At 35.0% G+C, this 72,089-nt stretch overlaps 4 protein-coding genes across 4 annotated transcripts; 1 reads left to right on the top strand and 3 right to left on the bottom strand.

The window, feature by feature from the left end:
- Positions 1 to 5,607: 5,607 nt before the first annotated feature.
- On the top strand, positions 5,608 to 6,087 carry LOC142616083 (uncharacterized). The gene has a single exon (XM_075788970.1). The coding sequence runs from the start codon at positions 5,608 to 5,610 to the stop codon at positions 6,085 to 6,087; it is 480 nt and encodes a 159-aa protein (XP_075645085.1).
- Positions 6,088 to 19,142: 13,055 nt separating this feature from the next.
- Positions 19,143 to 53,512, bottom strand: LOC142615752 (putative LRR receptor-like serine/threonine-protein kinase At1g56140). Its single transcript, XM_075788575.1, has 24 exons — positions 53,212 to 53,512; positions 51,628 to 51,814; positions 50,255 to 50,326; positions 49,969 to 50,040; positions 49,788 to 49,859; positions 49,403 to 49,474; positions 45,976 to 46,047; positions 45,784 to 45,855; positions 44,807 to 44,878; positions 44,325 to 44,396; positions 44,173 to 44,244; positions 42,973 to 43,044; positions 42,813 to 42,878; positions 40,063 to 40,131; positions 39,825 to 39,869; positions 36,000 to 36,073; positions 30,146 to 30,543; positions 23,957 to 24,185; positions 23,713 to 23,859; positions 23,077 to 23,195; positions 21,976 to 22,186; positions 21,632 to 21,863; positions 21,389 to 21,539; positions 19,143 to 19,735 (listed from the first exon to the last, which is right to left on the bottom strand). The coding sequence occupies exons 1-24, from the start codon at positions 53,333 to 53,335 to the stop codon at positions 19,352 to 19,354; spliced, it is 3,156 nt and encodes a 1,051-aa protein (XP_075644690.1). The 5' UTR covers positions 53,336 to 53,512; the 3' UTR covers positions 19,143 to 19,351.
- A 6,162-nt stretch (positions 53,513 to 59,674) lies between these two features.
- On the bottom strand, positions 59,675 to 62,065 carry LOC142616082 (uncharacterized). Its single transcript, XM_075788969.1, has 3 exons — positions 61,433 to 62,065; positions 60,472 to 61,282; positions 59,675 to 59,952 (listed from the first exon to the last, which is right to left on the bottom strand). The coding sequence occupies exons 1-3, from the start codon at positions 62,063 to 62,065 to the stop codon at positions 59,675 to 59,677; spliced, it is 1,722 nt and encodes a 573-aa protein (XP_075645084.1).
- Positions 62,066 to 62,730: 665 nt separating this feature from the next.
- LOC142616081 (uncharacterized) lies at positions 62,731 to 63,786 on the bottom strand. The gene has a single exon (XM_075788968.1). It carries the CDS (start codon positions 63,784 to 63,786, stop codon positions 62,731 to 62,733), a length of 1,056 nt encoding a protein of 351 aa, XP_075645083.1.
- Positions 63,787 to 72,089: the final 8,303 nt, after the last annotated feature.

Below are 72,089 nucleotides of genomic sequence, written 5' to 3'. Positions count from 1 at the left end.
AACAACATTTTTCATATTTCTACATCAAACCCGAGCTACTCAATGATTTTCGTCAACTTCGACCAAGTTTGACTCGAGGTTGACTCTCGAGGGCACTAGAAACCTTAATTTTGGTATGAATATTAAAATGGGTTGGGACTAGTACCATTGTGAAGATTATCAAATTCCATTTCCAACAAATATTCATGGGTCGAAATCGGAGTTAAAATGGTTGAAATATCCAGAAAACTGTGCAAAGCACGTCAGCATGCTTCCCGAGTCCATAACTTTTGATCTTCCCATTAGATTTTCAATTTCTTTAGTTTTCTAAAAACTAGAGATTCAAAGCTTTTTGGGGACACCAAGATTAGCTCAATCCAAGTCTGGTAAGAGAAAACTGCTCAAATGAGAGCATGTAGATCTAAGTAGAAACATGGCAAGGTGCTGATTCTCTCTCTCCTCTCTCTAATTTCTCTCCCAAACACATCCAAATACTCTTTTCACCACATTTTCAAGGTAGTGTTCTTGCACCCAATCTTCCTCTCCTTGGTTCCATACCTTGGATTTGAGGTTTAGGGGTGTGGATGTAGCTTTTTAGCTACAATCCACACCCTTTTCTTTTTATATATTTTTCTAGCTTTTTCTTGTTCAATAATATGCTTTATTGTTTTTCCTAGCATGTTCTTGCTTCCTAGCAGGATTTATCACTTTGATGTTGTTGGTATAGCCTTCTTGGGCTAGGATATGTCTAAATTTAATATTTGTGCTTAGATCCATATGCTCTTAGACTCCTTTCTATGTTTATGCTTAGATCTACATGCTTATGTGTTCTTTGCCATGATTTTGCTTAGATCTGCATGTTGATGTTTAGATTTACATGCCTATGCTTAGATCTATATGTTTATGTGCTCTTTGCCATGTTTGTGTGCTTAGATTTGTATGTTGGTTGCTACGCCATGTGCTTCTATAGCCCTTTTGTCCCTTGATGTCTCTTTTTCTTGTGTTTTTGCCCTTATTGGTGGGGTGTAGATCAAGATCCTGTGGTCTAGGCCTACATCCGCACACCTATGTTTTCTTGCTTATTTCTATGCTTTATGCCTATGTTTACCCGTGTAGATCTAGGCCTTACCGTACTTTATGCCCTTCGTGGGATTGTGCTTGTCAGTCTTTAGGGCCACTTGCATCCATCCCTCCTAGGGTTTGTTTGGATTTAACCACTTGTGAGATACACCTCCATGGTGTTAGTGTTGATGTGCTTTCCTTGCTTGCTTTGTGCCACCCGTTTGGCTTTCTTCGCTTTTATGCATCTTTGCATGCTTGCCTACATGTTCAAGCATGAGTCTATGTGTAGTCCATACTCTAATTCAATGGAACCAAGAACACTCGATCCAAACCTACATTTGTCCTCCTGGGACACCCTTTATTTTGTTTGATAACATGCTTGTTTGCGCACTTTATTTGCTATGCTATGCATGCTTTGTTTGCGCCCATTTGGCTTTCTTCGGTAGTGTGTTCTTGGCATGCTCTCCCTTTTTCCCTTGTTTCTTTCTTTGCTTGTCTGCTGTCTTGTTCTATTTGTCGTTGAATGTACACGTATGGAGCATGGATACTTGGAGTAAGGGTGCGACCTCCTAGATAAGGGGGCCTAGCCCCTCTAGAGCGGTTTTCTTTCTCTCTTTCTAAGACTCTTCTCCAGAGCATGTATTAGGCTCCCCCTCTCCTTGTACCCATTTACTTTTCCTGCTCTTTGCTTAGGCCTGTAGACGTTGTATTTTGTACCCCTTACGATTTGGGCCCTTGGTCTCTAATGATGCCCAAATTTGAAGGCCCAAGGTTGGTTTAGGGCCCAATCAGATGTTAAATTGACTTGAGAGGTATTAAAATGGAAAATACAACTTTTAATGAGAAAAAATCTATTTTGAAAAATAAAGGCCAAAGAGAACCCATAGTTTACGTACGTAGGCACAAGTTTGAGTACGCAACTAGGGTTTCAGAGACATAAAAAAGACAAGTTTTCTGCATTAAAAACTGAGGTTTGGAATGAATCCCATATCGTATGGGAGCTGTTCCAAACCCCTATTTTTCAACTATAATCCTTACATGGTACCTTTCCAAAAGCCAAAGAAAATCCTAAGGGAAAACCTAAGATTCACTAGAAATAGTGAATCAAAGAGGTAGTTTTTCACAAAACATGCTCAAGTCAAGCTTGAAAAAGATCATGTTTCTATTAATTTGTGAATAGATTGATTGAAGGGAATGATCAAAATCAAGCTTGAAAAGATTCTTATTTGAGGTATTGAGCTTACCTCTTTCTTTTTCTTTTCCTTTTCTTTTCTACCTTCTTGTTATATTTTAATCTGTTTCTTTGCTTAGTTTATATTTATATATGTTTGTTTAGGTTAGTTTTATGCTTTCTTTATATTTTAAGCATGTTAGGTTGTTAGGTTTAAGCTTTCAAGTCTTGTTCTGTATTTCTGCTTGTTTGTTTTCTGGGTTAGGGTTCAGGCGTGTTTGTGTATGCATACTTTTGTATGTGTACACAGGCTTGAAGTATGCGTACGCATACAATTGGTCTGCTGTTGGAAAATCTGGTTTTCTATCTCATGCAAACCACATAGTGGAAGCAACAAACACGGATCTACTTTATTCATGATTGATAACATGCATTATGTAAATTTCAGAATTTAAGAACAAGAGAGCGTACCTTGGTGTGGTGAAATTCAAAACAAAAGATTAGAAGTATTTAGGAACATTTTTAATCTTCACTCCAATTCCACTTTATACCCAAGAAGTGTGATCTCTTAATCATTTTCCAAGGGAGAATAATCAAGTGGCTTCACTCACACATACACACCATTTCACAATGATGTATCATATATAAAATTTTGTATGTTTCTTCCTTTATATCTAACTGATTATCTAATTGGGCTGGCCTATTGGACATTTCCAATTGGACTTTAGTGTGTGGCTTGGAGTGGGACCAAAAGGGAACAAATAAGACTCTAGCTCCAATGGGCCTTGGGCTTTTCTGTTGGCTCTTGACAAGTCCAAAATTACCATTAATTATATTTAATACCACTATATAAATATAATTACACTCTAGGCCTTTTTAATAAATTATATCCCAAGACTTTATTATACATGCAACCCTTTCATAAAATATTTGTAGTAATACAAAGTCATGAATACAGATTGCCACCTAGAAAATTACTATATTTTAATCCTTGAGTACCCAGTTTAATCCTTTAAGTTATTAATCATATATTTATGAAATCCAATTTCATAAATATATACTTTAGTAACTCCTTACTAAAGTGGTTGGGCCTAACTAAATAACAGAACCCATTAAACTTATCTCAAGAGAATAATTTATATCTCTGTTAAGAGATTATGAATTCCATCTTGAGAATATATGTTCCATCAACACTAAATGTGGCTGCCTAACATACTGACGTTTTGATCGTGACTATAGATCTCACTTCTGATATATCAAAGCAACCTACACCTTATGGCCAAGTCCATTATTTTCTCAGGATTAAGATTTCATGCAAATAGAAGTTGTGAGATTTATTAATTCATTTGATAGTCATTAGGAGAATAATAAATCTTACAGCGGTCTAGTTCAATATGTCTTAACTTTTAAAACATATCAGTTAGAAGTCTTTACTTCCATAATCAAGACAAATCATCTTAGTTAATATGTTATAGTCTTTGCAGATGAAATGCCCAATTTCATTACCGACTACAAACCAAAATTTTGAGTTTACAAAGAACTTGTGATTTACATCTTCTGTGATTAAATCACATAAATCACATACAATGCATCTCACGGACTATATGATAATGTTCAAATATTCATGTTACCATTATTTTAGATAATAATAAAACGACTTTATTAATCATAATGTTAAATCATACATAATGTCATACATAGCATCATACAATAGGATTTAAGGGCACTAACACCAGCATACGAAGGCCTATCTATTCGCTCGCAAACTCATGCCCAGAAACCCTACGTTTGATTTTTCTGTTTCTTTTGCTTTGTTTGTTTTACCTAATATGCCTCTATTTTAAGCTTCTTATATGCTTTTTAGTTTCTTTTTCTTTGTTCACATGTTTGTTTGTCATTGTATGCTAGATTAGGGATTATCTTTTTGTTCCTTAGTGTTAATGCCATTCATTCACATCTTCATTCATTGATGCCATAAATGCTGTGGAGCAATAAGCTAAGTAAAGGTAAGTCATGTATTCACATGTACATGCATATTTTTTGATAACATGTTTTGATGATGAGTATGAATATGTTTGGTTGGATAATGTGTTCTTAATGATCTTCATGTTTCCAATGTGATCCTTTGATGTTTATGATAGGCCAAGAATGTATTGACCCCTTAGATAAATTAACCAATTAATTAGCCAAGTGAATTAATTAAGTTGGCTGAGGCGTACTCCCCCCGTTGCGACCACACTATGCAAGAATATATGCAAAAAATACTAAGATAGTGCAAGATGATTCTATATTAGGATTTTTCCAATTTTTATTTGAAGGAATTGGATTCTACCCTTTTTTATTCTCACAAGTTTGTTGCTTATTTAATGGTTCAAAAAGCAAGCCTCTATTGATCTTAACCCTTGGATTCTTTTGGTTGCATGTTTGCATGATTAGCTGACTAGTTCAAATATCCTACGAGAGAAAAATACATGTAATGAGTATATTTCAGAGAAATATTTCAAAATCACATATTTAGGGTGTAACTAAATATAAAATTGATGCAATATTACCTATCAAAACTAAGATAATAATGAAAACTTAAGCAATTATCATAAGCTTTCTGATAAGAGAAGGAAAGGAGCTCATGCGAGGGGACAGGGGAGTTTATGCTTCCTTTAAGTGGTTTAAACTCCTAAACCAAGAAGATGCAAATGTTACAACTTAATATTTTTGTAGAGACCTTTGTGTTTTCAATTTTCCATTTTTTGCCATTTTCTTCATGTAATCTAGTTTGGTGCATGTTAGATAAGTGGAACACAAATTCTCTGTGGCAATTTTTGTGTTCCAGTAATCATAACTTGCCATGCTGTTGATTCTTCTTCTTCTTCTTCTTTTCATTTTTAACTTTGACTATTTTATAAGAAAAGTCAATTGAATACATAACAAATAGTGATTAATGGAGTATAAAAGGAAACAATAACAGTGGGGTAGAAAATTTCAATTGCTCGTATTGTTGAAAAATAATTGATGTCCAAAAAAAAGGCTTCAATGGTAAAATCTTAAAAAGTCCATCAAATTACTTATCCCCCCTATTTTAAATTCCACTACAAATAGCTAACCTGTGTTGATAACCACATTGATGTTGAGTAACTATTTTACCCAAACTATGTCTAGCTTGTCACTTTAATTTGTTCCTTAAAAAAACTGAAAATATACTCAAAATGTTTGCTGTAATTAAGGCAAACCTCACAAATCAACCCCTCTTCGCGGTAGAAAATGTCAACATAGCATTTCTCTTCTATAAATAATCGTCTAAAAATTGTATAAATCAATTCTTAATCATATCATAAGTCATCATTCACTGAACCCCAACAACAGAGAAAGCCTTGTAGTTATTAAATCTAACAAAAACGATGGTTTACAAGGACTACAGCTTTTTCTCTTATGTCTTTTTAGCGACAACCGTCATCCTTCTCGCCGGCCACATTCATGGCGCTGGCCTATGCGACAATTCTCCTAATAAGCAAGTTTGTTATTCAATTGTCTATAAACGGACTGACCCTCGTGAAGCCACGGTTGCAGCCGTTCACAAATTGGTTGACCAGACCAGAGTTGCAAAGGTGGTGGCTCAGAGGCAAACCAACTCCACCGAAATTACTAAATGCATAACGAATTTTAACGGTGCCATTATCAACACCAAAGATGTCTTGTTAGAACTTGACGAGGGTGACTACTCTGACGCGAATTCCTTATTCAATTCCGCCTCAAACAAGTACCTGGGATGCGATGAGAAGTTCAGTTATGCTAACAAGACCAATCCCATTGCCAAATCTACTAAGCACCTTAAGGCCATGGCTGAAGTTGGTGCGTATCTAACAACTTTAATTAAATAAAAAAGATATTGTGAGTTGTATGTGAGTAAATAAAGTGGTCTGAAGAAACAGTTATAAAAAAGTTTTTGGCTTTTTTTTTTTTTTCTTTTTAATAAAAATTTATGGGGGAGACCATGTTTGTTGTATTTGTGTCGTGTAGAGTTGTAGAGCTCTTTCTTGTGCCATTGTGATATGAGAAAATCTGTTATTCTTAAACTTTTTTTAAATAAATATCTTGACATTTATCCGTATAGAATAATATAGTACTAGATTGGATCAGCTTTTCAAAAGATTTTTCGCTACTCTTTTCGAGTTTGGCGTACCTCCAATACTCTTTTAAAAAACATTTCCTTTTATTTTAATGAGAAACTGTCACATCACTCACTATTAAATAAAATGTTAAGATTAAAACCTACTACCACTTGTCAATGAATAATTAAAACAAAATAACATATCCAGTTAGAAAAGTATTGGAGGTAAGCCAAGCCCACTCTTTTCATCATGATTCCTTTCCATTACTATATAATAAAACAAGCACATACCTCTTGCTAATAATTTTTTCTAGGATAGTCCATAAGAAAACCTAATTATTTACAAAATCTAATAAAAAATAAATTTGAATATATGGACATAAAAAAAAAAAGATGCAAATAACAACTAATATGATGACAAAGTCAATGAGAGAGAGAGAGCAACGAATGATGTTGCAATTAAAATAAAGCAAACCCAAGTGTAGATTTTTCACAAGTAATAATATCTCGGTGAGTCCGAGGTCAATCCACAAGTAATGATAGACACTAAGGTATAAACTAAGAACATTTATTATTAAGTAGTAAATAAAAAACAGTTGTTTGTTTGTTTTTTTACCCACAGATGGAGCAAAATAATATTGAAACTACAATTGATAATAGCAAAATAAATCTACAAGAAATTAATGGAGGGAAAACACTAGGGATCAAAGGATCCACCTAATATTTTATCTCATGAACTTGGATTATTTTTAACTCAATTAGGGTAGAGAGCCAACTCACCTAGCATAATCATTTAACTTTTCTGTGGGTCATTGCTTTTGTTTGATAATAAAGCTTACGTATTATGATATGCATAGGTAATGCGTTGGTTGGTGAAGTAGTAAAAAAAAATGGAATACCCATTGTTAAAAACTTTTGGTGTTCAAATAAAGTAATTAATACTGTTCAATATTGGTGTTCAATTCATTGACTATTCTTAAAAAATCAATCAATGATTGTATTTTTTTAATGAAAAATCATTGAATGTGTATTTTATATATATATATACAAGATCGAATTTCTACTCTAACCCAATCTAAGTGTATATGTGTGTGAAGCTCCTTTCTACTCTACATGTTGTTTTGGGTTTTTTAAAATCTTAATTGCTTATGTGAGTCCCACTCGGTTTTTTCATATCCACCAAGCCACTTTGTAGATTCTTTTGTATCACGGTGATGTCTAGCACTTCTAATGGCATAGTGACCAACAACAATATTCAACTTTGTAGTGGATTCCATTGATTCTACCTCCTATTACAAAGATTTATAAAGAGCATGAACATAGTTTTAGGGATTTCATCACCGTGGTGGAACAATGGTGGTGTCGAAGATGATTTTGCTTTGGGGATTTAGGGTTGTAAGGATTTTGATTTGGGGAGGGGCTGATATGCATGAGAGAGATGAAAATTTTTTTTTGATTTGTGGTCTTTTACGTTTGTCTCACTTAAGCAATACACATGTGCAAGTCACATGCTTCATATTTCAATTCAACTTAACGGTAAAATTAATGTTGAGGTGCAAAGTGTAACAAAGGTCATAGTTTATGGTGCAAACTATGCATCAAAATAGTTTAGGGTGCAAAGTATAATTCGGGACATAGTTTAGGATGATAAAGTGTAATTTTCCCAATTTTTTTGGATAAAAGTTAATAATTTGCATCTATTATAAAAAAGAAATTTTTTTTTTTTAAACTAAATTTTATGGAATAAATAGATGAACATGAAGGGAAAAAAAATCCTAAATTTTAGAAGTTTTTTTTTTTAAAATTGAAAATGAATTTTGTTATTTGACATTTATGATCCTATTTCTAAAAGAAGTTACCCTTCATCAATGAGGGAATTTATATATATATATATTGATTGATTTTATTACAATTGCACATATTATCAAGTGGCTTGAACTTAAAAAATACTTCAATTTTATGTTGAGAATCATGGAGATATTATGCTCAACTTAGAAGACAATGAAAGTAGAAAATTTTGATTGGCAAGATGTCACACCAATTACTCAAGACAAATGCAACAAAGTTTGGGTGGTGAATTCACTTTAGTGGGAAGTCCACCAAATTAAAATGAAGACATTGTGCATTCTAACTCAACATCAGCATGCTCATCACCAATACCACCACACTGATGGTAAATCTAGACATATGTTCCACTAGAGCATCAGCATCAACTATTGCGTATGTATGTCATTTTAACACATCAAAAAACTTACTTTATTATTTTAGCACATCATTTTATAATACACCTTACACCACATGCTCTATTCTTCAATTCCATATATTAAAATAATATATATAATACATTAAAATAATATTTACTTAAAACTCATCCCAATACAAAACAATAAAAATTGTACAATTTTTGAATAGTAGGCCAGAAGAGGAGAGAGAGTATAATAAAAAATAATCAAAATTTTACAATTTGTGAACAATACCATTCCGAATTTGGAACAATACTATTCACCCATGCTAAAAGTTTTAAAATTTCAAACACCTAATGAAGAAACTCTTTTGGTATTTGGTGAGCCAAATGCCAAATATTTGGTATTTGGCGCACCTTATGCTAGTGCTCTTACAGTTTTATCTTCTTCTCTAGAAAATGTTGAAAATTCCAAGATTTTAAATCCTTTGGGATATGGTTCTCTATCAATCCATTCAAGGTATGGTTTTCAATAAGTTGGTCTACACCTTCAAAATGCAGGACCATGATTTTGTTCTAAAATATCTAGGATTTGATCAACTTTATTTTGAACTTGTTCATTTTGACCTAGAAGGTTGTTGATAGCTATTTTGAGAAATATGGACCCAAAGGCCTAAGGAAAAAAATCCCAAACCAAACCAAGAAAAAAAGACTAAGAAGTAGAGACAGTAAGGCAATGGGGCCACGCTCCAAAAGCCCAAAAAGTAAGTGAGCATGGCCCAAGCAAGGGCCTAAAGAGAGAGAATGCCCATAATGGGCAAGGAATAGAGCACATTAGCCCACCATAGGATATAGGAAACATGGGAGAGTCAACCACGGAGGGATGGCCCTCTTCAAGGAATAAGAATGGGCCTTGAAAAGGCCCAAAGAGGAAAGAATAAGGCAAAAGGGCCAATAGGCCAATTTGGCAGGAACTAATGGAAAGCAAGAAAGGGAGGGCCTCAAAAGACTCACAAGTCTAACCCAAAAAAACAAAATGAAGCAAGCCTAATAAGCCCACATAACTTTCCACAAAGGATGAATATGGGTTGGTGTTAAGGACATATTTTATGTAGTTGGCAAATTCTTTAAAAAAAAGTATTTTACTTGTATTTAGGTAGATTTAGGATGTATTTAATACTTCAAAGAACATGTTGTTCAAATATAGTATTAAAGCCATGAAGATTGGACCAAGAAACAAGTGAAGAAAATGTGTTTACTAAAGTTGGACACCTGCTGGACACCTCCTAGACACCTGCGGATAGCTATTCGACAGATAGCTATCTATCAAGGTTTAATGAGGCTCGACACTTACTATCTATCGAGGTTACGGAAATTCAAACTTTCAGATCTGATTTTTGGGCCAAGCTTTTGTATTTGTGTAGGGTTTCTTTTCTCACAATCCTAGGCAGATATAAGGCTTATTTTAGAGGCCGTCACATAGGAGAATACAAGGAGAACATATAAAAAGGTGACCAAAGCCTTATTCTCTTTGAAAGAAGCTATTACGTTTTTGCGCCTTAGGGTTTTGTAACCAAGTGCTTCTTGATTTTCATTGTTAATGAAGTGAAGAACTTTGCGGCCAACATTCTTCTTTCTCAAGTTGGTGAGTGAGTCACGTATTGGGATTCGTGCAAAGGAGTGAGTCACGTATTGGGATCCGTGCATCAAAGGGTGGCGTTCATATATTAAAGAATTCAGAGGTTCTGAAGCGGTAGAACGTTTCTACTCTGAGTTCATCTATGGGGATTGTAAAGTCTAGGAACAAAGGTTTTGTACTAGATCTGAAACTTCTCTTTACTATAGTGAATTGCTTTTCGGGAAGGTTTCCCCTCAGGTTTTTTATTGTGAAACTGGTTGGTTTCATTGGTTTTCCTGGGTCATCAAATCTTGTCTTATTTATTTTTCCCTGCACTTAGCTTTGACATGATATTGATGTTTGTTGGTTTTAACAAGTTTTATGCATAATAAATCTAATCAACAACTTGGTTTTAAAACTTGTTAATTCTATCAACCGGGGTCTAAATTTCCCAACAAGTGGTATCAGAGCGGGTACACTCTGATTGAATTAATTTCCTGAGTGTGATCCTTGACCCCTATTGTCATGGATCGTGGACAATCTCTTTTGATTCCTCATTTATTTGATGGTACTAATTATGCGTACTGTAAAGTTCATATGAAATGTTTTTGCAGGCTCTAGGTGAACAGGTATGCAAGCTGTTGAAGTTGGCTGGATTAAGCCAAAGAAAGCGCTAGCGGATTGGGATGATGCAACAATCACAACGGCAAATTTCAACAGTAGGGCCTTGAATGCTTTGTTTGGTGGGGTGACCAATGAGGAATTCAAGAAAATATCATCCACGGAAGTTGCTAAGGAAGCATGGACCATTTTTGAGACCACCTATGAAGGTACCATGGCTGTAAAGACTGTGAAGCTTCAAAGACTCACTAGTAGTTTTAAAGAAATAAGGATGGAGGAGGATGAGACCTTTGATGAGTTTTATACTAAACTCAAGGATACTGTGAATTCTGCCTTCAACCTTGGAGAGTCTATAGCAGAATCCAAAATTGTTAGGAAAATCCTTAGGTCCTTACCCGAAAGATTCCATGCCAAGATCACTGCCATTGAAGAAGCAAAGAACATTAATCAAATTCCTTTGACTAAGCTTGTAGGGAACCTCCAAACCTATGAGATGGGATTAGGCTCAATGGGAAAATGTGAAAAAAGCAAAAATTTGGCCCTTAAGGGTATAGAGGAAGAGATTGAGGACTCTGAAGATGAAGATGAAAGTGAAGATGAGGATGATGATCTAACCTTCATAACTGATGAGATTATCAAGCTTCTTCAATTTAGGAAAAAGGATAAGGGCAAACCTCCTAGGACATCTAAATCCTCTAGGAAGGATAAGAATGAGAAACCCTTCATCCAATGCCATGAGTGCAAGGGTTTTGGTCACATAAGGATAGAGTGTCCAAACTACCTTATGAGGGACAAGGCTAAGAAGTCAGAAGATAAAGGGTTGGTTGCTACTTGGAGTGACACTGAGAATGACTCTTCTAATGAGTATGTGGATGAATGTAGTCATGTTATGGCCTTTGCTACCTCAACCGATAAGGTGGTTGTGGAGAGTGCTAGTAACTGTGATGATTCTTCTAACGATGAAGTGTCCAAGAAGCTGACCCTTCAAGAAGCCTATGATAAGCTATGCACTGAATTCATAAAATCTAAAAAGACTTCTCATCTTTGTAGAAAAAAGCTTAATGAGGTAAAATTTGAAAAAGATGAATTGTTAGCGAAACTAGATGAAACTACAAGGTTAGTTGAGACTTTCATTGTGGAGAACACCTCATTAGAAGAGAAGATCAAGAATCTTGAGGTTGAGCTTAGTCAAGCTAGAACTCAAATGGAGAGAATGTCTAGTGCATAACTTGATGAGGTTTTGAATGCTCAAAAGCCTAGTTTTGATAAGACTGGCTTAGGATATGCTATCTTCTCTGGCCCCTTCTCTTCCATGGCTTTTGGATCAAGGACTGTCATTGTGTCTCAGTTTAAGAAAAGTAATAAAGGTATGAAATCCAAAACTGTTTTGACTAATTCTAAATCCTTTATTAGACCTCATGTTTATCACCATTGTGGTGTTTCTAGACACATTCATCCTAATTGCTTTAAGTTGTATCCTCAAAAGCAAATGTCTAAAAGGTCACAGGTTTCCTCTCAAGGACCTACACCTTTGTTTGGAGAGTTACTAAAAGCCTTGAGCTGTTTAACTCAATTTCAGAAGAATTTTAATTCTTCTATGTCCTTTAGTAGTCATACTAGGACACATGTCTTTTCATCTTCACGGCCAAAGACTCGTGCTGTGTGGGTGATAAAGGAGCCTAAGACTTAAATGTCTTTTTTGTTGTCCTCTGCTTTAATTCTTTCTATCTAAAGTGGGACTCTCTTTGCTTGATTTTTTATCTGCTTTTGAAATCATGTTTTTATGCATCTGCATCTTTCTTTCATGCTTTTATGATTATTTTTGTTTGGTTGTTTAGTTTTTATTTTGTTTTGTTTTCAAAATTAAAAAAAATTAGAAAAATACAAAAACAGTGTGTTTGTGTACATCGGTTCTTGTGAACCTTAAAATGGCCATTGAAACAGAATTTTCTAAATTTTGTATCTCTTGTAGCTTAAATGAGCATCTCTATGCACAACTAAGCAAGTGAGTTTTGTGGCTCTTTGTTTGTGATGAGTAAGGTTAAGTGATCTCTTGTACTTAACACTCGTATCACTCTTTTTGAAGGAAAGGATTAGAAAATCCTAAGAGAAAGGCATAAATAACTATCACACTACTGTTACCCGCCAATCATGAATTGATATCTGTATGCTTCAGTATAGCAAAAGTGCAATGTCAATGACATCTGTATGCTTCAACATGGCAAAAATGCAATGTCAAAAGTTTAACATAATTGGGTATTTCTTTTTTCTCCTTTGTATACCCATGCACGGTTTGCTTAATAAAAAGAAAATATGCAAAGAAAATAAAAGCAAAAAGAACAAAATGCTTTAAATATGATTGCAAACGTGTTTTCTAGGAGATATGGGAGTTATATAATGTACCTCGAAGGTGATAGTCCCCATCAAACAGTTATGATTGTGTGTGAGTTAAAGTGATTTTCTCATATCTCAAATCGTCATAACATAGAGACACTTATGCATTCTTACGATGTTTTCATACACAACACGCAATATTCTTTGCTACTTCTGATACATGTGCGGTACAATGTGATTTGGCCATCACAAGGTTTACATGTATTGATGTATACTCACTAAACTGTCTTGACTTGTATTTTAAATATAAAATTGGTTAAACTTGTTTAGTGTTAGTGTGTGTGTGTGTGTGTGTGTGTGTGTGTGTGTGGGTGTGTGTGTGTGTGTGTGTGTGTGTTTTGGGATCCATGTGCTTAAAATTGTTGTTGAGTGATGATTTTGAGAGTCTAATATGTTGATTGGATCACTGGTTGAGTTGCATGCGTGATTGCATCCACATCTGTGTTTTTCTCCTCTTTGACAAATTGTTTTTAAGTCATCTCAACACCTTCTCGACACCTCTCGATACCTGGCTTATCAGTCGAGATCTTCTGTTGCATCTTATCGCAATCTCAACACCTCTCAATAGCTAGGTGGATCGATCGAGAAAGTTTCTGTCCTCTCGATAGCTTCTTGACACCTCTCGATCCATCGAGGTATGCTTAATAGCTTCTCGACACCTCTCGATCCATCGAGATCCTCTGCATGCATTTTTTTTCTCATGTTTTGCATGTTTTGCATGTTTCTTTGATCCTGTCATCCATAGCATCTTATTTCATTACATTCATGCATTTATTTGGATTCTTTGTACCCCTTGATCATTTTTTATCATCTTTATATTTCTCGAATGAATCTTTCTAGCTTCTTGTACCTATTGTTAATCGTGACAAAAACGGAGAGAAATTGTGGAGAATTTGTGGTTTCTTCTTAAGATTCTACAAGTTAGGGGAGAAATACATGCCTCTGTAAGGGGGAGATATGTTTCATTTTGTTAGGGGGAGTGTTTACCTCCTTGTTGTTGTAGGAGCTACTTTTAGCTTTTTCTTTTTGTACCTCAGGTCTTGTGACCATGTTTACATACATGATGCTTATCAAGTGGTATATGTGATGATGTATGTTTCTTCACCTATCTCTACATGTGTTGTTTCTTTTCTATATTTATACACATGTTTCTTTATTTGTATGCAATCTATTATTTCTATTTCACACTAAGATAACTTGATGATTTTTGTTTAAGTGTTTCAGAAATACAGGTTGTTAAAGTCTTTCATGCCATGAACTCTCTTCTTGCAAAATTTTTCAATAGTTTGTGTTAGGGTAGATTTTATTGTATTCAACAAGTGAGTATGAGTTGAGTGATTTATGACTTCTCTCATATGTTCATTTGTTTGTTATGGTTTTGTCACGGATTGCCAAAGAGGGAGATTGTTAAGGACATATTTTATGTAGTTGGCTAATCTTTTAACAAAACGCACTTTACTTATATTTTGGTAGATCTAGGATGTGTTTAATACTTCACAGAACATGTTGTTCAAGTCTAGTATTAAAGCCATGAAGATTGGATCAAGAAACAAGTGAAGAAAATGTGTTTACTAAAACTGGACACTCCTAGACACCTCCTGGACACTTGCGGACAGCTACTCAACAGATAACTATCTATCGAGGTTTAATGAGGTTTGACACCTGCTATCTATCGAGGTATCTATCGAGGTTACGAAAATTCATACTTTCAGATCTGATTTTTGGGCCAGGCTTTTGTATTTGTGTAGGGTTTATTTTCTCACAACCCTAGGCATATATAAGGCTTATTTTAGAGGCCGTCACATAGGAGAATACAAGGAGAACATATGAAAAATGTGACCAAAGCCTTATTCTCTCTTAAAGAAGCTATTGCGTTTTTGCGCCTTAGGGTTTTGTAACCAAGTGCTTCTTGATCTTCATTGTTAATGAAATGAAGAACTTTGCAGCCAACATTCTTCTTTCTCAAGTTGGTGAGTGAGTCACATACTGGGATTTGTGCAAATGAGTGAGTCACGTACTGGGATCCATGCATTAAAGGGTGGCGTTCATATATTAAAGAGTTCAGAGGTTCTAAAGCGGTAGAAGGTTTCTGCTGTGAGTTCATCTACGGAGATTGTAGAGTCTAGGGACAAAGGTTTTGTACTAGATTTGAAACTTCTCTTTACTATAGTGAATTGCTTTTCGGAAAGGTTTCCCCCCAGGTTTTTTACTGTGAAACTGGTTAGTTTCATTGGTTTTCCTAATTCATCATATCTTGTCTTATTTATTTTTCCGCTGCACTTAGTTTTGACATGATATTGATGTTTGTTGGTTTTAACAAGTTTTATGCATAACAAATCTAATTAACAACTTGATTTTAAAACTTGTTAATTCTATTAACCGAGGTCTAAATTTTCCAACAATGGGAGATCTCAGTCTCGACAAAGAAGAAAAGGGACAAAACTAGGCAACAACAATAAAAAACGTGTGGAGAAGGAAAAGACAAAGCATGGAGGAGAAGACAACAATGTAATGGCCAGAGCACCACTAGACTGTAACCCAACCAATGCAAGGAAGGTGGGCCCACAGCTGAAGGGATTATAGAAGGTGTGGTTTGGTGGAGGGGGGAAAAGAGCTTATTTTCGATATCTTGCCAGGATCTCTTTTGGGGGATACTCTGCTAGGAAAGCATCTCTACCCAAAATAGGTAGTAAACCGGCTGGGACCACTTGATCCATGCTAGAGGGAATTAGTAGAAAGAGACCCAAGGTCTTACCATTTAAAGGGAAAGAGAAAGGTACACGGCATAATGAATGGGTGAGAGTTTGTCGTGGGGTAATTAGTGGAAGAGAGAGAAAACGTTGCACATGTTCAAAAGGTAATGAAGGTTGAACCCATACAGCTAGAAGGGTGGTGGGTACCTCTGAAGAGTGTCGACAGTACACAAAAAGGGTTAGTGAATAATGAGGGTAAAAGGGAGAAACCACAAGAGTTTGATTTAGCATATAAATAGGAACAATACCTATAAGGGGAATAGGAACAGTGACCTAAGCAATCTAAATAGGAAATTGAAAGAGAAAGAAAAGAGAAAAAGGAAAGGTGAAGTGAAGTGAGACTTAAAAAGAGAGAAGAATGACTACGAATGAAACAACATGCATCAATAAACAATTGTTTTCCCTCCCTCACGTAACAAACCCTCTATTCATAATCTCATTAGAAAAAGTAGTTATTCTGACCCATCCTCTAAAGTGCATAACTTTATGACCTAATAGGGTAATAAGGTAATATAAGTTGGAATTTGGGTTCTTTTTAGCCTACTTCCTGCAGAGATTCCCTTTTATATTATGATTCCCTATATATATATATGTTGCATGTTTGTCTTTTGGAGTGTCTTGTCTTGTAAACCCAGATTTCTGTAGTGCGAAGTGTCGGTAGGAAATTCAATTCCATATAAATCAATGAAGATATAATCAATAGCTCATTAGTTTTTTAGTTGTTTCTTGATTGCAACTGCATGTAAAAATGTTTAAGAATTTCTTTTCATAACCAAAACAATTTATGAAACAAAAAATCATCAGTTGGGTCACTTGTCTAATCTAGAGCTTTTGACGAGCTTCTGAGATCTGCAAGAGAAATAAAACTAGTCAAATGACCTTGCATCATTAGTAGACCATCATGGAAAAAGATTTAACCGGTTAAACACATTCAACACATTAATAACGACTGTTACTCATCAACCTTAAACTCCTATTAAGACAAAGACCGTTACACACAGGGAAATAATTACTTACAATTATATACATGAAGACATTTATAAGCACAACAGCTACCCAAACTACCTATAAAATGGATAATCTGTCCATTTGCTAAGGTACATCAAAAAGACTACAAAATGCTATCTATATACAAAATATACGGGCAGATACTGACTCAAGCATTGAAGACTCCCCCATTGGGACTCACCTCGGTGGTCACTTCAACCAGTTTAATTTCTCTTGCAAATCTTAGAAGCCCTCTAGATTGAACAAGTGATCCAACTAGCGATTTTTAGTTTTATCAACAATGATACAAAAAGAAATACTTTTTTCTTTTTTGAAGGGTAAAAAAGGAAATGCCTAATAGCGAAAACTGCCTATCATACCGTCGATTTTTTTAATATATCAAAGTGAATTAATGAAACTCCCTGGTTGGTGTTTTTTCCGATATTTATGGAGCGTGCTGATCTTGTTGCGCAATCTTTCTTCTTTTTTTATAATTTAAATTTTTTTTAATAAATACATTTTCTTTTTCTCTTTCTTTTTTCTTTTTATTTTTTATTTTTTATTTTTTATTTTTTATAACTTTGGTGTGATTGTGTTTTTAGAGAAATAGTCGAAGAATATAACTGATCGGCTAACGAACCAAGAAATCCATGCGGTAAGACTACCACAGTGGGAACTGCAAAATGATAAATTTTGAATAGCAAATAGTGTAAATTTGGTGTGCTTAAACAGTAAGGTGATGAATAAATTTAAACAAGTCCCTAATAAATGATACAAGAGTTAGATGCTGTATAATAAAATTCAAGAGTTAGATGCGTGGATAAGTTGAGATTGTGTGCTAGAAGAGTCCTTAGAAAGTCGTTCATAGCGGGCTAGCCAAAGTTGCCAAATTGACATGACAAAAAGAAGCTTCCAAAGTACCTTATGTGTCTGCTAGAATGATTGGAGTTTGAGTTTATTTTGAATCAATTCTGAAGTGGCTCTTGGAAGAAATTTAAAAGGTAAAAATCCAGGAAGATGGTGCCAAAAATGAATTGCACATGGGCAATCACGTAACACGTGTAGAGAAGTCTCAAGTTGGTTGCATCTTGGACAAGTTTTGATCAATCCCACTTTGATGTAAAGATATAAAAGTTTCAAGTGGGAAAACGATCATTAGTCGCCACTCGTTATTGTTCATGCAAGAACTTGTAGGCTGAGTTAACAGAGCAGATACCATTATTTCTAGACCAAACTAATTTACCTTGAGGAGAGTGGAATTGAGCAATAGGAATTCCTTTAATAATATCCTTAGTTTGGTCAGGTAGTTGTAGGGTGAGATCTTTCATACTAGTGTGATTTTGTTTCAGCATGTCCGTAGTTCTGGTTTCCTCATGTTGCTGTAAAGGCCATGCTATTTGGTTCCAAGCTTGGTTGGTAAGCATAGCAATATTCATATATATCTCTTTTTTTTTTTTCTTTTTTCTTTTTTTTTTAATGTTTAAACCTCCTTCCTCTTTAGACCTAGTGACCATGTCCCACAAAAAGCTATGATTTCTAGTGTCTCCCCACAAAAAGTTCCGATTCATCCTATGTATCGTTTTACATATATTTGGGGAATCATAGCTGTTTGCATGGCATATATAGGAATAGCAGAAGTGGTTGATTCGATCAAAGTTGCCCTGCCTGCTATAGATAAGAATTTAGTAAAGATAGGTGTTCCTAAATAATTTCCCAGGTTGTTGATTGTAGGGATCTCAAATATTCCTTGAATAATCTCCTTAGCCCGCCTACTAGTATTTGGAGAAAAAGTTATCTTGGATTTCTGGGTACTAATAATCTGTCCTGAACAAGCACTAAAACCGATCCAAAATATCCTTTAATTTTTGACAACCTTGTTGCTTTGCTTTCACAAATAAGAAAATATCATCTTCAAAGAACAGATGCGAGATTCTGATTTGTCCTCAAAATGTAGTAGGTTGTATCTGTTTTTTCCTAACTGCATCTTCCAACATAATAGATAACCTTTCCAAACATAAAATAAAGAGATAAGGTGACAGTGGATCCCCTTTTGTAATTAACATACTGGGTAGGAACTCCCGCATGACTACCATTCCATAAAATCTTAAATTAGGTGGATGTCATCATATTCATGATAAGCTTTCTTAGGGATTCAGGAATATGGAAGAATTTGAGTGTTTCTCTAATAAAATCCTATTCCAACCAATCTTATGCTTTGTCTAGATAAAGTTTATAAAAAGTAAATTTGAAGGCCAAAAAACAGATAAATCTCCATGTGAAATATTTGAATGGCTTCTTCAGTAATGCCATAAATTTGAGTATTGTTTCAGTCACAATTTTATATAAACTCCATTTCTATTACATATAATGAATTAAGGTGTCAAACATATTTGAGAAAGAAAATATTACAAAAAATGATCTTTGATTATATAAATGTAATCAGGAATTGAAAATGATGAGGAAAAGTATAGACCAATTCTCATCTACCCTGTTTAATGGCCTTACCAAGCATGGGTTGAGAAGCACTCACTGATGAATTATCTACGTAACCCACCATGCTTGAACTTTCTGAATAGTCATAATAGATGCTAACGGTTCCTCTAGCTGCAACATCATTTCTTAAGCTTCTAGGATCATCAGATCTCCAGTCAGTCAAATATCCAGGCATTGAAGTTACAGTGCTCACTTCAATGTCTCCTAAAAGCATTGCCACCACACGCGACATTGATGGCTGTAATGTAGGTGATGATTGAGTACACAAAAAAGATACTCCTATTACTCGTTTGACTTCTTCCTCATTGAATTCTGATAATTTGACATCGACAAGATCAACTCCACAGTTGTCTTCATGTAGTTGCCATGCCTGAGAAAGATATTGTGTTACCAGGCTTCAGAATATAGTATATAGGCGGTGACAGTGAGTATTCCATTTTTTTTCAATGAGTCAACTTTCTAATTGTTCAGAATATAGTACAAAGGTGGTGGAAAGGAGAAATCCAATTGTTCAATTGAGTCAAGGGGTTCAGCATATAGTATAAAGGTATTGGCTGTGACAAGGACAAAGCTAGGAATTAGAGTGGTGGGGGGTGGGGAGTATGAAAAAACAAATTCATGAAAACCAACTCTTTAATACATTACAATACACTAATCTACTAAAAGGGAACTCGGCCTTCTTTTAGTTTTCATAATCTATCTATGATAATGTACTAAATATCGCAGTGTATAAAATCAAAGAATCCATCAAGAGATCATCTTCCATTTTGATTTTGTAAGCCAAAGCCAATTTTATATCACTAGATGTGGTTGGGCTATTTTAAGAGAGGATTAAATCTTTTTTTTTTTCAGGTTGAAAAAAGGAGGAATTTTTATTTCATTGTAAACTACAACACATTGGTATAAAGTGTTAAAGATGAATGCTTCTGCAAGTTCAGCACTGGTTCAATTGCTGCAAGTTTTGTACAGTATGACATGTAGCTTAACTTGTCCAAGTTCGAATCTTATGTAAAACCATAGGTTAGGTCTCTGTATTCAAGTAGTTAGAGTAGCCACATCCCATTTTGTGATTGGTTGTTTCAATAGTTTGCTAGATTGTTAATTTCAGGCGATGCAAGTCGACTAGTTAGTTTTTCTTCTCCTTTCTACTCTGTTTTGTATATATATATATATATATATAAACAGAGTTGTAATATTTATTAATTCAATGAAAACAATTTCATTTTTCTCTCATTCCAATCCAACGTTTAATACAATAACACAAAGAGAGTGGATTACAATCAATACAAACACAACAACTAACATTGTAAACATCTTTAAACAGCGACAACAAAGCAACTATTAAATCTTTTTTGAAGCCACGTACACCAATGTATCATGGAGATCATGAATCTAAGATGGACATTAACTTAATCATTAGTATTTTTCCAATTCTTAAAATTTTAGGGGGGCCGATAAGCATATTTACATATGAATCTGCAAAATTGTAAAAGATCTAGACAAATCCAGCTGTTTTCTTGATTGTTCCAAGGATCATCTTCATTTCACTTAAATTTGTTATTTTTACTCTCATATGTCCATACATTTCATGCATTATAAAGTACACTCTTGCATCTCAGGTCTTTGTATGTTTATTACATGTTTGAAATGCTTGATTAGTTAGGTATCATGTATTGTTTCACTTTTTCTTTAATTAGATAATGATTTGTTTATATTGAATAATAATCATTCTAAATATTTCACATGGATATCTCTAGTATTCTAGTGGAAATGTGATGTTTTGCTCTTTTTTCTTTTTCTTTTATAAAAGATTGATGGTAACAATATGAATAAATGTTATTCAAGGTTGTTTTGTGGTCAATTTTTTATATTGCTAATAGACACTAGAAAACCAGTTGTAGGACCGAGTGGGGCGGGAGCCTTACACTTTCCAAATCCATAACTTAGCACCTGAAATGACCATGCATCCAATTAAAGAAAGATAGCAACCTTCTATATGCAACACATAAAACATGGTTCATACCCATTCAAGAAGATATGTCTTTTCTTCTTCCATGCTTGAGTCTGAATTTCGCCTCCAACTAACCATCTCTAGAGCCACAATGCCGAAGGCAAACACATCAGTCTTCTCTGTAAGGTGTCCACGCATGGCATACTCCGGTGCAAGATATCCACTACATCAGTAACACAATCATATGCACAATTGAATATTAACATAACTAAAAATAAAATAAAATAGCAACTAGCTAAGCTTCTGGGGTCTTACATAGTCCCTGCAAGCCCAGTGCTTATGTGACTCTTGTTATCATCATATAGCTTGGCCAAACCAAAGTCTGATATTTTGGGGATGAGATCAGAATCAAGGAGGATATTACTGGCTTTCACATCTCTATGTACAATTCGAAGTCGTGACTCCTCATGAAGATAAGCTAAACCTCTTGCTACACCCAAGCATATATCATAGCGCGTTGACCAATTGAGATTCAAACTTCTTTCTCCTGTCCCATGCAAGCATAAAAATTTAAACTACTTTGCATAAATAAATATATATATATATATATATATGCACATAAAGTGAGATAGAGCAGCAACAAAGATGTGTTCATATACCGAATAATGCTTGATCAAGGCTTTTATTCTCTAGATGTTCATAAACAAGGTGTCGTTTATCTGCCTCAACACAACATCCATACAATTTCACAAGGTTACGGTGTTGCACAGCAGATATAATAGCAATTTCAGTGACAAACTGGTTCTTTCCTTGGTGTAATGCAGCAGAAAGTTGCTTCACAGCAACTACTCTTCCATCATTAAGTGTTCCCTATTTTGCATTGAGTTTCAAACACAAATATTAAAGAAATTAATTAAACGACAAATCGTTACTCATCAATAGATAATTTTTAGTGGGGATAGAAAATGAGAACCTATCCAATACGGGTGGGTGGCTCCGATAGATGTAATTCACACTTCTTATCTAATTGATGGCTCAAATACAATCAAACTATGTTGAATAAAATTGCATACATTCATTTACAGATAAATTTACAACGATAAAAATCAGTGCTGTTTTTTTTTTATTTTTTGTGTGTGAGGAAAGGCTAATTTTACCATGAAATTGGAGGCCAAATCTAAGCGTTTTCACTTTTTGACTGATATCATTCAAAGGAAAGTATTTCAAAAGAATGACTAGATTACCACATATAAATATTTGGTCTACAATTTCAGTATATGGAATCAAAAACTTTCACTTGCAGATCATTGTTTTCTCCAACGCATAGTTATAAAGCTAGACTAAAGTTTGACCCTAAGTAGGTTTTAGATCAATGGGTTACTGATTGAACCACAGTTTCAATCAAAAATTAAAAAAGATTAACATCAATTTGGAATTGTGAGTGCATTATAACTAGTGAAAAAGTAGAAAAGGGCGTATGGATATTATGTTATGAATATTCAACTATTTTCATATATGTATTTCTACAACAATTGCTACTACCAGGATGTCATAAATCATAAGCAAAGTGAAATAAAGAAAAAAAAATACAGAAAAAAAAAATTTTGAAACAGCTGTTGCATTGTGATTCTTTACTGCTGGGCAACTGCAACATATGTCTAAAAGCTCCAGGCGATTGCAATATATGTCAAATTTCTCTAAACTTACATAAGATCGCAGACCTTAAGGCACATTATGTTGTTGATAGCATAGGAACTTACCCTATAGACAGGTCCAAATCCTCCTTCTCCAAGCTTGTTAGCTGGATTAAAATCTTCTGTAGCTGCTTTTAGTTCAGCGTAGCTGAATGTGAATGGTCTGACGTCTATTCCTAAGAGCTCTGCAATTTCAACATAAACACAGGTTGTAATTCTAAATCCATTGTTTAGTAATCAATTTTCTTAAGTTGTGTACAGAAATCGCAGGATAATTTTAACTTGCTAAATTGAGAAAGCATCCCCATGTTAAGCATTAATTATCAATGTGGTTTTTTATAGAATGTTGTTGGATTGAAGATGGGGCTTCATTGGTGAAGTAACTCATGTTTCTCCTTACTTTTCCATGATATGCATGTGTGTGTACACGTGCATATGGGCATGTGTTTTGTATTATTTCCAGACATAATGGAAGAGGTTTTGCTATAAAGGCCTCTACGAAGCTGCGGTTTATACACGAACATGAAATTGAATCGAAGTTGAAAGTGCAGTGTTATGTACTAAACACAACATGCAGCACCCAGAGGCCAATTCACTAAATAAATTAGTAAAATAGGAAAAAATTCGGTAATTTTAATTCATAGACTAAATTGAATGAAGTCCAACAACTCCCATAAATGTGTAACATGATTTCTGGCTCACCATCATTTTCATTGGGTTGAAGGCGTTTTCTTTTGCGGATGATATAGAAAACTATGAAAACAGATAGAATGCCTCCAACGCCAACACGGATACCCACGATCAGACCAATCAAATTGCCATTGCTACTCCTAGAACTGGATATAAATTCTATACAAAAGAAAGGCAGTCAAAAACATGACACCAGCATTAAAGGAAAGCAGTACCTCATCTTCCTATTGCATCTATAATGTTTGCATTGAGGTACCTGTCGGAGCATTTGGGACTAAGAATGGGTTGTTATTGATGGCACTTATGGCTGAAATAGAAGGTCCATAAGTACCTTCAAAAGGTACGCAGCAAGTCCCTTTCCCAGCCCAGAAGAAATGGATTTCAAGATAGTTTTCTAATACTTGAACCTCAAATTGCCTCTGAATGGCTTTGAATGATCCACGGGCTTCCTTTTGTATGTCAAAATTCTGTAAACAATGTTTCCCCTGATATAAACATATTCGAAATTTCAAAGGCCTCAGTCAGTTTATTTTTTAAGTAATCGAGAATTTCAACTGAAGTGTAAAGCTGATAAAATAGAGAACTCTAAATTTACTACTATATACAGCTACAAAATGTAGGACCAAAATAACATTTTTATCCTTTCTTATAAAATAAAAAATAAATTTGAAAGTTAGAATTTACATCTTATAACATATTCATTAGTGGGCAGAAGTATTATGAGTGCTAGTCGCAGATCCACGTGATGCGTGAGAAAATTTGATATGATTATTTTTTATTGGATAAATATTGAATTAATATATTAGATTGTATATTTTTAAAAGTGAATATGTGTTATTTGAAATTATGTTTTGAATTAGAATTTTTTTTTTTTGTAGTCTAACAACTAACAAATTAAATATATTTTGTAGTTGGGTATTATGTATAGTGAGATAGTTATGAAAACACAATGCAATTAAAAAAAAATTTACATTTCATTTTACAGTGTGAGAACTATTAGACCAAGTTGTAACCGTATATGCTTTGTTTTTACTATACAAATGTATGCACTTCAACACTTATAGATATATTTTTCTCCAAAACATAGATTCACGTCTCTTTCTTCCTCACAATTGAAACCAAATGAAAAAAGTATATAAAGATAACTATGTAATAGATCATAATTAATAAATCATATATCATAAGGCAGAAATATAAAGTAAAATAAAATGCAAAAAGCAAACTTTATTTCATCATATGAACAAATCCAGCAATATATAACTCTTTAAATTCATAAACCACATGATCACTTAAATTTTAGGGGAAATTACAGTAAAGCCACCTGTGGTTTGACCTATTTTCACTTTGCCTACTCGTGGTTTAAAATTTAACACTTTGCCCACCTGAGATTACTTCTGTTAGGACTCTGTTACCCACCTTTGGCTTTTCCGTTAAAAAACTACTTTTACCACCAAAACATAACATAACACGAATCAAAAGATTAGGGTTTGAATTTTTTTGAAAGAACTTGGGTTATGGGGTTTTGTGTCTCTATGCAAACTACTGGTCCTCTACTGAAATTCCTTTGAAAAATAATCAAGAAAGGAAGAAGGCAAGAAAGATAGGATTGTTTATGATGAACCATTAAAAAAGGTCTACATTGGGACCTTTTTTAATGTCTCTGTAACACACTTAAAGACAAGGAGGGAGAAATCAAGAAAGTCAAGGATCAGCTCCGTCGGGCTAAGGATGACGCGATACAGGAGTATCGTGACTCCGACACCCTCCTAAAGGAGCTTGGCGACTCTTTTGCTGATGGCTTTGACGATTGCTTCCATCAAGTTAAGGCCTTTTTTCTAGACCTGGACCCATCCCATAATTCAATTGATGCCCAACTCCAGACCCCAGCCCAGCCCGTCTACTTCGAAAGCACAGATGAGTTGTTTGCGGATGACAACACCGACGACCCTCAAGGTGACAGGGAGACCGTGCCTCGTGAAGATCAAGCCAAATCCATCGGGGAGGAAACTCGTCCGCTTGAGGGGGATCAGACTACTAAAGGGAAGGACAGAAAGAGCCCTATAGATCAGGAGTAGTTTTTCCTTTCTTTTTTCTTTTTTGTTTACTTTGATTTAAGTTTTCTTTTTCAAATGTAAAGATTTTTGGGAGAACAATGTTTTTGTTTAACCGTTGCCTATTGTTATTTAGGCCTTGCATGTAGACATTTGCCCTTTATTGGGCTTTCATAATATTTTGATGTTTGTTGTTTGTATTTTGATCATATATTTGTCAATATATGTTTGCAATATATCCATCTACATTGGACATAATGAATTTAAACCATCCCTTGGAATGAACCTGTCCACTTGTGGACTTAGTATATTCAAGTCATCCCTTAGGATAAACTTGTCCACTTGTGGACTAATATATTTAAACCATCCCTTAGAATGAGCCCGTCCACTTGTGGACTTAATATATTCAAGTTATCCCTTGGGATGAACCCATCTACTTGCGGACTTCGTATATTCAAGTCATCCCTTGGGATGAACCCGGCCACTTGTGGACTAAGTATATTCAAGTCATCGCTTGGGATAAACCCGTCCACTTGTGGACTTAATATGCTTAAATCATCCATTGGGATGAACCCATCCACTTATAGACTTAATAATAATTCTTGTAGACATACGCATGACATAGTTGAATAACTCCTCTTATTGTGAAAAATATTCATGTACAGATTGTTCTTAGAAAGAAATAAGAAACTGCCCTTTCGGGCTTAAAAAGTACTATAAATAGTAAAAATTAACTAAAATAAAATAAACTGGAAATGAGGAATGTCGTCTTTCGTGCCCTCGTCTACTGGTAATACTTCTTCAAGTGCTCCGCGTTCCATGGGTGGTGTAGCTTTTGCCCGTCCAACATCTCCTGGTGGTAGGTGCCTCTCCTTTGCCATGACATGATTTTGTAAGGTCCTTCCCAGTTAGGTCTCAGCTTTCCCTAGGCTGGATCTCTTGTAGCGCCCGTCACCTTCCTTAAGACGAGATCTCCAACTTGGAAGTCCCTGTTTCTGACTCTGGAGTTGTAGTGTTTGGCCATGAGGTCTTGATACCATGCTAACCACTGCTCAATCATTGCCCTGACCTCGTCCACCAAATCAATCAAAAGGTGCATAGCTTCATCGTTCCTACTCTCATCATGGTTTTCAAACTCCGTAGCTTGTGAGTCCGACCTCAGCCGGGATGACTACCTCATTTCCGTATGCTAGTCGAAACGGAGTCTCTCCCATAGGCGTCCTTGTCGTCGTCCTGTAAGCCCATAAAACACTTAGTAATTCTTCTGACCATATTCCCTTTGTCCCCTTGAGCCGAGTCTTGATGATTTTGAGAAAGGATCGATTCGTGACCTCAACTTGTCCATTGGCTTGAGGGTGGGCGGGTGATGAGTAGTGATTCTTGATCTCCAACATTGAGCAAAAATCCCTGAACGAATCGTTGTAGAACTGCTTCCCGTTGTCCGAGACTAGTACTCTAGGTATACCATACCTATAGATTAATTAATTCAAACAGTTTACCAAAACAAATCACTATTCTATTCCATCTTGTTCCAAATTCCAACTTATTTCGCTCCATTCCACTCGTTTCGGTCCATTTCACTAAATTCCACTCGGTATGGTATCAGTTGGTATGTAAACGATTTTTTTTTCTAAACCCCATTTTTTTAATTACTTTACTTTTTTCTTTTGAGAAAATTTTATTACTTCACTTACATGTGACATTTTATTATTATTTTCCTTTAATAATGTATTTTTCTTATTTACTTTACTCAAATATGACAAGGTTTTTTCTTCATTAATATACTCAAATATGACATGTTATGTACTTATATTATGCAATAATGATATTAAGTATGTATATTATTTGATTTTGAAATCAACTAAATAAGCACAAGATACCACAATCATAATAAAATATTAGCTGCAAACCCACGCAATCCATGAGAATATTTTTAAGAACCATTTTAAGGTTAAACTTATTTTAAAGTAAAAAATTTATAATAATAATTCGTTAAGGATCATTTTGTGAATTGCCAAAAGAAAATTCTTACCAAACAAATTAATAAACTACCATTATTAAAAAAATAACCAAAGATATATGGCGTAACTCATTAAATTATTCAAAAACAAATTGTCAAGAAATCATTTAAATCAGCCATCACATATATGGCATGCCCTAGAAACTTCATAACTAAATAGTGTAAACATGGTTTTACAAAAACAATGAATTTAAATTGACATTAAAAGAGTAGAAAATGAAAAGAAGACATATCTTCATGTAAACTTTTGTGTAGTTGAATATTACTCTTATACTTGTGGACTCTGTTATGGTATGTTGATTTGTTCATATATATCTAAATGAGTAAGAATGTAACTATTATTTGAATGATTATTGTGATTTATTGATACTAAGCAATAAAAAAAATAATTAAAACCTAAATCTTTTTTCTAATATAATGGAGGAGAAGACAATTGATTGTAATTTAAAGTAATTAAAACAATAGAGAACATACTCATATAGTTATATGTTTGTATTACGTACCTAATCAAACAAAAAGTCATTCTTATTGTGTTTGTTGACTTCTATATTCAGTGAACCATTTTAGACAGGATGATTATTTTGCGTTAGACTCACAAAATTTTTAGATAGTTTATTCTGTTTTGACAAAGATGATGTTGATAATGAAAATAAAGATTATTTGTAATTTTTTTTTTTTTAGAAAAAGATTATTTGTAATATAAGTACACTATATGCCTTGTCATTTTTTGGTGCGACGCACTCCAATATGAAGTATATGTTATACAAATCTTTATTCTTTATTTCAAATTTTGAAATCCAAGTGGTAAAGGGGAAAAAAAACCAACAATTGCTAGAACATGTTAATGGAGAAGACAATAATGAATCAAAATTTATTTTGCCCAATATCCTTTTTACTATCTTCATTGCTACAATAAATCCAATAAAACACACCTTAGGAATTTTTCATTAGTGTTGAAAACCCATTTATGAATGAAGTTCACTAACATAATATTATTCTTCAACATTTGTTCTTCCTATTTGTTCTTCTATATGACCATGACCATGACCATGACCATGACCATCTTCGTTTTTTTAAATAATTTTTATAGTCATTTTACCAAACATGTGGAAACATAAAATTGCAAATCTTGGGATTACATTTAGCATTCAAATAGAGAGCAAACTATTTTTCTTGACAGCAATTCATAGTAAAATAGACATAAAAATAAAAAAATAAAACACATAATGCTCCAATATATAAATTAGACTTAACAAACCATAGGGTTTTAAGGAACAAAGCGACATCCCCACTCAAGAATATAGGATTGCTGCTTTGAAATGAGCTCTTTTTTAGCAGGAGCTAAATTTAAAACTATTCATCTTCTGGTTAAGAAAGATAGAAGGCGTCTAATGATTTACATATCATCTCTTTGATTTTATAGGGGTAGTGGTGGCAACTGAACAGGTATGAATTGGTTGGATTCAATGAGGAGATGAAGAGTCAAGATAGGAGGAGAGGGAGAGTCTTAGGCATTAAAGAGCTTACATGGGAAGTTGAAAGGAATGGAGAGAGGGAGAGTTAGGGGTGTTATGGAAGCTGAAGTGAAAATTGTGGAATCGTTAAAAGACTAATAGAAAAAGAATGGAAATAAAATAATTTAGTTTATTACTGGAAAGAAAATAATGACATGGTCGCTGATGTGGCTCAATAAGAGCGCAACAACAATAAATGTTACGCTTCAACTTTTAAATATAGATTTAAACAAAAAGCACAAGTATATAACCTTAACCATAACATATAGTTCTCTTTATGCCTTCAAAGGAATGATTATTATGCTATCTCCAAATAGTCCAAGAAAGAAAATGAGGTGTCACATTCCAAACTACACTATCATTCTTGTATACAACCCCATTAAAGAAAAGTGGTCTATAATCTACATCATTATCATTGATAAATTTGTTATCTCATTTTTAATTGAAAGTAGGAATTTTAGGATTCTCGATCCAATTCTTCATACTCTCGCAACAATCCTATATAGGACCCTAATTTTTTTTTAAAAGTTTTATACAACACAATTAAAGCATATCAAAATAAAGAAACAAACTTAGTAGGCAATAAAAACCTTTGTTAAAGTATTTGTTAATGGACCATTTTAGGAAAATTTTAATATCACATTCACAAGAAATATAAAAAGTTATCAAAAAGTCTTTTTTTTTTCTTTTTACATAAAAACTTTATAAAAATAGTTTCTAAATCAATGCTCATAAGGTATCCTCTAACTTTTCCCATAATAAAAAAATAAAATAAAAATAAAAAAGATTGCAAAAAAATCACTTCGTTTGAAAGAAAACCTTGAAATCCTAAAACAATTCATCAATAAAATGATGCAAACCTGGATATCAATGTCAAACACACGCTTCCCAAGACTCTTCCACGTGTTATTGTTATCAGGAAAAGCTGTTTCTGCAAACTCGAGAGTCACAATATAGTTTCCATTCTGGAGCCCCAAGAAATAGTATCTTAAAGATGAAGCAGACAAGCGAGCTGTTTGGAAAAACTCTGGCCCAAAATCATTAGTAAATACTAAGATATTAGTAGATATTGTATCTGAATATGATGTTTGCGCTGGCTTATTTCTCCCCGTAAATAATCCAACATTGCTAACTGCCCACTTGTTTGTGTTAGTCACATAATATGCAGCTGGACCAAGTGTCTCATTCTCCCTCTCATATAGAGTTTTAGTAGAAGTGGTTAGCTCAGGACCACCACACTTGATTGCAAACCCAAAATCTGAAGTTCATATGAAAGAAAATGTTATCGATATATAGGCTCAGGAGAGATGAAAGATTTACAAGGTCACATTATGTATATACTAATGTGTTCACAAGCATTATTATTACAATTTTTTATAGATACGATAAAGTTTCAATTTATTTGTTCACAAGCTTGTTATGCATTTCAATAGCCGATATGCTTGAAGTTAGGATTCTAACTTAAGTCTAATAGTCTAATACAAAGTGTTGGTGCATTTTAATATTGAAAATAATTAAATTAATTAATAAAACGATAAGTTGTCTAATTAAACGAAAACAATGGAGATTTCGTGCATAAAATATTTTAGTAAAAAATGGAATCCTACAAATTGATAACGATAGACTTGAGAGTGTCCCTATCTATACTATGAGTAATTAATTAGTGCTTACGTGGTATTCCCTCCTTTCACATAGTAGAAAGTCTAACAAATTGAATTCATTGTAGTGTCCACTATTAGTATGAGAGGAAATGTCATGCTGGGATGCACGGACGCAGCGCCGGAGGTGCCGCACCCGGGTCCAACGCGGCGACGCCCGAGGGACGCCGCTGCTCGCGCGTCAGTGTCGCGTCTGGCCGCATTTGCCACGTGTGTCCCCTTTTTTTCCAGGCGACTCGTGCCGATATGGCTCAAACTCGGCGCAATTCGCGCTAACTCGAGCTGAATCGCGCCGAATCGAGCGATACCAGCGAAACCGCCGAAATGGCCGATTTAGACCAAAATGGCCAATTCAGGCCAAAATTCAAAAAAAAAAAAAGGGGTGCGAAACGCACCATACGAACTTAATAACAAACCCTACTTCAGCCCACTTCATTCTCACTTCATCAAACCAAAACTTCAGCTCTCACGCCGCGTCACTCCTCAGTCCTCTCTGCCTCTTTGCAGTCTTTGTGCTCTCTGCGGTGTGCTCTGCTCTCCATCTCTGCCTTCACTCTTTGCCTTCAGCCCTTCACTCTTTGCCTTCACTCTCTATCTTTGCTCTCCGTTTCCCCTGTGAGACACAGCCTCTCGGCAATGCCGAGAATCCAAGTGTTAACACGAATTCTGTTAACACTCAATCAGAATCCAAGTGTTAACAGAAACTTCAACTCTCTCTCACACATTCTCAACTCCGGTATTGATATAAAACTTTCAATCTTAGTTTGATTTGTGATTTGTGAATTTGTGAATGTGATTTGTGAATCTTAGATTCTTTTCAATCTTAGTTTTATTTAGTTAATAGTTATTATTTGTGAATCTGTGATTTGTGAACTTGGTTTGATTTATTATTAATTTATTTAGTTAATAGTTATTATTTGTAGGTTAAATTGAATCTATTGAATTTGCAATGGACGAAGTTACTAGCACAGAAACTTCACCTTCGTCTAATCAAGAAGTACCAAATGATGAATCTCCTCTTTGGCAGTATGTGAATAAAGTAGAAAAACCAGCTAGTGTATCTGTTAAATCAGGGGGAAACACATACTTTAAGTACAATTATTGTGGTGTACTTTATATGGGATTTTATTCTAGGGTTAAGGCTCATTTATTAAAAATTATTAAAAATTCCCAATAAAGGAATTAAACCGTGCCCTAAGGTGACACCGAGTCATAGGCTGGAAATGCAGCAAATGCATTATCAAGTTGAGAATGATAAGTTAAAGAGAGAACGGAGAAGTCAAATTCCCTTACCCCCACCTCCCCCAGGCAGTGGGCCTATACCTATTTTCCCATTTCGGAGACATGAAAGGAGTAATAGTACAAATCCAATTGATGGTAAGAGGAGGAAGGTGGTTGTGAATAATACTTTGGAGAAAGCATACTAGAATAATGCTAGACATGAATTGGATAGTAGAATTGTTAGGATGTTTTACACCGGTGGGCTTCTGTTTAACTTTGCAAGGAACCCATATTATCGTAATTCCTATGCATATGCTGCTACCCATATCATTCCGAGTTATGTTCCTCCTGAATACAATGCTTTGATAACAACACTTTTGCAAAAAGAAAAAGCTCATGTTGAAGGACTTTTAAAACCAATTAAGGACTTTTGGCTTGAAAATGGTGCAAGTATAGTTTCTGATGGATGGTCTGATCCACAAAGAAGGCCACTTATTAATATTATGGCTATATTAGATGGGGGTCCAGTGTTTACAAAGGCAATTGATGGGTCAGGTGAGTTCAAAGACAAACATTATATTGCTAGGGTGTTGAAGGATGCTATAAAAGATATTAGACATGAAAAAGTTGTCCAAGTCATCACTGATAATGCTAGTGTGATGAAGTCTATTGGATCTCTTATTGAAGGTGAGTATCCTAAAATATTTTGAACACCCTGTGTTGTCCACACTCTCAATCTAGCTTTGAAAAATATTTGTACAGCAAAAAACACTGAAAAGAATGAAATTACATATGAGGAATGTAGTTGGATTACACGTATTGGTGATGATGCATCCTTCATACGTGTTTTTATCATGAACCATTCAATGAGGTTGGCAATGTTTAATGAATTTTGTCCATTAAAACTGCTCCAAGTTGCTAATACTAGATTTGCTTCGTTTGTTGTAATGCTAAAAAGGTTGAAGTTGATAAAAAGATGCCTTCAAGCCATGGATATTAGTGACCAATGGGCTTCTTATATGGAGGATGATGTTGGAAAGCTCAAAAAGTGAAAGATCTGATTCTAAGTGATCTTTGGTGGGATAATATTGATTATATTCTTGAATTCACAGCACCTATTTATGATATGCTACGAATAGCCGACACAGATAAGCCTTGTCTTCATCTTATGTATGAGATGTGGGATTCAATGATAGAGAAGGTGAAGGCAGTAATATATCGGCACGAAGGCTTGGAAGATGATCAGCATAGCTCATTTTGGAGTGTGGTGTATGATATACTCGTTGATCGATGGACTAAAAATTGTACACCACTACATTGCTTGCCTCATTCATTAAATCCTAAGTAAATACATTTATTTTCTATTTTCTTTAGTTCCCCCTTCTAGTAAAACACACCTTTCATTTATATTTGTTTTTTAATCTTTAACTCTAGGTATTACTCCATTGAATGGCTTTCGGAGAATCCAAAACGCATCGCTCCACATCGAGATTATGAAATTTCTATGGAAAAGAACAAGTGTTTGGATCAATACTTTGAAGATGTGAATGAATTAAGTGTGGTGAAGTTTGAGTTTGCAGCATTTTCAGGAGGGAGGTTTCCTTCACCAGCTGCCTTGACAGATAGGTGGGTCTTACAACCTTTGGTTTGGTGGCGATACCATGGCACCGCATTTCAAACTCTTCAAACCCTTGCCCTTAAACTTATTGGACAACCTTGTTCATCCTCATGTGCTGAGAGGAATTGGAGCACATACAAATTCATTCATTCCTTAAAAAGAAACAAAATGGCTCCTGCACGTGCTGATGATTTGGTATATGTGCATTCTAATCTTTGACTCTTGTCAAGGCGCAATGAGGAGTACATACATACAGCAACAAAGATATGGGATATTGGAGGAGACACTTGGAATGAGAGCGACATACATGGAGGAGCTGGAATTCTTGAGGGTGCAACCCTTACACTTGATGAGCCAGAGTTGGAGGCCATAGTTATTGGGAATGCTAGCACTAGTGCTACTACTAGTGAAAGTGAAGTTCGAAGTGAAGCTATTGATCTTGATGATGAAGATGTTGGCGTTTGATTGTCTTGTTGATTGTCTTTTATTTAGTTTTAGTTCAAACTTATGAGTTGTATTCTAATTTCTGAACATCATGGAATGTTTTAGTTTCAATCTTGTGGGTTGTATTTAATTTATGAACATCATGTTTTAGTTATTATCTATTATTGCTCTTAAATTTGGTATATGTTTATATAATGTGAAAAAATATGCTTAGTAATATATGAAAAATATAAATAAAAATATTTTTAATAATTTTTTAATCACCGAGTCCCGCCGCACCTGCATCCACATTTTTCAAAAATTGTCGAGTCCCGCACGCGCACGCGCACCCGCACCCGCACCCGTGCTTCATAGATGCCATGTCATTATACCCCATGAGTAACTAATAATTATACTTGTACTATAGCCATATGTGTGTGTGTGTGTGTGTGTGTGTGTGTGTGTGTGTGTCGGGGGGTAAACATTTGAAGATGGATCACTAGAATAGAATATTCTCCATTTCTGCAATTCTACATACACACTTTCCCATATATTTGACTACAACTTGTATATTGTCAACTTGTTATTGGATTACATTACTTACACACAAAACCACCATTAATACTTCTTGGTGAAAAGTAATCAAATCACCACTTGGCATATGTACAAGTTGTGGCATAGTATGTGCCCCCTATACTTTTTTCCTTATTTGGCTTCAATATATACTATTGGGTATTGATCTTCTATGATGAAGTTCTTCTATGTTTGAGTGCAAACCATGGAGCACTATCTTAAGGGGGCAATTAGTTGGCATGATATTATATTATATTGTAATGTTACATTATTATTATTATAATCTTAAATTCTTGTAATCTTATCGAAGGAATATAAGATTATAATTTTTGGTTCATTAGTTACATTTGCATCACATTCCAAGAATGTAACTAATGAATTTACATAAATATCACTTGAAATAGCTAAACATTTTTTATTTTTTATTTTTATAAAAAACCAAAAAAATAACAAAACAAAATTTTACTTTCACTTTCTTCCCTTTTCTCACAAACCAATCGATGACATATATTTTCTCACCAACCAAATAGTGACAAACAGATCTAAAAGCATTAGAATTAATCATGCAAATTTGATATCTCACGAAATCAAAAATCACAAATCTAATATGGATTTAAACACCAATCTGATCGAAATTCTTTAAATCACCCTTTAATTGACAACCTCAGCAATACCTACATGGCTTCCAACCTGATTTTTCATGCTCACACCAAGCACATTGAACTTTTTTTCTTTTTCTTTTTTTTCTTTTTGTTGAGAAAAAGCACATTGAACTTGATTATCACTCCATTCATAATTGTTTCCTATTTGACAGTCATTATGTGTAGTATTTTCCCCCCACTGATTAAATTGCAAATCTTTTCACTATGGAGCTTCACAAGCATCGGTATGAGCTTTTATATTATGTTAACCTCCCTAGACATACATGGAAATGTTAGAAAGCCCCTCGTTTAATGTTTCATTACATATATTTAGGCTCTTATTTGTTCCTAAATTCATGTAACTACCTTACAAGTAATTAATGTGTATTCAAAGAAATTATTCACTCTTACGAGAAGAATCATTCCTCCTCTCATAGGAGGTGTGGGTCCTTGTGTGGAACCCAGCTCCTCCCATAGGAATGAAAAATTTCTCTTGTGTTCCCCCCCTAAAAAACAAAAGCAATGTGTACTTATACCCTAATCAAGATAATTACAAACATACAAAAATACTCAAGTTTACAGTACTTAAAAATACCAGAGCCTCGATGGCAAGGAAAGCTCCGTTGGAGACAGTATAATCCTGAAGGAAAAGCACTAAAAACAGAAGAGAAACACACTAGTTATTCAAGCCAGTATATTTGATTGATACATATATTCTTATAGGGATTAAAATTTCGCTCTTGTAATGGGAAATGGTTCCTTAGTGATATCCAAATAAATCTTCTGCTAATAATACTACCACATGTTTGCCCCATGACAAAAGAGTCTCTAAATAAGTTTTGTTGTCTAATGCAAGATAGAAATTGCAATCACTAGAAATAACTATGATTGTCGCATGGATCCTTAACAGGACAGCACACTTCCATGAAGAGAAAGTATAATGTTACTATCTTCATCCTTTTTCTTTTTTCTTTATTTAGGTATTTTAGTCGGCCATGATTCCACGAAATAATATTTAATTTCCTACATTTTATGTAATTAATCTATATTTGTTTTTAATATCCCATATCTGGAGAATACAACGACAGACATATTTGACTGAATAAATCTCACTAAGGTGATACAACATGGCTTGACCAGTTCTAATTCATAAAATGTATTCTTCAATTTGAATACTTTGATAACTAATGACTCTTGAGTTGTTGGAGATAATTACGGGATCTCTCTAATTTTCAGCTATTAGAAAGATAAGACATGAGTCTGATACTATATTAGAAAAGATAAAACATAATTCTAGTACTATGTTAGTAAACATGTAACTTAACTTTGAAACCATTATAAAGTGTATGCAAAAATATGAAGAGAAAATAAAGAAGGAAAAGAGAAAGAAATTGGAATAGAGAAATTGCATATTTACTTTTAAGCTCTATGCATTACAATGAACTCATTGAAGGTTATTTGTAGTATAACAAACCCTAGACTAACTATTCACTATTCTAGAGTTACAATACTTGAAATACAAGTAGGATTAGATATGAAGCATATGGACAACAGGCTTGGGCATTGACAAGGATTAGGCCTTGATATCTTTAACAAGTCTCCCTCAAACTCATGGTGGAAACTTGAAATAACTTGAGTTTAGAGAAAAAGTAAGACCTCAAAAATCATGATTAAATTGAATGTGAAATGTACCAGGCTTGACCAAATGAAGTGCAAATGATAAGCTAAAATTAAGGTCAGATGGCATGTGATGATAGACGTTTGAATTTTAAGCATAATGCATGCCATGCCTGTGGAGACCACTAATCAAAGACATGGTCTAAAATACTTTGCTTGAAGATTATAGAGACGCATGGCCAAAAGAGAAGCATGGCCAAAGAGAATGCCAATAAAGACCACTTATCAAAAATGTGGTTCAAATAACGCAACCTAAAGATGATGGAGATGTGTGACAAAAAAAGCCGATAGAGGAGGTGGCCGATCTACCTGATCCATGATATTCGATCAAGATGGTTGATGACGCATGACTGAAATGAAAGTCAAAGACCAGAAGGAGAGTAAAGATGCACGTGCCCATCGAATGTAGTTGAAATCGCCAATATTGTCTTATCATAAAGTATCAAATCTTAGAAAGATGCGTATAAGGTTGTTAGAATCCTACCCACAACAGGGAATAAATCAAGATGAACCTACAGGGTGTCCACTAGCAATGGTGAAAGAGAGAATCTTGATTTAGTGATTAAAGTAATAAAGGCCAGTAATAGAGGCCACTTGGGGCTAGTATCATATTAAAAAAGATAAAGCATAACTCTGATACTGTGTTAAAAAAGACTTAACATAGCTTTGAAGCCAATACAAAGTGCATGAGAAAATAAAAAAGGCAACATGAGAATACAAAGAATTAATGTGGTTTGGTCTTAGAGGCCTACATCCACAATGGAAAGTCCTTAATGGCTAAATCATTACTATTAAGTTCTATGTATTACAAAGAACCCATTTAATGGTATTTATAGTAGGATAAATTCTAAACTAACTATACACTACTTTAGGGTTAAAATACTTGCAATGCAAGTGAAATTAAATACAATGAACATTCAAAACAGACTAAGACCATGATTAGAATTGGACCTAGATATATATATTTAATCGAAACAATGTATAGAAATACATGCAATTGTTTAGTTATGTTTTATTTTCTACCAATGATTTTTCTATCACATAATACTATTACACCATTATAGAAGAATTTAAAATATAAAACAAAAAAACAAAGACATGCTTAACTATTTCAAACATTGGCTCACCCTAACATATCAAAGTGACGTGATGGGGAAGATTGGGAATAGGGATGTAAATGACCAGCTCAAGCTCAATTCAGGAAAAAACTTGTTTATGTTCGTTTCTTTAGCAAACAAGCCAAGTTCAAATATAATAATGTGTTCGTGAACAAACTTATGAACATGCAGGCTATATTTAACTATATATAATATTATATTTTATATGTATATTTGTTCAAAAATGTACTTATTTAGACTTAAGAATGGATTGTGCAAGTTTGTAATCAGGTTCATATAATATCAAATTCGTATTTGTAGTTCATTGATAATATAAACAGTTCATTCATAGTAAAATTCATAGATTTGTGAAGGGGTAAGAAATTTTAGTCATGAGTTTCCTAAATATGAGAAAAGAATAAGTTAATCAAGTAGTTTATGAACAAGCTCGAGCTTGTTCACAAGAAAATGAACTAAGCTTGTACATGTAATCTTTTCTGGTAAGCTCAAGCTTGACTTGAGTAATTGAGTTCTAAATAAAATTACATAAACAAGCTTGAACTTTTAATGTTCGGCGTGGCTTGGCTCATTTACAACCCTAATTGGGAAGATTTATCGTGCATTAGGCCAATTTGGCTTCCTCTCCATTGGTCAACTCTGTTTAATGAATATGTTAAACTAGTTTAATTACCAAACAAAACCTTATATTGTCAAGAATCTTGTGCCTCAATTATACTTTTTAATTTATTTCATGAGAAGACTTTGGGTTTGAATCTCCTTTTCACCTATTAGAATATAATCCCAATCGGTTCATGCCAACTATACTATTCACGTGGTATAGTGTACTTTTATGTACTTAATTTGTGCTTCACAATTACCTATACTTGTGTACAATTTTATATAGTTCAATATACAAACATTTAGTTTTAGCTTTGGGAATCTCTAGGAGTCAACACTTACAGGGTTGGATGGAGTTGCACAAGGAAAATTTCAAGAGAAATTTCATTCATTATCAAATAATCCGTTTACATAGGAGTACATTATTGTGCTAATATTGACTGCTAAACACTTATTCTAACTGACGCTGGAAACTCTAATTCTAATTGACTTAGGAATCCTGATTCTACATAACTTGGGAATCTCAATTATTGAACTACAAAAGTATTCTTGAATCAAATAAAATATAAATATTTATTACCTAATTAACTAGGAGGACCAAAAGTAAAATACATTGACCAATAAAAATACAACTCACTTGCAAAATTAAATAAAAGTAAATGTAAATTATTATTTCCCTGTTCTTTGGGCAGTGTTGTCTAAAGCAAGCAATAGAGAGCTACAAGCATAAACGGTTTTAGGAGTTTCAACAAATGAAGAGCTCACTCCCTTGGCCACAAGTCATTGAGGTGTAAATAAAAATGTTTCAAGATTTTTTATTGGCTTCCAGTTTGGAAGTATCAAAGGTATGTGATTTTTATCTAGTGTTGAAGATTCATGTAAAATTGTCACTTTGCGCAAAACTACAAGCAGATTTGGTTCTTATTCAGCAGTGCGACTGTGAGTGTTATGTATGAGATACATATATATTTCCAACAAATTCAACCATTTAACTATAGCATAGATAGATTTACCTGCTGTTTGAACTTTCTAGCGTGAAGTTGTTGGCAACTAAATTACTGCAAAGTATACAGTTTCATCGTTAGTGAAAGAGAATGGAAACCCATGTTCAAAATTCAAGAATTTGTATGATTTCTTGGGAAATAAATAGTCAAGAGTTGTAGGTTATAGGATATTGGGAAAATAAACAATGTATATAGAAACTTTTCAAATTCCGTAAACTAGCAATGAAGTAAACAATAACAAACATACAGTTGTAAATTTAGTTGGTTGACCCAAGAAGGTAAACTGCTTCCCACCAAATAATTGTAAGACAAATCACTGCGAACATAACATAACAAGGATATTACATGGTCCATGTAAACAATGCCATGTTCAGTACTAATTTACATTGCAGGAAAAAATAAAAAATAAATTTCACATGTTTCCCATAAATCATAATATCATTCTTGTCCATGTTGTTAACTGCACCTGGAAATCCATATATAAATAACGTTACTAAGTAAGCGAACCAGTAAGGGATTGAAATGCAACTTAGAGGCAATCACAATTACTATTTTCTGTAAATGGTATAATTATATTTTTACTCCTTGAAACTTGGTGTAAGTTTGATTTTGGTCCTTCAAGTTTTAAAATATTGGATTTGGTCCATGAAATTTCTAACAGGAAATAATTTCTTCTCTTTTCTAATCAATTTAGAAGCCTTATACTTTCAATTAACCAAAAAGAAGAAAAGCAAAAGACTTAGAGAGATCCAACGTCCATATTCTCTAATTCAGCAGGTCTAAAGTGACGCTAAATTGATTCTCGTTCTCAAACTTAGCTGCACTCTCCGAATGCCCTTTCTCTCCCTCTCTCAGCAATCTCTTATCATCTCCTTTATTTCACTTAATATCTTCAAAATTGTATTTGCCCACTTTTTATATCACTACGGTGGCAGGGGGCTTAAGATACATTCACACTTGCTAGTGTAGGTCCTCGGGGCTTGACTTATTGCATGTGCCCCATGATTGCTTTGACCAAGAGAGAAATATGGGTTACTTGCCGCTCAGACATGTTTCTATTTATCTTAAATATTGCTACACATCCTTATATAGATGAATATATTCGTTTAATATCGCCAAATATACTTGCTTCGCCTTGCTTATAATAACCTAACATGTTTCTTCACATTTATTTGTAAATGCATCATAGTTGTCAAAACGTGAATCCTATTGTAAATCGGTTTTTCATTTTTATGTATTGTGTTTCACAAGATACACAGACAGTGTAAAATTTATTTTAAAAAAATATATAAAATATACACATTTAAATGATATGTTTATTATAAAATTAGAACATATGCAATGATGCAAGAGCCAGTGAGAAGACAGGTTTCCTATATTTTATTTGATTTTATGTATCAAGGAAAATTTTGTAATTTCCTAATATTCTAGAATGGACTGTGCTTATAGTCTATTGGGTCTTACTTTAGTTTTATTAAGCTTAGATATTTAGTTTGGGTTTAGTAATAAAGCCCAAGGAGTCCAAGTCCAAGTCTTATTAAGGTTTTAAGAAATCTTAGTTCAACTAGGATTAGGTATTAGTCTTCTATTTAAAGAGTTGTAGTATTTTTTATTGAGTTAATTATTAATGAATGTTTTCAGAATTTAAGAACTATGAAGCTTTCTTTTATGGTTTGTGTGATGCAATCTTCTCCGAGGTGTGATGCCAAGGAACCCTATGAGTGATGCTTAGGAAGTCTAGATGTGATTCCTAGAATTTATCTATTTTCTTTAAATTTACAATTCACGGTTACTACTCACATCACTGTTCACAGCAACCCAAGTCTTAATTGTCACATTTGTTTTCATTCCAAAACCCTATTAATCCTCGTCCCCTTTGAAAACCCTATAATCCCTATTATTTTCTAGCCTATTTCCCACCAAAACTTAACCCTAATTCTTCAAAACCCAAGCTATACCAGATCTGCCCCTTGTGTGCTAAATAAGATTTTGTTGTTCCCCTTTGTCCTACATCATGCAACTAATGACTAATTATCACTTACACTAAAATATTTGACAAAAATAACCAAATTAATCAAATGAAATTATATTTATAACATCTATACTCAAATTTATCAAATGTAATAGTGATAATTCATAATATATAAGTTCAAATACTTTTTTATCCTCATCATATTCATCAGAGAGAGAGAGAGGCTTTGGGTGGAGTTGAAGAGCAAAGGAAAAGAAAATCTAAAAGTGGGCAAGTATGTGGTCTAAAATTTTAGGAAAAAAGAGGGAGAAAAAACTCATGTTGTCTTCATATTAGGCTAAAGTAGTAGTAGCCAATAATTTTATCTGAAATCAAGTAAAAAAGCATTCGGGGCTTAAGTCAAAAAGCCTAGAATTTTAGTAAAAAAACTCATTTTAAACCATATGTTCATGTCCTCCAATGCATATGATTCATACAATATAATACACGCCTATGCGTCGTAAAATTCAAGAACTCTTTCAATATGCTCTTACAATACAGAACTTTTTTGTACGTGATATGTATCGTTTATCATAGGATTTCGACAACTATGGTTTAAATTACCTACACATGAGAAAAGTATTTTCTTCTCATTAATTCGATATTTCCACTGCTTATTATATTATATTTTTTGCCTAGGAGAAAATGCAACGATAGCAGCCAACAGACAATCCATTGACATGACTACCGTACTTGAATACCCAAAGAATCTGAGCCTAGCTACTAACTTATCAAAATGTGACGCATGTCATGGGCACAAAAAGAACCCAAACACCATATTTCCATATCTTTGCTTTCTTTCTGGATTTTTCTTCCAAAGGAGAGAGATGGTTGAGAACCATCTTATATTTATCTCCTTTCAGCAATGCAATTGATGTTTATCCAAAGAGGGGGGTAAAACGAGAGGAAAAGGATGCTAATTTTTACACGACTTCATTAAGTGCACCATAATGTTGTTAAACGAAAATAATGTATCATGTACTTACACAGTGTGAAGAGAGGGGATTTTTTGTGCAGGCAAAGTGCCACTTAACTCATTATTTCCAAGAAACCTGACAATGAAAGGCAATAGTACATTCTTTGATGTATTGAGTATGTTGTGTTGAACAATTTGCAATTAAGCAAATGAGGTATATTACAACTTACAAGTAATGGAGCAAACTCAAATTGAAAAGCAAGTCTGGAATTTGTCCTCTAATACTATTGAAACTCAAATCCCTAAAACCACAAAATAGAACTGTTAGATGGATTGATAAAAAAGGTAATGGGGAAACTATACCTTGCATGAGAGCTATTCAAAAAAGTGTTACATTTTTAAATCATGAATATTCTAAGTAAAAGGTCAAAATACGTAAACATTCCCGACAGTTCAGCTCAGACGCAAATTGACTCTTTGGGCTTTCAATTCTTGCTTATAACTACTTGAAATTTTCACATTATTGAAACTGACCCCTGAGACTAATTTTGTTTGCTCTTAGTGATGGAAAAGAATCAACATGTTGCATCATTTGAGAATCATGTGCTTTACTGAATTTGAGAAAAATTGCAAATTTCTTTTATTTTATTGTTATTTGTCTTTCATTTGGAGCAAAAAAGGGAAAAATGCTTACCAAATGTGAAAAAAAAAAATCACAAATTTCTTATATGTTGTTATTCGTGGTTCATTTGGTACAAATCAGTTGTTACGTATCATATATGGTTGCTTGATTCTTTTCCATCATTGAGATCAAACAAAAGTTAATTCGAGGGGTCAATTCACAAATATGTACATTTTAGGGAGTTACAAGGAAAATTTGAAATCCCAAGGGATCAATTTGCAATCGATCCAAACCCCAAGGGGTGTTTATGCATTTCAGCCAAAGTAAAGTAGCACCAAATCACATATGAGGAACCCCGTAATTTCCACAAAAAGTTATCATCACATGGTTCTAGATGTATAAAAAAACTCTATCTACAAGAAGTAATGAACAACCACAATCCTTATGCAACAAGAGCAGGCAATATTTAAACGAGATGCATCATCCCTACAAGAAATTAGGAACAAGAAAAAAATTGAAAAAAGAGATCAAAGAAAACAGAAAGAATTTGGATCCCTCATTCAATTATAAATAATGAGTTCTTTTTGCAAGCATCAGGGAATAACCTTATGATTATATCACTTTATGTGATCAACAGTTAGATTTTAGTGGAGGAACCTCATGAATTCCTTTCACCAGGTTGGGGTTGTCCAACCTCATAAATAACAGAGAGGTCCCCAATTCCATTGCTCTGGATTTGATTCAAATTCAACTGATAAATTTCCAGCTCCACATTTATCTAGAGTCACAATCAATGGGTATTACTTACAAAAATGAAAGGTGTTGGTATTCTCCTATATTTGATGGAATTGAATCAGAAATGCAATTATTCCTCAGCCTTCTGCAAAACATGTAACTAATTTGTTATACCATTATCTGGAAGAGAAACAGAGAAATATAGCTGCTCTGGTGTTGTAGTACAAGAAACTTAGAGACTTCATATCCTTAATAAATGCCAACGAAGAGCTTCCATTAGACAATCCACTGAGTCTCCTACAATGACATCACACATTAGATATTTAGATTGTTAGCTTAAGGAATCTGCATAATACAAACAAAAATGACTAGGAGATGTACAATAAATTAAGAAAAATGCTAGAGATATAAACATTTTTACAAAAAATTTTACAAATTGCTGATGTGGTAAGTAATTATTGATAAATAAAAAAGTAATGTTATTAGTAGGCCCAAATGAGAACCCATAAGAAATTGGCCACAACAACAGTTTGTAAAAATATTGTAAAATAGTTTATGTCATAAATTAATTCCATATACCAGAACACTACACCTCCATCTCATATAAATGTGTGTTGTATATACTCGACTCATAAATAAAGCTACCCTTATATGAGAGGAATGCATATTATACCGAGTGCACTAAATAATCTCATAAAATTACTCACAAGTCTACCAGGGAAGTCAAATTGGAAAAGGTTGAGGGAATTGGACCTTGGAAAGAGTTTCCTTCAAGCACTCTACAAAATTGTGAGTAGATAATCATAAATTGTGAACAAATGCTTTTTTTTTTCCTGTAGAATATGCAAGTAAACTGTTGCTTTCCATATATTAATGCGAGCAAATCATGGATTTATTGATATGAGTTGATTATGGGATTTGATTTATTCAATAACAATGATTTTTAATTCAAATTTAAAATATGTAACTGATTTATGGCTGAGTTTGTGTAAAAGCATTCACGGTAAGAAAGCTAAAAAATATAGCGTTTAGCAACTCAAAACACTACATTAGCTATTTTAACACCACACTTTATAATACACCCAACATCAAAAGTTTTATTTTAACATTCAGCACATTAAAATAATATAAACAACAAAATAAAATTATATATCCAAAATAATAAATAACAATCACAACCATCAACACATTAAAATAATATTTTTGTTTAACACCACACATTAAAATTTTTTTTTTTTTTTTTTTTTTGTTTTAAGCTATAGTGAGCTGCTATCTATAGCAGCTCACTGTAGCTGATACTCAAATTTTTTTACATTTCTCTTCTTTGCTGTAGAATACAATTTAAGGTTATTGGTTGCTAAATTGACTTTTTAGTCTATTTAGCAACCTTATTGCAGATGCTCTAAGATGCATTTGAAATAGAGGTTCCATTGTGATATATTATCAAATCAAGTGAATGTGAGATGTAGTTGTTTAGCTTTAAGAACTGTGGATGATGATTTTAAAACACTTTAATTTCTTTTCTTCTTTGGTTCTTCCGTTATCTTGTTCTTGTTTCTTTTATTTAAAATTAGTACTAAATACTAAAATTTTCTGAATCATAATTGTACAGTAACAAAACTGAGCTTCATCAAACATGATTTAGAAGAAACTAAAGAGATTAGGGCTAGGAATATCATCTTACAAGCTCGTAAGATTTGACCAAGTCCCTATGAAGTCCGGTATCCTGCCTGTAAGATTAGTGTCTGATGCCCACCTGAGACCAAAAGAAATATTTCCACACTATGCCATCACAATTCATGTTTTTATATTTATCTCTATGGAATTTTTTTAAAAAGTTTTCAATTGAAAAAAGTAGTAGGCATCTAGTTCTTACACTATCCAGAGGTTCTGTAATTTAGCAAATGTTGAAGGGAGCTCGCCACTAACTCCAGAACTATCAAAGTTACTGTCAAGGTAAACAATTTACATAATTAACTAATATTCGATACTCTCAAAAAAACACTGATATTTGATATCCTAACCTTAGCTCGTTGTAATATCCTAGAATTATTTTTTGTTAGTTTATATATTAGGATCATTTTTTAGGAAAAAGATAGTGATATATTAGCATTTCTTTTTTGTAAGTAATAACTTTAAACAGAAAAAGGAATCACTAAGTACACAAGATTTATACTAGTTGTACATCACAATTAAGCACTAAAAGTATAGTGATCAAGAAACTCTAAAAAGTTGGAGCAAGAAAGACATCCTACCGCCAACAACCAATCAAACAAAGTTCTCAAAAAATGCAATTTCAGGTCTAGAGTTGTCTGCTCACCTGTCAAAAGTACTTGCATTTTTAATTCCCCCCTTCTTTCAACAAAAGAGCTCTCAATTTTGCCTCCAATTTATTTCTTTTAGAAGGGTATTTTTCTCTAATTTTACACATACCTGATCATGTTGCCTTCTCTTCTATCAAGGAATCCCTTAATGGCATATCATGTACAAGCATCCACACACACACTATCATACATCATGCATTCATTTCCATTTAATTTGATCATATATCTCATCTCATCACGTCGTGTATCACATTCCATTTCATCATACATCTCATCCTATGTCATCATACATTTCATTTCATATCATCACACATCACTCCATCCCATCATGTATCACGTCCTATATCTCATGTGCATGTGAATGATCATATTAGTCGTGCTTTCACTTACCCCATCGCAACACCACAACACACTATGTTAGAATGTACATGTTCTTATGCATGTTCATATTGAATGTCAGCATTGGCTGGGACCTTGGGTCTCGTTAATTGATCCAAGCCTGTGGGTTGGGGTTTTCCCTTCAAGTAGGAGGACTCTTGTCTTGTGGGCTGTCATCCATAGCTCCGGTTTATTTCACTTCCCATTCACCACTAGGCCCACAAGCCAAAATGAGCTTAAGTTAAATTTCAAAAAATTCATTGACCCCCATATCTTACTCTTGACAAATATATCCTTGTACCTTTATCCCCATATCACGCACTTGACAGATATTTCCTTTTTCAGTTTGCATGATCTCCACTCTAACATTTCTAAATATTAAGGTATATATCCTTATATGAACGTGTATCCTAATGTAGGCCTAGGTGTTGCCGCCATGCCTGATTGAGATTGTCATGGTTAGCTGGTGGACACTCAACTTGCAGAGGCATCAGTGCCTCCACCACACCAAAATAACCTGACTCACCCAGCCCCATAATCTTAGCCTTCCAGTATAATCACAAATCCCCAACTCCTTTTCACCCCTAACTCCGTCACTGATAAATACCTACCACACTCTTTTTTTGAATCAGGAAAACCTCGCCGTTAAGTACCTCCATGATGGTTTTGTTGAGCACCTTATGGCACGATTGGTAGCAAAAGAGTGTACACAAACATATGGTGTTGATAATCTGGAAACCTCCTCACCTGTGGCATGTCTCAATTTTGTTCAAATCCTACTATCCGTTGAAATTAGTTTTTCCTGGCCTTTATATCAACTTGATATAAAGAATGCCTTCCTTCAAGGAGAACTTTATGAAGAAGTGCATATGAATCATCCCCTGGATATATTGTTGCTAGTAGTGATCACCTTGTATCTCACTTGCTAAAGGCCTTGTATGGCCTAAAGCAATTTTCTCATGCATGGAATGATCAGCTTAGTGCTGTTGTAGTAGGGTATGGATTCTGACACTCTACTTCTGATCATTTTGCCAGTCCGTCACTCCACCTCTAGAATTATTGTCTTGATTGTGTATGTGGATGATATTAATATCATCAGTAGTGACTCCATAGGTATTGCTGATTTAAAAAAGTTATTTGGGAAAACAGTTTCATACCAAGGTCATTGTTGCTCTCCCTCATTTTCTCAAGATTGAAGTTGCTCATTATTTTCAAGGCATTATTTTGTCTCAGAGAAATTTGTGTTTGATCTTCTGCTTGAGACTGGTCTCTTAGGTGCTTAACCTATTGATAATCCTATGGACTACTGTTAAAATTGATGGTGAACAAGGTGATATCTATCCTAAATGATGCCAACGATGTGTTGGGAAGTTGAATTACCTCACCATTACTCATCTTGATATTATTATATAATTGATGTGCTTAGACAGTATATGCATGCTCCTCATCAATCTCACTAAGAAGCACAAGCCATTGAGTTATCTAAAGAGTGCTCTAGGATGAGGATTGTAGCACAAGCCCTTACTTCTCTATCTGTGACAGTATTTAGTGATGCTAACTAAGCTAGTAGTTGTTTTGATAGACAGTCCACCTATAGCTATTGTACCATTGTTGGCAGTAATCTTGTTACTTGGCACAGTAAGAATCAAAATGTTATTTCCGTTTCTAGTGCTAAAGTTGATATCAAGCTATGGCTCACGCTACTTCTGAGATGTTATGGGTTCAATGTCTCCTATACGTATGCATAGCAGATATGCATAGGAGATATCAATGTTTCTACTCCTATTCATATGTATTGTGACAATCAAGCTACTATCTTTATTGCTAACAATTTGGCGTTCTATGAGCATACCAAACATATTGAGATTGATTATCACTTCATTCAACATTTATTGGTGAAGAAACAGATTGTCTCTTCATCTGTTCCTTTTGATTATCTATTTGGTTATATCCTCACAAAACCATTACCTCATGCAACTTTTCAACGATTGTCATTCTAGCTAGGCATGTTTGATCTATATGCTCTAACTTGACGGGTAGTGTTGGAATTACTTTTTGTATTAGCAGGTGAAGGGCTTATTAGTGTAGCCTAAACCTTTTTCTCAAATTTCTTTCTCTCTCCAATTTTCTCCTTTCTTTTTATCTCTTTCAATCCTAATATCTCATATTCACAACTCAACTAAAGCAGTTAAAGAATTTGAAAACCAAAAGTTAAATAGAAAATTAGAATGCTAGTTAGAATCTTTTTTGAGAATATTTTATCAAAAAGTCAGTTATCAATAAAATATCAGTCTATTCTTCTTCTTTTTAAATGGATTCCACATCCCTAGCTTGTGGATTCCAGGTATTTGAGGGTCTAACCATTCACTAACACTTCTTTTTATGCCATGTAAGATGGTATTAAAGACTTGACTAGCTTAGTCTGATGACCAAACGACAAAGCTAACAGTAACCACCCTCTTGATGACAATCAAAGGGTGTAGTCCAACGGAATTACAGTGATGCTATGATAGTTCAAGATGTGGTGTTACAATCCTATAAATAGCAAGAACTAGCTACAAATACAATGAGAAAGGAAGGTTAGATTGCTGTAGAACTTACAACTCTTCTAATTTCACTAAATTCCCAAGCTCAGATGGCAGAGAACCAGAGAATTTGTTTGTTGAAAGAGACCTACGAAAATAACACGTAAAACAATAAATAAAATGTAAACCAATGATTTGATTCTATTTTGCAGAAAGAATATGAAATGCAGAGTTCCAGGATAATTTTTTTTTTTTTTTTTTTAAAAAGGTATAATAAATGTAGAGAACAAAGGAATAGACTTGCATATGGGTGAGTACTTAATTCCTCTTTTTGTGAAACACTTATTCCAATATATTACTACAAAGAAATGGAAGTAGTGGAAGGCCACAGTATCTAGGAAAAACAAGGCCACCAAAATGCCATATAGATGACTTACAAATTTTGAATGAGGGTAACTTACAATGATATTAAATTCATAAGATTTCCAAGTTCCTTCGGAAGCGTACCTGATAATGCATTAAAAGCTAATGTCCTAATTTATTAAACATCAGGGCAAAAAAATAGGGTAAGATTAACTAAAATAAGATGTACACCAAGTTCCAAGTTTTATGAATTTCAAATCAAAATTCGGATGGGCTTACAGGTATTGCATGCTAATTAGATTGCCAATTGACGCAGACAGGTTACCTGTCAAGTAATTTTGGGACAAATTCCTGTAAGAAATGTTGAAAACTTAGCACATTTAGCAGACTATAAGAAAATGAGCCATCCTGGAAAACTAGCACATAGCATCTAGTATGAATTTCAATTGGTTGACTAATGAACTACGGTTTCAAAGTTTAGTTCAATCCTAGCTTACATGAAAAAGAAGGTAATCTATATTGATGCAAAACACAAGTAAATAAACATATAAAGAAGAGATCATACAGATTGAAGAGGAAAGTCAAACTCCATAGTTCTTCTGGAATTACACCAACAACATCCAAGTCATAAACCTTCCTGAAAAATAAATAAATAAAACCCAAGGCCATCAACAATTTCACCATGAAAAGAAAGATTCATATACTGAAGATGCTCAAAATATTTTCTAGTGTAGGTTTTGTACTAGTACATATACCATATTCTGGTCACTTACCAATTTTTGCCAAACTGTTCAAGGATTTTTAATTTCAAAACAAACAAACAAAAAAAAAAGGATTATGATATGAAATGATTTTGCCTCAATTTGTTTGTGAATTTAATTTGTGGATTGCTAAAATTTTAAGCTTTGTAGAGGTGGCAGATTGAATGACTACTCAAGAATATTAGCAATTAATATCGTACAAGTTCTGTAAAAGTGACAAGTTTACGTTTTGGGCCCGTTTGAATTGAGGGGGGAGGGAGAGGGAGTGGAAAGGAGTACAGTAGAGTTGGCTGAAAATAGGCTAATTTTGGGCCAGCTCTACTCTACTCTTCCTTCCTCCTCCTCAATCCAATCAAACCATTAATGGTGAATTGCCAATTAATGATCATAAAGCCTAGTGAAATTCTTTTTCAACCTGGTACATACAGTTCAAGTACAGTCCCCTTTTTTATAAAGCCATGTGAACCGTTGACAAATTTAATCTTTTTTTATTTTTAGTCATGATATATGTGAGTAAGGACATGAGATTTCTTTTAAGAGGATATTGTGACCAGGTTAATTTATGATAGCTCCATGACCTCTCCTTCAAGATTCTAGTTTCTAGGACCCATATTTCATGGAACAATTCAATAAGGACACATTTAGAACACTGAATGAAAATTACAATAAATAAACAAAAAAAAGTAATATTTATTATTAAGAATAAAAATTTTTGTAATGGATTAAATATTTTGATTGAGAAATTAGTTGTCATGGGATTTTAACCTTATGCCAAAGTTTAAAGCACACACATCCGTCATAGTTGTATTCTTTGTCTTTCAATTTTCAGTGTGCGTTTAGCAAGAAAAAATTATATATATGTGTGTGTTCGTTTGGATACCGTTTATTTTGCTGAAAACTGAAAACAATAAAAATAATAATAATAAATTACTGTTCATACTTAAAAGTATTGTGCATTTACTGATTGTATTGTTCATGTCCCATGAACAGTGCAAGAAGCGCTCAAAAAAAAAAAAAAGAATCAGCCAGACGCAGGCGTGGGAAGCGCAAAACGCATTTCCCAAACGCACCCTATATATATATATATATATATATATATATATATAGTCTTTTCACTAGTGTATAAAAACTGTATTTCTAAGAAAAAATTGCATGAGAATATAAAAGAGAAACGTACAATTGGGTGATGTGGCAAGTAGAGCTATAATTAAACGAACAGTCACATTTTATAAAGGGATTCTGGTTTGGGTCATCGAAGCTGGTCGAGTTGATGGCTGCTCCGCTGCATGGCTCCCCACTTATGTTCCATTGATCTGGTTGTGCTGAGATCCCCCATTTTTTAAATACTGAATTCAAAGCTCTCACTGCAACCAAATTCACAATTAATGGTCGTTCAAATGAGTTTGGGGAACAATGTGACCCCCCCCCCAATTCAAAATTTCTTATAATAATATACTTTTTCTTTCTTTTCTTTTTTTCTTTTTTGGGTGTGTTGGAAAGCATAGATGTTTACTAATAAGACAAAAAAAAAAAAAACTTTTGGAGCTCAAAATTCAAGATTGTTCTCATTTGGGTTTTTTACTTTTCAAAATTTTTATTTGGTCCTTAATGTTTAATTCTGTTTTTATATGGACACTCCTATCCATTTATTAGTTTAGTAATACGTTTTAGTTTAATAGACACACACTCAACCATCAGATCCCTAACAATTGGACGGTAGAGCAAATATGAAAGTCCAAATCAAACATAAAAGAATGAAACTAAAGGCTTGTTTGGTAATATTGTTCAAATAACGTCAGTTAAGTGTTCTAAAAATACATGTGAGTGAAAAAATATTATAGAAATACATATTGTGTTATTTAAATAACAAAAATTATTATTTAAACAAAACAGCCAAAATGATCCTAAAACTTTTGATAGTTAAAATTAAAACAACCCTAAATTTTAAAGGTTGTAGGTGCGCCTTAGTCATTTATTAATGTAAACATTTTGTATAATAGGGAGAAGAAAAGGAGGACAATCCTCTAACCATAGTTGGTTATACAAGGTTTATTTATAAGTAAAAAGGAAAGCTGGTTGAAGCATAAAGACAAACACTTCACGTCCTCAGTGACCCAGCTCCGACCGAGTCAGACCATTACAAGCATCCATCAAAACAATCCACAATCAGATTAGAGAAGCAAAACCCCATCCCTGATTGCAACTCCAAATTATACCAACCCTTCCACAGAGGAAAATGTTATGCTTGAAAATTTTCAATTTGACGACATGGGGGTGTAGGAGGCTACCGGTGACATCTGGGTACAGAGGTAGTTGTACTGGCTGGTTTACTGGTTGCTTGCTGTGTTGGGTGCTACTTTTGGTTGAGAGAATGGAAACCCAAACTTTTTCCTTTCATTTATAAAACTCAATAGTGTAGAGCTGGATTGAGGTAATACCTTTTAATGGTTGAGATGAAGATAACTTTTGATTTCAACCGTTGGACAAAACAAATTAAAAAGTGTAAAAGTTAAGTGTTAAGAATCCAAAAAGTAGATAAAGTTGAAATTTGTTGATAGTGAATTTGGAGGTATTGCATGCTCCTTAATTAGTATTTTTTTAGTGTTTCTTTTTCAACCAAAAAAAAAAAAGTATTTCTTAGTATTTTCCATGAAATCGTTTTCAAATTTTGCTCTCTTCAATTATTAAATTATAAAAAAATCATAATTATATACGCAAAAGACAGCACTATAATCCAACTTCCCGAGAGAGAGAGGCATACCTTCAGCAGGATCTGTACGAGGTTGTGTTTTATTTTGACTTTGAGATTGGGCTACCTCCAGCAGCTGGCCAAATATGATTGCAGCAAAAAAAGCCAAAGCTAGAAGTCGTGGTGATCCCACCATGGCTTAATATTTCTCTATGAGATTGATTAACAAAAATCGATGAGCAATGAGAATACAGAGAGCTAGAGAAACATATAAGATTCTTCGCAATTTGCAGAGTCAGCAGACCTATCAAATGCATTTCCTAAATATGAAAGTCCCCTACTCCATCCATTTGGAAGTTGTCTAGAACTTTCCTTTTTTTATTTTTTATTGCCTGGTAAACTGGTTGACTTGAGCTTGAACATTGTTCATCAAATTATGTAATATAAGGGCAAGATGGGTAAATATTCTTAATTTTAAAATTAAGTAGTAGAATACTTTTTTTCCTAAAATATTTAGCAAACTCTTGTTTTGGAACTCGGTTTTAACAAAATCGAGTTCTATGTAAAATTTAATATCCTTAAAATCGAGTTTTATGTGTAATTTTACGTAAAATTCAACATTAGCAATGTCAAGTTGCACTTAATTTTTTTTTTAAATTTAAGTAGAAAAATATGTATAGAACTCAACATTGTTAATGTCGAATTCTGATTGTAACTCGATTTTATTAAAATCATGTTCCAATCGAGTACAAATTTGGCAAGGATGGGGGTATAAAACCCATGTTTTGCACCTCCAATAGGATTGTCACATCAGCATTTTACTTAAAATTTAATATACTCTACCACACCTAATAACATCTCAATAAATTCTCAATTTTTTTGGATTTATATATGGGTATTAAAATTGATTGAACATGGTTGTACTTATTCTTAAATATGCAATAAGATGATGTAGCATGTTGGGATTGGAGGCATGGTGCAAAATTAGACAACGATTGGAATCTAATTTAAAATTTAATTGGATTTTCTCCTTAACCTTACCTATATATATGTACTAGTGTGTAACCCCGTCCGTATGTATGGATACATTTAAAAACAATCACGGTTACATGTATATAATTTAGAATCTAATTAGATATAGACTCTTCTATTTTTGCATTCAATAATATACTTGTCACAAAAATTAAAAAAATTAGATGGAACACGTGCAAAATTGAACTCCAATTAAAATTCAATTTAGAATCTAATTGAATTTATACTCTATAATTTTTTCACCTAATAATTCACTTAACACACAAATTTGAAAATTAGATGAGACACGTAATGCAAATTCGACTCTAGTTTAAAATTTAATTGGATTTTCTCTAAACTTTGGCTTATAAACTTGAATTGCTTTTAGTTATACAAAAAAATGGCTCATAAATATAAAATCATTCAAAAATTATATTTTTTTTGGTTTACTTATGTTGAACTCCTCGTTTTTTACACTAATTAAAAAAAATTAGTGTAAAAAATTAACTCATTTGATACAAAAATTAAAAAAACTTAGATTAGATGAGATACATGACACAAAATTAAACTCTTATTGAAATCCTATTTTTACATTGAATTAACTTACTTGGTAAAAAAATTTAAAAACTTAGATTAGATAGAACATATGGCGTAAAATTAGGCTCTAATTAAATTCCAATTTAAAATCTAATTAGATTTTCTCTCAGTTTTACCTATTATTATTATTATTATTATTATTATTATTATTATTATTACAAATTTTTTTGGGTACTATGAAAAGATCAATTTTTATAATAAAAATAGGGTTATATAATTATATTTGAAATTCAAATCAATTATGTTTTATTTCTTTTAGTTTTTTATTTCAATTAGACAAAGAAAAAATATATATATTCATTTTCTATCCTTTTCCACTTTTACATTCCTTCAACCAAAACAAAAGTAGGAAAATAAATTTTTGTTCTCCTACTTTTCTACATTTTCTCTATTTTCCATTGTAAGGACCAAAAACGCATAAAATCTGCTTAAAGACTGTGCTGTTTCTTTATTCACTAAAGGTCCTTATACAATACATTTGGTAGAGAGGGTTCAACAACAAAAATCCCCCAATCCGTAGTGTCCTGACTCTTATTTATATCACTTGTTCCTTTCATCGTGGCCCTACACCTCACAATGTACTTTGCTTGTCCCTCTGACACCTGTCTGTCGGCAATGGTGCAAAGCTCTAACTTCGCGTTCAGCACTGTTCAGGTCATATCCTCATTAATGCAACGGATTGAGTTGGTATCCTCCAATTAATGCGGCCAGCATGGTTGTTGCCGGGCATTTAATGCAACCCTCTAAATTAGACTGCCGCCTTCGGATATTTGTAACCCTTATGTCAGCGGTGCCCATGCCACATCATCTTCGGGCATCCCCAGGTAATTTCCCTTACTCCTTTACTTTATCTTGCTTAAAGCATGTCGGCCATCCTTTCCTCGGGTCTTCGGGTTCTTAGGTCCTCGGAACCTCACAACAGCCCCTTTAACACTTGAGTTATTAATGATCAGTTAATAACCAAGTTTTAACCTCTTACACACGCTTCTTACATTCCCTTCGTTTTCACACGTACAGCCGTCTTTTCACTGCCCTATGACCCGCGTCTGGCGCCTCGTATCCCACGATGGAGCATTTATGGAGTCTAGCGTTTCTTTTTCCACGCACGTTCTACGGTTGGATGGGTAATGCACGATTCAGATCCCGTTTTCAATTATGAGCGGGAAAGTTACCGCCATTATTTCTTTTACCCCCCCCCTATAAAAGCAAAACCTTTGGCTGGATGTAGCTCATTTTGGCATTCTGAAGGATTGAAAGAAGAGTGAGCTCCCGAGGACCATCTTTAAGCGATCTTCAGAGGTGTGTTCATTTCCTTTCGCTTCTCTCTATTTTGCTTGCTTTTCCCTTCTTGCCGCGGGGTTTAATGGGTAGGTACGCTAAGTTAGTAAACACGGATGAGGCAAAGGCTGCCTTTAAAAACCGATATAGGATCCCTGATGACGTAAACATAACGTATTGTGAGGAAGAAGAGATTCCACTCGCACCTCGCCCCCCTGAGTCCGTCTTGATTCCCATGATTGCGTTTATCGAGGGGGCATGGAGATTCCTATGGGTAGAGTAACCAGGGATTTTTTAATAAACTATAGGCTCACCCCCTCACAATGTTCCCCAAACGTCCTTAGAATTTTAGGATGCGTAGACGCGCTTAACCGAAAGATGGGGACCAATTTGACATGGCAAGATGTAAATTGGGTGTACAACTGCCAAAAAGGGGATAGGACTAAATATTACATGAAATGTAGATTCCCTTCCGTTAGGCTGATCTCTTGCTTACCCGACTCGAGTAAAGGGATGGACGAAGATTACCTTGTCGTCTCGGGCAACTGGCATGACGGCTTACACTGTCCTACCCGAGAAGGGACGCCAGGTAGTGTTCCCGAGGACTGACCTGGCATTTAGGAATGACCAAAATTTTCATGTGTTCTTCTTTGTTTAACTTATTCATTCTAACCATTTCATTCCTTATTGCAGACGATTTCCATACTGCTCCGAATTTATCTGCTGTAAATCGAGCTGATCTAAACCGGATTCTTCGATCAGAGATATTTGTGCACCGGGACGGACAACTCCGAGCAGCCCACATTATCCTCGGGTACACACCATCCACTAAACGTTTCCAAAGCCTGAAGAACGTAATCAGAGCAAGAGATCTACGTTTAGCTCGGATTGACGTTGCGGCCCCTGGATTCCTACTGCTTGCACCTCCTCCTGCAGGAACTCAAGACGCACAGCTTCCAGCTCCTCTTGCGGCTCAGTTACTTTATCCCCCTTTGGACCAGGCTACTAATCTTGTAGCCGAGGAAAGAGTTGATACGCCCGAGCCAAATCCTCCCGAGGTGACCGAGAAGGATTTTGAGGTGTTCTACCGTCCAGACGCTCCTTCCAGCTCCAATCCGTCAACCAGCGAAATGGGTTTTCAAGAGAAGGAGCCCGACTTGTTGGCCTTGCTGCAGGCGCACGCAGGCGACTCTTCACCGGCAGTTCCGGTCCCACCTCGTCCGATCACTCCAGCTACTACCCGTGCACTTTCCTCGGAGACGACGGATAAGAAACGGAAAAGGGGCCAAAGTAGCAAGCATGTGATAGAGATCGAAGAAGGGGAGAATCTCGACCCTTCCGTTAAAGATACCAGGGCTGCGAAAGCCCTTTCCAAGAAAGTTGCTCCTACTGGTTCGTCTAAGGACCCCAGTAGTGAGCCTACAAAGAAGGCGTCAACCTGGCGACCCAACTTCACTCTCAGTTCGGGCAGCCCTGTCATGGATGACGCGAACCTGAGGGACCCGAAGAAGGGAAGCTCGAGCCTGGTGGCCGAGTGTCTAGAGAAGGCTCTATGCCTTCCAGAGGATATGGCAGAGTTACGATCCTTCCGTAAGAGGGAGGTTTTCTTGTCTTTGAAGCAGGACTTAGCCAAGGTATATTTTTTTTTAAGCCTTTGCATCGTTTATACATGAGTTTAACTCTTTATTATGACTAACTCTTTTGTTTTTACTCGAATGCATCATAGGCGGTCCAAGCTTCATTTATGGCTGAGGAATGGGTAGATCACTCACTGGATCTTGCCCGAAAAGCTGATCAGAATGCCGAGGCGGCAGTGAGGGCACAAAAAGAAGCTGAGTTGAACTTGAAAGAGACCCTCACTCACCTGTCCGAGGTAGAAAAGGCTCACAAGAATGCTGAGTCGGCCCTAAAAAGCTACGAATCTCAAGCAAACCTTGCCCTTGAGGCTCAAAAACAAGCCCAAAGTAGGCTCGCTCTAACTGTTGTTGAGCTTAAGCAAGCGCAAGAGAAATTGGCCGCCAAGGAGCAGGAGCAGGCTGTAGCGGAACAAGCTGCGTACGATGCGGGAATGAAAAAGGCTTCGGATAGCCTGACTGCCCAACTCAAAGGGGTTGCTAGGGCGTTTTGCTTGGCGGTATGGGGTCAAGCCTTGGACGCTGCTGGGGTAGCTGCCGATGCTGAACTTCGAGCCCCAGATAGTGTTTACTACCCCACAGCACTTCGGCTTGCTCCTGCTCCCCCTATGCCACCAAGTGAACCAGCTGAGCCTATTCCTGTTCCTGATCCTTCTGATGCAGCAGCCTCAAAGGGCCCTTCTCCCACAGTTCAGCCCGTGAAAGAAGCAATTGAGGGTGATGTGGCCGAAGAGCCAAAAAAGAAGAAAAAAGACAAAGAACCAGAGAAAAGGAAGGACAAGCAGCCTGTCGCTTAGTCACTCTATCATGGTTGTCTCCTTCTTTTGTTGTTGTTTGTTTTGTTTTTTTTTTTTACGGATGTAAGGGGCTACATGATTGCCCCAATTTTGTAACGAGTATTTGTTAAGAAATTAATATTTAGTTCTTCTCTTTTTGTTTCACATACAAGTCTTATTACAATGTGCTACCATCCGACTGTCACTTTATACGAATTCATAAGCTTACCTTAAAAATCATAATATTACTTTAAATTGTTCATCATACTTGTGATTTGAAGAAACACGAAAAACTTAACCTGGGCACCATAATTCCACTACTTAATATTTTCTGACGTTTGAAAGAGAAGGCATGAGATTCAATATGATAATGAGCAACGAGGCTTAATGATTCGTTTATGCTAACGCTTTAGATGCTTGAGATCCTTTAGACCAAAAAGAGCAAAAAATCAGTTAGCACTTATGTTTTCGCAAGCGTTTAATTCTTCTTAGACTTGTAGTCCGAGGAGCCGAACAAGAGCTAAGGTCAGTTGAACACTTGTGTTTTCTGCAAATGATTAATTTCTCTTAGACTTGTGGCCCGAGGAGCCGAACAAGAACTAAGGTCAGTTTAACACTTGTGTTTTTTGCAAGTGATTAATTTCTCTTAGACTTGTGGCCCGAGGAGCCGAACAAGAACTAAGGTCAGTTTAACACTTGTGTTTTTTGCAAGTGATTAATTTCTCTTAGACTTGTGGCCCGAGGAGCCGAACAAGAACTAAGGTCAGTTTAACACTTGTGTTTTTTGCAAGTGATTAATTTCTCTTAGACTTGTGGCCCGAGGAGCCGAACAAGAACTAAGGTCAGTTTAACACTTGTGTTTTTTGCAAGTGACTAATTTCTCTTAGACTTGTGGCCCGAGGAGCCGAACAAGAACTAAGGTCAGTTTAACACTTGTGTTTTTATTGGTACAGAACTGAAATGAATAGCAGCTACACACAAAAGGAGATTCTTTTCTTAATAATAATATCGTCGTAAGTTATTTACATTCCAAGGGCGAGGGACCACCCTTCCATCTAGATCTTCTAAACGATAAGCCCCTACACCTGCTATTGAGGTAATTTTATATGGCCCCTCCCAATTAGGACCCAACTTTCCCCAAGCAGGATTCTTTGCTGCCCCCACTACTTTTCTCAGTACCAAATCTCCTGGTACCAAGGGCCTGGTCCTAACTCCCTTGTCATATGTCCGCTTGAGCTTCTACTGATAGTTGCCCATCTTTACACTGGCTATTTCTCTCCTTTCCTCAATTGTATTCAAACAATCATATATCCTACCGTGATTGCTCGCTTCGTCATACTGGTCGGACTTCAGGGTGGGAAAACCCGACTCTAATGGTATTATAGCTTCCATTCCATACGTCACTGAAAAAGGAGTCTCGCCTGTCGATCTTCGGGGTGTAGTGCGATAAGCCCATAATACATGAGGTAATTCCTCTACCCAGCCTCCTTTAGCGTCATCCAGTCGTTTCTTCAAACCTGCCAAGATGACTTTATTTGTTGCTTCGGCCTGTCCATTTCCTTGAGGATAAGACGGTGTTGAATATCCATTTCTTATTCCCATTTCTGCGCAGTATCGTCGGAAGGCCTTGCTATCAAATTGAAGACCATTATCAGATATCAAGGTGTGAGGGACTCCGAAGCGAGTTATGATATTTTTCCAGACGAATCTTTTTGCATCCACATCCCTAATGTTGGCTAACGGCTCGGCCTCCACCCATTTCGTGAAGTAATCCGTGCCGACGATGAGCCATTTCCTATTACCCGTTGCCCGAGGAAAAGGTCCTACAATATCTAAACCCCACTTAGCGAAGGGCCATGGGCTGGACAACGGATTTAAGTTACCTCCTGGTTGATGTATATTTGGCGCAAACCTTTGACATTGATCACACTTCTTGGCATAATCTTGAGAGGCTCTCTGCATGTTTGGCCACCAATACCCTTGGGTCATGGCTCTATGAGCTAATGATCTTCCTCCAGTGTGGCTCCCACACACACCTTCATGCAATTCTTCCAGCAAAGGTTCTACAGCTTCAGGATGTACGCAAAAGAGGTACGGCCCTGCATAGGAACGCCTATAGAGTTTTTGCTCCTCTGATAGCCAGTAACGGGGAGCACCTCTTCGTACCTTATCGGCCATTGTTCCATCTCCAGGTAGTATTCCGTGCTGCAAGAAAGCTATAATTGGGTCCATCCAGCTTGGGCCTACATGAACGCTGTGAACCCGTATTTCCGAGACGCTGGTCAAGCTAGAGGACAATAAATCCTCCACCATAACCATACGCGGTAACTTCGAACCCAGTGAAGTGGCTAACATCGCTAACGAATCAGCATGAGAGTTATGTCCCCTTGGGACCTGTTGTACTTTGAAACTGTCAAACAAACCCAACACTCCTTGGACTCGTTTAAGATAGCTTCTCATCCGTTCATCTTTTGCTTCAAACACTCCATTAACTTGCCCCACCACCAATCGGGAATCACAGAATATCCTCACTGCCTTTCCTCCCAAATGTCTAACCATCTGAGAGCCCACTAGGAGAGCCTCGTACTCGGCCTCATTATTAGTGGCTGGGAATCCCAACCTTAATGACTTTTCAATGACTAGTTTCTCGGGAGATATCAACACGACTCCAACTCCGGCTCCTTTTCGATTTGACGCCCCATCCGTGTAGACTTCCCAAGGAGTAACACTTTCCATCCTAATGGACATTATTGTCATCACGGCATCTTCGTGGTTAGCCTGACCTTCCGTGAACTCGGCCACGAAGTCGGCAAGGATTTGCCCTTTGATAGCTGTCCGGGGCATATACTTGATATCATAAGCTCCCAGCTTGGTTCCCCACTTTGCTACACGACCCGTATAATCTGACTTCCTCATGATAGCTTGCAGTGGCAATTGAGTGAGTATCACCACGGTGTGAGCTTGGAAGTAATGGGGCAATTTCCTTGTTGCATGCACCACGGCTAGAAGCGCTTTTTCCAGCAGTAGATATCGCTGTTCTACTTCTTGCAAAGACTTGCTGATATAATATATTGGTTTCTGAACCCCATCATCATTCTGTATCAAGACAAGACTTACGGAGTGATTTGTGACGGCTAGATAAGCATATAACACTTCTTCCTTCTCGGGCGTCGATAATACCGGTGGTCTAGATAGGTATTGCTTTAAATCCTCAAAAGCCAAGTTGCATTCATTAGACCACTGGAAATCTTTCCACCTGTGCAAAAGGCGATAAAATGGGCGGCACCTGTCTGCAGACCGTGAAATGAACCTGTTCAAGGCTGCAATCATACCAGCTAACTTCTGCACTTCTTTCGGGTTCTGAGGAGGATGCAAACCTAGGACAGCCTTAATTTGATCAGGATTAACTTCAATTCCCCGATGAGTAATCATATATCCTAAAAACTTTCCCGAGCCTACCCCGAAGGAACATTTCGATGCATTCAAGCGTAATTTATACTTTCTTAACACCGAGAAGGTCTCCTGTAAATCTGTCAAATGGTCTTCTGTCTTCTTACTTTTGATTACCATGTCATCGATGTAAGCTTCCATATTACGCCCCAATTGCGCATCAAACATTCTAGTCACCATTCGTTGATAAGTGGACCCTGCATTCTTTAGACCAAAGGGCATCACTCGGTAATGGTAGTTACCATTAGGGGCACGAAAAGTCGTCTTCTCCTGATCATTCAGTGACAAAGGGATTTGATGATACCCTTGGAATGCATCCAAGAAGCTCATTCGGGGGTGCCCCACAGTTGCATCCACCAATTGATCAATTCTGGGTATAGGGAAAGGATCCTTGGGACACGCCTTATTCAAATCTGTAAAGTCAATACAGACTCTCCATTTCCCATTCTTCTTTCTTACCACGACAGTATTGGCCAGCCACTCGGGATAGAAGATCTCCTTGATCGCACCAGCTTGCTTTAGTTTACCAACCTCCTCTTTAACTGCCTCTGCGTGTTCTTGAGATGCTCGCCGAGGAGGCTGCTGTCTAGGCGTCGCATGGGGGTTAATATTCAAATGGTGGCAGATAACTTCTGGATTAATTCCTGGTACATCATAAGTCGTCCATGCAAAACATCAATATTATCTCGCAAGAATTGAATCAACTCTTCTCTTTCCTGTATCGGCAGCTTGGATCCGACTTGAAAATATTTCTCTTTATCTTCCCCAATAATTACCTTGGTTAGCTTCTCGGCAGATCCTTCATCCTCAACTAGGCTGACTTCCCGAGCAGCCTCCTTTAATTGCTATGATGTCTCAGGAACTTCTCCTTCCAACGAACCTCGGCCTGTACGAATAGTGGCAGACGTTAGACATTGCCTGGCCACCGTTTGACTGCCATGTAACACTCCCACGCTTCCTCGTATAGGGTACTTCACCATCACATGTAAGGTAGATGAAACTGCCTCCATTGCATGCAACCACGGTCTAGCCAGAATGGCCGTGTATGGAGAATATGCCATAACAACTATGAAGTTCACCTGTACTTCGGAACCCTCCACCTGCACGGGCAGCCTAATCATTCCTCGTGGGATCACCTGGTTTCCATCAAAACCGACCAACGGATGGTTGTATTTTTCCAAGTTCTCCTCTTTCAACTTTAATCCATTGAATAGGTCCGGATACATAATCTCGGCACCACTTCCATCATCCACCAAGACTCGTTTCACATCATATCCCCCGATACGAACTGTGACGACCAAGGCATCATCGTGGGGTTGAAACGTTCCCTCTTTATCCTTATCAGAAAAACCCAAAATAGGCGTCACCGAGGATCTCATTCTTTTGTTTGTGTGATGATTCTCTTCCCCGTCCTCACTCCCACACTTGTTTTGTACGGTCATGACCCGAGAAGGTTTCCCAAAGTCTCCTCTCGGCTGGGTCAAGATGACGTTAATAGTACCTAGAGATGGTTGAGGGGCCTGGCCCCAATATTTCCGAGTATCTAGTTGTTCCTGATTCCCATCCGGCTTTGCCAATAAGTGATTGATCTTCCCGGCCCTAATCAATTGATTCAAATGGTCGCGCAGTGTCCGGTACTTCTCCGTGGTGTGTCCCTTATCTTGGTGGTAATGGCAGTGGAGGTTTTGGTTTCTCGTGGATGCATCTCCACTCATTTTGTTTGGTGGCCTAAAATATGGCTCATGCCGAATTTTCTCCAGTATGTGATGCACGGGTTCCTTAAATAGTGAGTTAACTAGAGGAGACTCGGCGGTCCTCGGATGGCTTGTAAAGTCTTGTTTGGGCCGAATACCCTGAAACCCCCCTCCCCGAAGATCCTTCCTCTCCAGATACCCTTTCATTTTTCATTTGCTTTGCATCTGATCTTCTTCTACCCGTTTATACTTATCTATCCGGTCCATGAGCTGTCGCATGTCTATCGCGGCCTTCATTGTCAAAGACTTCCTTAACCCATGCTCCGCGGGAAGACCCACCTTGAAAGTTCTCACGGCTACACTTTCCACATCCCCATCAATTTCATTATACGTTTCCCAGTATCGGTCAGAATAGGTTTTGAGTGTTTCGCCTTCCCTCATAGACATAGACAGTAGAGAGTCCAAAGGTTTTGGAATCCTAGTACAAGTTATGAACCTTGCTCCAAATGCCCTAGTCAATTCCTCAAAAGACCTCAGAGAACCCTCTGCCAAAGCATCAAACCACCTCATAGCCACGGGCCCCAAACTGGAGGGAAAAACTCTACACATCAATGCCTCATTATTTGAATAAACGGCCATCTTCTGACTAAAATGACTAACGTGCTCTACAGGGTCAGTCCTCCCGTTATACATAGTAAAGATGGGCTGAGAAAACCTACGAGGTAACTTTGCCCTATTTATCCTAGCCACAAAAGGGGATTTGGCAATCTGCTTCAAGGCTTTACCCATTGCATCACTCCCGTCATCGTGATATATCCCATCAGTATTAGGCATCCTCGCCTCCTTCTGCTGCTTTGCCCTAACGCCCGAAGACACGCTGGCACGGGTCACACTTTGAGTAGGCTCAAATACTGGGGAATGAATTCCTCCAAGGTTTGCTTCCGAACTGTCACTAGAAGAACTAGCATTACCCTTACGTCTCTGCTTCCTACTATCCACGCACTTGCGTAAGTAATCTATCTCAGATTGCATCTGTTGCAATACATCGTCGCGAGACATATGCCCCTCAGTTAGTGATCGTTGCTTAGCCCCCTGACCGCCATCATGTGCTTTCACCACCCCTGAGGTATGTCCCATCCCTTTGTCACGCTGGAGACTTACAGCTACGTCCCTGCTTCGTGAACTTACTGATTCTTCCCCTTCTAGATACACCTCCGCCATACACTTCTAGATGGAACGTGATACGTTTTTGTTGTTCCCACAGACGGCGCCAATTGTAAGGACCAAAAACGCATAAAATCTGCTTAAAGACTGTGCTGTTTCTTTATTCACTAAAGGTCCTTATACAATACATTTGGTAGAGAGGGTTCAACAACAAAAATCCCCCAATCCGTAGTGTCCTGACTCTTATTTATATCACTTGTTCCTTTCATCGTGGCCCTACACCTCACAATGTACTTTGCTTGTCCCTCTGACACTTGTCTGTCGGCAATGGTGCAAAGCTCTAACTTCGCATTCAGCACTATTCAGGTCATATCCTCATTAATGCAACGGATTGAGTTGGTATCCTCCAATTAATGCGGCCAGCATGGTTGTTGCCGGGCATTTAATGCAACCCTCTAAATTAGACTGCCGCCTTCGGATATTTGTAACCCTTATGTCAGCGGTGCCCATGCCACATCATCTTCGGGCATCCCCAGGTAATTTCCCTTACTCCTTTACTTTATCTTGCTTAACGCATGTCGGCCATCCTTTCCTCGGGTCTTCGGGTTCTTGGGTCCTCGGAACCTCACACCCATCATATCATTTTTCCATCCTCCTTAGCAAATAAAGCCTAAGTCCATTTAGGAACTAAAGAGGATTAAGCTCATTTCATGGTGGCATTGCATTTAGGAACTAATGGACAGGTGGGTTGTATCATTCCTTCAAATCCTAGCAAAAGAGGCCATGACGGTGAATTGCCTGGAAAAGGTTTGGAGAGAAACCCTTCAAATTCCTCCTATATCTTCTTATTAGATACGAATTTTGAAAATCTAACCATTTTATTGCATGTATTTTATGTTATTAACACGTATTTGAAATTTCATTCAAATATGATATTATTTACTATTCGTTCAATAAATTTATTTTTTATACATAACATTTTACCACAAAAATTGAAATTTAAATGTGCCATTGATAACATAGCTACTGATTTTTGATCTTATTGAAATTTCACAAGTATGAAAAATATAATAAAAACACACAATTCAACGATTAAATTTTCAAAATTCACATATAATAAAAAATATATATAGAAAAAGTCCGTTAAGGGTTTTTTTTTTTTTTTTTCAAATTAGTTTGGAGAAAAACATTTTCCGAAAAACATTTTCCGAAATATTTATACAATTTCAAAAGGAAAGTACAATGAGGGTTTGAACTTGGAAACAATGTTTGGCTGCTGAGAAAATTTAAGTAAACAAAGTACAGTTAAACTTATAAGATGTGTGGTGAGCTTCAAATAGTGTAAAACACTATTGCTTATTTAGACTCTCAATTTTAAACAAACAGCTAGATTGCTTTTACCTTACTTAACTAAGTGCGAAATAAGAGTAAGTGTAACGCAATAAGGGCAGAATTACTCTAAAACATATGCATATACAATAATTAATAAGTATAAAGCATAAAGAGTAAGGGAAGATGGGTACATATAACAAAATAATACTAAGACATGTTATTGAAAAGGAAATCAAAGTACTCGACGAAAAATCTCTTTGTGGCTCTCCAAGCTGAAATGATCCACTAGTGAATAAAGTTTGAGTATAAGGATATCAAAAAGACTCTCCAAGCCTAATCTACCCAATGTTCTTGAACTCTCCAAGTTCCAGCTCCTAATGGACTTCACCGAGCAATTTCTTCACTAGTTATCTACTTCCGCAATTAGCTCCAAATTGCATCTGCCAAACAATGGCTTCTTCCAATGTTTCCCACACACACCAAAACTTTTCTCAATACTCAAATAGGGTGAGATAAGTGTTTGGGTTAAGAACCTCTCAAGGATTTGTAATTAGAGAAGTGGGAGTAGAGGAAAATTAAGAGAAATTGCGTAGATGATTGTGAGTTTACAATCTCTAACTCTCAAGTATATTGCTAGAGTTTTCTCTCTTAAAGTCTCCTTACAATTTTGTGGGTAATATGGGCTTATATAGTGTGGGTAAAGAAATGAGGAAAGCACAATTAAAATCATCAAGAGAGAGTTTCACGGGTCACTCGCAGGTTGGTCAAGTCATGAAGTGACTCACGAAATACAGCTTAGTAAAAAACTATTTGTATTCCAGCATGTATTTCTCTCATGTAGCCTTTCGCGGGTTGTCCACTCGCGAGCCAATTGCGAGCAAATCAGAAAGTTTACTATCTTCACAATTTTTTACCAAACTCTCACACTCAAACCTTACATTAAATCCCACAAACATACAAAGAAATGATTGAACATAAATACAATCAAATTTTGAGTTTGGAAACATATAACATAGTTTGATCAAACATGAACAGTCATAAAAAAATGACTATAATGAACATTTATTGAGTAAATAAACATCTAGACATGAAAGCAATTATCCAGTAAGATATGCTATATATTATCCATAATGTGCATAGCCGCTGGACTTGACAAAGACTAAATCTACACAAAGAAAAGTCGCTCGATACATTGACCTGCTAGCTGAACGTGGGCTCCATACATTTTGAGACGCTATCTTTTCAAATATAATTATCAATTAGATATTATTTATTATTTTTTTTTATTTTTTTTATTATGAACATTTAATCTAATTTTCTATTTTAACATAGAAAAAAAACACTTTCTATACTAGTAATATTTTTATTTAAAAACTATATTTTATTTTTTTTAGCTACAAAATTACTAATAGAGATACTATTTATTTAATTTTCTATTTTAACCAAGAAAAAAAAAACACTTTCTATACTAGTAATATTTTTATTTAAAAACTATATACTAGTAATATTTTTATTTAAATCCCACAAATATATAGAGAAATGATTAAACATAAATACAAGGCTGGGTCAAGGTATTATGGGGCCTAATGTGACAACTTCAAGCGAGGTCTATTCTTATACTTTGAATATTAATAAAATATTTATTTAACCTTTTTTTTTCATTTAAAATCTATTTTTTTAGAAAAAAAAATTACAAATTAAAATAAACTCATCGCACTATTCAATGACTATACAACTAAAATAAACACTATTCATTAATGAAGTAACGAAATACTAAAAAATTATGATTGAAAAATTTAATAAAGTTATATATTTGATATTTTTAAATAGAATTTGAGTATAAATTTATTTACTAGCGTAAGATTAATGAGTTCTTTTAATATTTATGTGTGAGAGATTAAATGATTGACCCATCCAATGAATATATTTTTCTTTAACTAGTTTTTCTTTGACAAAACAACTACTTTTTATTTATTGGTGAATATTTAGAGCTTAATTAATACTTCCATTGGTTTAGGAATATCTTTATTGGTAAAAATTTAGGGGTCTTTTTTCATTGTGGAGTTTAGAGGGTTGTCTATTTGGCTCACCCATTGAGCCGGCATTGCATAAATACACTCAAGCAATTATCTAGTAAGATATGCTATATATTATCCATAATGTGCATAGCCACCAGACTTGACAAAGACTAAATCTACGCAAAGAAAAGTCGCTCTCCCATCAAAAAAAAGAAAAAGAAAAAGAAAAAGAAAAGTCGCTTGATACATTAACCTGCTAGCTGAACGTGGGCTCCATACATTTTGAGACATTTTCTTTTCAAATATAATTATCAATTAGATATTTTTTATTTTTTATTTTTCTTTTTTTATTATGAACATTTAATCTAATTTTTTATTTTAACCAAGAAAAAAAACACTTTCTATACTAGTAATATTTTTATTTAAAAACTATATTTTATTTTTTTAGCTACAAAATTACTAATAGAGGTATTATTTATTTAATTTTCTATTTTAACCAAGAAAAAAAAAACACTTTCTATACTAGTAATATTTTTATTTAAAAACTATATTTTCCTTTTTTAGCTACAAAATTATTAATAGACGAAGTTTGGTTATAATTTTTTTTTTGTTTAGAAAGCTAGTTTGGTTATAAATTTGATTGATTCAAATTGCGGAATTAACAACATATTGTAATTATCTTTAAAAAAAAATTGACTATAATCTACGACAACCTACAAAGGAAGATAACATATGTTACTGTCATATGCATTGGACAAAAGGGATACATGTCATATTCTTATTGTTAGTTGTGAGTTGGCGTGTAAGTGTATTTACTTATTTCATCCTTCTTCTCTTATATGTGTGTGTGTGTGTGTTTCTCAAATAAAAAAAGATACTCAATGTTGTCGAGTCATCCTACATCAATAAGGTGTGATATTGAAAAGGGATTTATCACTTGTTCTGCAACACTAACTGCAGCAGTTTTAGTGTTGGCATGTGAGTGTATTTCCTTATCTTATCCCTCTTCCCCTATATATATATATGTGTGTGTGTGTGTTTCTCAAATTTTATTTTAAAAAAAAAGCTTTTATATTTAGGTTTTATTAACTTGTCTTTTATAATTGATAATAAATTAATAATTCATTTTTTTATATATACTTAATCTTATTAGGCACACTTAACAAACTTTTTGTGTGTGAAATAGTACGGAGATTTTATTGAGTTAGATTCTATTATTAAATATTTTGGGGCATTTTTTTTAATAAAAAGTTTCAATTTATAGTGTCTGCTCTTGATAATAACTATTTATAATCAGAACAAGATATCAATCGGTTTTTGGTATAGGCGAGAATTGAATCTCAAATCTCTTATTCAACTATTAGAGACTTTACCATCAAATATCTTATTCTGTTACTAAATATTTTGGGGTCTTTTGAGAGATGGAGAAAAATACAAGATTTATCTATATTTTTTTCTTAATCTAATTTCAATTTACAAGCAGCAGAAATAGAAAAACTGCTAAAGCTAGAAGTGGTGGTGATCCCACCATGGACTTAATCTTTCTCTATGAGACTGGTTAACAAAATTGATGAGCACTGAGGTTATAGAGAGCTAGAGAAAGATACAAGAATATTCTCCGTAATTCACAGACGGCAGAGCCACCCGACCTAATTATTAAACGCATTTCCTAAAGAGAAATGATATGTCCACAACATTTTTACAACATTTTTACAACAAATCCTAAGTGGCAGGATGTTACTGGTTGTTATTGTTGGGGCAAAAAAGTAATCTTAGTGTTAGGTTCAAATTTGAACCAATAACAACTAACCACCTATGATTTGTTGTAAAAATATTGTAAAAATGTTGTGGACGTAGCACCTCTTTTTCCTAAATATCCAAGATGCAAATCCCAAAGTCAATCCTTTTTTTTTTTTTTTTTTTTTAGTGAGAAGAAAAGTCCGTCCATTTGGATTTTGTTTTTTGAACAATTATTATAAAATTATGCAATAATACCAATTTACCAACCGAAGCTTCGGTTGTGTTTTTGACCTGACTTAATAATACCAATTTACCAATTACGGATCAAGTTTCAAGTTCGCCGGTCAAGGACAACAACATGGTTTTTTAGAAATTTGACTTTTGTAGAATAGCTAATGCATCTCTACCACCCAAAAAACAAAAATCTTCTAGCCACACCTCAGCATCTTTTATATATCGGGCATACCTAACATTTGACCTTGAAGACTAGGACAAACGTATTTAAAGTGAGTAGGTAGTATAATTATTTAACAATTTGTAAGTTTTTTTTTTTTTTTTGGATGAACTAACAATTTGTAAGTTAATAATTAGGATTTTGAGGAAAAAATTGTATAAGGAGCCACAACACGCTCCTATTTGAGGAACTCAAACCCATGACGTGAGTTATTCCACCAACACGTTTGTTGGTGGAATAACTATTCCAATTTTTATGTTTAGTTGTTTAATATGAATAAAATTCAAGATTTATATTTATGAAATATCTTGTTGCTTAGTTGCTTATGTTGATAAAAAAATAAAAATAAAAAAATATTTTAATGGAGTATATTTTAAAATTTGATATTATTGCTCATTAGGGAATGGTTATGGATTTTTTTTTTTAATACAAGATAGAAATTCTACTATAACTTAATCTAAGTGTATATGTGTGTGAAACTCCTTCTTGAAAACTTGATTCCCGACTCTTATCTCCCACACCCTACAAGTACTTATACTTGTAGAATGACCATCTCACTAAGGGTGCGTGGTGGTATAGAAAGAGATTTTTTGATAAATTAATATTTTATAATTGTTTGTGCATAAGAAAAGTTTGTATTTTCTCCCTAAAAAAAAGTTTGTGTTTTTAAAAATATACTAAATTTAAAAGTTGTTACACGCATTATGAAATAACTATGAAAGCCCTATTGGAGGGGAATGACTATTACTCAATTTAAGGGACAATTATTCCTTGTAATGAAAAATGAAACAAAAAAATGGAATTGTTATTCATAGGGTAAAGCACTATTTTGGTTACTAAATTTTACTAAAAATTTGTTTTTCGTTCCTAAACTTAAAAAAATTCTTATTTAATCTTTAAACATTGTAAAGAGGTTTTTTTTTTTTTTTTTAGTGGAAAAAATATGGAATATTCCATTTGGGGGGAGAGAATGAATGGAATAGAGTGGAATGAAAATAATTATTTTGGTATATTCCTTTCAATCCCTTGTTTAGGAGTCTTAATTTGAAAAATATCATTCTCTTATTTGGGATTTTATTTTTCACTTTTGAAAAGACATTATTAGAAATAATGCCTGTTTCGTAGAGTTGTTTGAGTATTGTTGTTCAAAATGATGTGAAAACTGTGACTTAAAAAGCGTTTTGAAAATACGTATTTAAAATACTTATAATGAAAAAATGTGTTTGGTACTATATTTCTAATGACGTTTTTTCAAAAGTGAAAAAACATAATTGTGTGTTTAGCACATGTGTGTGTGTGTGTGTGTGTGTGTGTTTTTTTTTTTTTTTTTTTAAGTGATGACAAGTTGTCTAATTAGTGGGACTTACAATTTTTAAAATTTTTACAAAAGTGTTATTGAGCAATGTTATTTGAAATGTAAAAATTGGTAAGAGGAGTTTTCCAAATTCAGTATTTAAACACCTTAAAATTAGCAACTAACTCAAACACTCATAAAAAAAACACCCTTACCTAACGCGTTGTTTTTCTTAGAACCATAGATTTTAGTATTTAAACACTAAAAACTATTGTTTGGAATTGCTTACCAAACAAGCCTACCAAACACATTTTTTGCATATGAGTACTCAAAATACATGTTTTTACAATACTTTTTAAACCACAATTTTCACATCATTTTGAACAACAATACTCAAACACCTCTACCAAACAGGCCCTGAGTGAGAGAGAATTGAATGAGCACATAGGAGGGAACACACTCATTCCTCCCTTTCCCCTTAAAACCTTAAATTGGGAAGAATCAAAAG

This window comes from Castanea sativa, chromosome 11 (genome assembly GCF_040712315.1).
Source record: "Castanea sativa cultivar Marrone di Chiusa Pesio chromosome 11, ASM4071231v1".
Lineage (NCBI taxonomy): Eukaryota > Viridiplantae > Streptophyta > Magnoliopsida > Fagales > Fagaceae > Castanea > Castanea sativa.
This window is presented reverse-complemented; position numbering and strand designations above follow the sequence as displayed.

Bases quoted from the DNA above. Each gene is read 5' to 3' on its own strand.
- LOC142615752 (XM_075788575.1), bottom strand. From the start codon at position 53,335: ATGGTGGGATCACCACGACTTCTAGCTTTGGCTTTTTTTGCTGCAATC. The intron at 50,327-51,627 runs GTACGTTTCTCT...TTTATTTTTCAG, and splicing joins ACTTGCCACATCACCCAATT to GAAGGTTTATGACTTGGATG. The intron at 49,475-49,787 runs GTAAGTTACCCT...TTATTTTCGTAG, and splicing joins CTTATGAATTTAATATCATT to GTCTCTTTCAACAAACAAAT.
- LOC142616082 (XM_075788969.1), bottom strand. From the start codon at position 62,065: ATGGTGACTAGAATGTTTGATGCGCAATTGGGGCGTAATATGGAAGCT. The intron at 61,283-61,432 runs GTGCATGCAACA...TATGATATCAAG, and splicing joins AAAAAGCGCTTCTAGCCGTG to TATATGCCCCGGACAGCTAT. The intron at 59,953-60,471 runs GTGTGTGTGGGA...TCATCTTGGCAG, and splicing joins GCTGGAAGAATTGCATGAAG to GTTTGAAGAAACGACTGGAT.
- LOC142616083 (XM_075788970.1), top strand. From the start codon at position 5,608: ATGGTTTACAAGGACTACAGCTTTTTCTCTTATGTCTTTTTAGCGACA.
- LOC142616081 (XM_075788968.1), bottom strand. From the start codon at position 63,786: ATGAAAGGGTATCTGGAGAGGAAGGATCTTCGGGGAGGGGGGTTTCAG.